This window comes from Vicia villosa, unplaced genomic scaffold (genome assembly GCF_029867415.1).
Source record: "Vicia villosa cultivar HV-30 ecotype Madison, WI unplaced genomic scaffold, Vvil1.0 ctg.000133F_1_1, whole genome shotgun sequence".
NCBI lineage: Eukaryota > Viridiplantae > Streptophyta > Magnoliopsida > Fabales > Fabaceae > Vicia > Vicia villosa.
In genome coordinates, this window is record NW_026705027.1 from 890,411 (window position 1) to 962,499 (window position 72,089).

General features: G+C 35.2%; 2 protein-coding genes and 1 non-coding gene across 3 annotated transcripts; 2 read left to right on the top strand and 1 right to left on the bottom strand.

Annotated features, from left to right (window-relative positions):
* Nucleotides 1-11,140: 11,140 nt before the first annotated feature.
* LOC131624535 (uncharacterized) lies at nt 11,141-32,733 on the top strand. Its single transcript, XM_058895491.1, has 5 exons — nt 11,141-11,182; nt 12,626-12,800; nt 13,192-14,374; nt 14,491-15,138; nt 31,800-32,733. Exons 1-5 carry the CDS (start codon nt 11,141-11,143, stop codon nt 32,731-32,733), a joined length of 2,982 nt encoding a protein of 993 aa, XP_058751474.1.
* Nucleotides 32,734-55,538: 22,805 nt separating this feature from the next.
* Nucleotides 55,539-55,645, top strand: LOC131624550 (small nucleolar RNA R71). Its single transcript, XR_009290616.1, has one exon. It is a non-coding gene; the product is annotated as a small nucleolar RNA R71 (small nucleolar RNA).
* Nucleotides 55,646-61,228: 5,583 nt separating this feature from the next.
* Nucleotides 61,229-62,704, bottom strand: LOC131624537 (uncharacterized). The gene is made up of 2 exons (XM_058895492.1): nt 62,211-62,704; nt 61,229-62,102 (listed from the first exon to the last, which is right to left on the bottom strand). Exons 1-2 carry the CDS (start codon nt 62,702-62,704, stop codon nt 61,229-61,231), a joined length of 1,368 nt encoding a protein of 455 aa, XP_058751475.1.
* Between the last annotated feature and the right edge of the window lie 9,385 nt (nt 62,705-72,089).

A 72,089-nucleotide genomic window follows, 5' to 3' on the forward strand; every position in this document is an offset into this window, starting at 1 on the left:
CACTCAAAGGATCTGTGTCAACCTTCATATGATTCTTGGTTTTGTCAACGAATTTCAGACGTCCATCCTTGATAGCATTCTGAATTAGATCCCTGAAAAGAAAACATTGTGAAGTTTTATGCCCTAAAAAACCGTGATATTTGCAAAAACCTCGCTTCTTCCGTTGTTCTAACGGAGGAATTTATGAATTGGGAGGTACTATCATATGGCCATCTTTTACTAATAAATCAAATATTTCGTCACATTTAGTGACGTCAAATGTATAAGTTTTCTTAGGAAATCTATCGCTTTTATCATTCTCTACTGGATTTTTTCCATTAGAAGGGGTGAGCAATTTGCAAGAATAAGGTGGCGCCTCTTTTAACTCAGCAAGATCTATTTCGACCTCTTCCATGCTATATGAATCTTCGAAAGGTTCGCCATCAACGTCGTCTGCTTCGACGTATGCTACTCTCTCCTTCTTATAACTTTTACTTGCTCTGGCCTTTTCTGCTTTTAATCGTTCGACTTGTCGAACCCTGTCTGCCAATTGGGCCATATCTCTTAGGTATTGAGTATCCAGTTTCTTTCGAATTGAATAATCTAGGCCACCTGCAGCCATTTCAACTAATTCATGCTTTGGGACAGTCGTGAAGCATCTTGATTTCAACAAACGGAACCTGTTTAAGTAATCATCTATAGATTCTGTGAACTTCCTCTTGATGCTAGCCAACTCTTTCAGACTTATCTTGATTTAACCCATGTAAAATTGTTCATGGAATAATCTCTCCAAGTGTGCCCATGCATCTATGGAATTTGGGGGCAACGTGGTGAACCAAACAAAAGCATTTTTTGTTAGCGAACTAGGGAAGTATTTAATCCTTAAATCTTCGTTCCCCGCTAGATCCCCTGCTTCCGTCAGATATCTGGCTATGTGCCCCACGGTAGACTCATTGGTGTCCCCTGAAAATTTAGTAAATTTTGGTACTTTGGTACCCCTTGGCAATTCTGCTTGCATGATATATTCTGTTATTGGGGATGTATAATTTGGGCGTCGAAGCCCGGTATTAAGGCCATTGTTAGCCATTATTCTCTCTATCATGGCAGCGAGATTGTTCTCTGTTGCCAAATTGTCTCTCCTAACCCTATGGACCACTTCGTCAGGATGCTCGTTTCTTCTTACTACAATTAGATTAGGCTGTTGCTGGGCAACTGCTTGTTGGTCAACGTTAGTCGCTTGACTTCGAGTTTTTAAGTCTATCACTTGGTTTTGTTCGACTGGTGTTGGTCTAGGCGGCGGTGTTGTGGCTCTAACTGGTTCTAGAAAGGGTCCCCCTTCCTGATAAGTTGATTGGTTGCTCCTTCGTCTATTTTGTGGAACTCCTAAAAAATCTGCCATTCGATTTATTTGAGATGATATTTTTTGGAAAGTTTCCACATTATCCTGGTTAGTCCTAGCAATGTTTGTTGCTAACGGATTCAAGATGGAGCCCAATTCTTTAGCAAGAGTTCCTAACATATCGTGGTTACTTGCATTCATTTCCTGTCGAAATGCTGCTTGACTATGTGAATACAAGATCACACTCACAGAGTATGTGAATACAAGATCACACTCACAAAGATGTTTTTGATTCATGGCAAACTCAACAAGCACACAAGCACAAGGTACAAGTAGAAGAACTCAAAGAAAAGCAAGCTTTGGTCTCTCATAACAGGGCAGGTCGACCTACTATGCACGCAGGTCGACTCAACACAAGCAAAATAAGAAGGTCGACCTACTCCCAACACAGGTCGACCTAAAATGAAGAAATTTACATATCACTCTGCTAGGTCGACCTACACAACAACTAGGTCGACCTAATCTGAGAAAATTTCCCCAAAACGCATCTGAAGTGGATTCTGGTCGACCTACCTCTTTGACAGGTCGATCTAACTGGGAACAAATGACATCCAAAAGATATGCAGCTCTGTTAGGTCGACCCAGTCCTAAATTAGGTCGACCTATCTGATCAAAACTGTCAAAATTTCTGGTTTTCTCTGCATCAACTGAAAAGCTCTCATATATATTGTCCAAGGTTCAATTATTGAAGAAAACACCAAAGACTGAAAGATACACAAAGGCTTCTCATCTTCGTTCTTCGTCATCTCCAACACAATTACACATAATCATTCTTGCGTTGAGGGTTAGTGATCGAGTTCGATAACGTCCATGGAACGGAATTGAAGATTCCTAGTGGGTGAAGATTTGTGGGGTTTTGGTGAATAAAATCTGCGGGTTTTGTCCTCCAAGATAGGTGTTTCTTGGGGGTTTTTATCAAGAGGTTTCATTGAGGATCCATCTGAGTGTGAAGATTGAAGAACAAGGGTTCAAGGCAATTCAAGACACTGCAGAAAAGGGATCAAGTGAAGCTCTTGGATAACCTTGATCTGACTCAAGATTAAGGGGGAAGAAGATTCAAAGGATCGACATAATTGGTTTATGGTTTATCGCTTTGTTATCTTCTTTGTATAAACTGCTTTCAACATTAATGAAAGATTTCCCAATTTCAGTTTGGAATTGGGGGCAGACGTAGTCGTAGCGAGGACGATCGACGAACTGCCTAAACAAATATCGTGTTCTTGTCGCTTTTACCTTTTCATTTACGTTCTGTTCATATTTGGTTATAATAGCAAATTGATCAACGATTCGAGTGTTAAGATTGTGAATTAAGAACTTATATAAACATCACAATCCATCACATATTGAATCACCATCAATTTGATCATTATCACCAAGTGTTTGTGTTTTTTCTTCTTTCACTATTACTGCATTGCAAACGTCGTTCATCCTATAAGAAGTTAATTGATTTTCAATAGAGCGACGTATTGATTCTATAGTGTATTCTCTTATCGTTTATCTCAAGCTGGTTAGTGGTTTTAACACATATACAATCGTTTCAATAGTGGTTCGGAATAGACGCGAGTCGATTCAGAATCACTTCCGCTTAAAGTTCAATTAATTCCGTAAAACTGTATAAGATCTATTCACCCCCCCCCCCTCTAGATCCTAAGGCCAGCGTCTAACAAGTGGCATCAAGAGCTCTAGTTTATTCCGTGCTACGTGAAACACTTATTGGAAAGATGGCTTCCGGACCTAAAGGGGCTCACAATAGAGCTCCAGTTTTCAACGGTGAAAACTATGGCTATTGGAAGGATTGTATGTGTGTCCACATCAATGCAATTGATAGGAACATCTGGACAGCTATTGTCAATGGTCCCTTTCAGATCACCATGACAAATGCAGCTGGTGCAGTTGTTCCAAAACCAGAAAATACTTGGGATGCTGAAGATGAAAAGAGATATGCATACGATTGGAAAGCGAGAAACATTCTAATCTCAGCTCTAGGAGTTGATGAATACTATCGCGTTTCCCATTGTAGATCCGCTAAAGCTATGTGGGACACATTGCAAGTTGCCCACGAGGGAACGGATGATGTCAAACTAGCTAGGATCAATACGTTAACTCAAGAGTTCGAACTCTTCCACATGGAAGATGGTGAATCCATCGAAAACATGCAGAAGAGATTCGTTCACCTGAAAAATCGGTTAAATTCTCTTGATAGACCTGTTTCCAATGCAGTTGCTACTAACAAAATCTTAAGATGCTTGAACAGGGAATGGAAACCCAAGGTTACAGCAATAAAGGAAGCAAATGATCTAAACACCTTAGACATTACCACTCTCTTTGGCAAACTAGAGGAACATGAACAACACCTTAAATGCCTTGACATGCATGAGAAAAGGGCAAAGAAAGAAAAGAACATGGAGAAAGAGGTAGAGAAGAAGTCAATAGCTCTAAAAGCTTCAAGCTCCAAGACCTCAAGACAAGAGCTAAAGGATAGTGATACAAGTGATGACGAAGACTCCGATGATGAGGAAATGGGACTGTTTGTGCGAAGATACAACAAATATCTAAAGAAAAATGGAGCAAAACATTCTGACAAAGGCTTGATCAACTATAGAAAGAAATCAAACAAGTTCAAACAAGATGACGACAATAAAGGAAAAATCAAAGGCCTTTGCTTCAATTGTGGGAAAGCCGGTCACTACAAACCGGATTGTCCATACCTTAAGAAGGAAAAAGAGAAGAACCAAAGCAAAGGTCATAACAAATCTAAAAGAGCCTACATAGCATGGGAAAGTGATTCATCTAGTGAAAGCTCATCAAGCGATGAAGAAGAATTAGCAAACCTATGTTTCATGGCTAATCAACACAAGAAAAAGAAAGCTGAAAAGTGTCTTGACATTGCCGAAAGGTTGTGGTTCCTTGATAGCGGATGTTCAAGACACATGACTGGAGACCTATCTCTTTTAGTTGAGTTTCAAGCAAAGAAAAAGGGGTATGTCACCTATGGAGATAACAATCGGGGAGCCATACTTGATAAAGGAAGTGTAGGTAACCCTTCTACCACTACTATAACTGATGTGTTGCTAGTAGAAGGTCTTAAACATAATCTTTTAAGTATAAGTCAATTGTGTGACAAAGATTTTAAAGTAATGTTTACAAATTCTGGCTGCACAATAGAACATACTAAGAAAAGAGACATTATGTTTAAGGGCTTAAGAGTAAACAATATCTACATGCTAAACTTGGATGAGGTATCTAAGTCTAGTACCAAGTGTCTAATTGCTCTAGGCGAAGACTCATGGCTTTGGCATAGACGTCTCGCCCACATAAATTTTGACTTACTAAATAAAGTTGTCACAAAAGATTTAGTAATCGGCTTACCTAAAATGAAGTTTTCAAAAGATCATCTATGTGATGCTTGTCAAAAGGGAAAGCAAACAAAAATCTCTTTTAAATCAAAAAACGTGGTTTCAACATCACGCCCTCTTGAACTACTTCACATGGATCTCTTTGGCCCTTCAAGGACTAAAAGCATAGGTGGAAACACCTATGGTTTTGTCATTGTCGATGATTACTCTAGATTTTGTTGGACAATCTTTCTACCTAGTAAGGATCAAACTTTTCCAGCTTTCACACAATTTGCAAGATTATGTCAAAATAAAATGAACAACAAAATAGTTGCAATTCGAAGTGATCACGGTGGAGAGTTTGAAAACTATCTTTTTGAAAAATACTGTGATAAACATGGAATTGAGCATAACTTTTCAGCTCCTAGAACACCTCAACAAAACGGAGTGGTTGAACGTAAAAATCGGGTTCTAGAGGAGCTGGCAAGAACAATGCTGAATGAGGGTAATCTACCCAAGTATTTCTGGGCTGACGCGATTAGCACCGCATGTTATGTTTTGAATAGGATAATAATACGTCCTATACTGAACAAAACTCCCTATGAATTACTAAAAGGTAGAAAACCAAATGTATCTCATCTCCATGTATTCGATTGCAAGTGTTTTGTCTTGAACAATGGTAAGGATAATCTTGGTAAATTCGATGCTAAAGCTGATGAGGGCATATTCCTTGGTTACTCACAATCTAGCAAAGCATATCGGGTATATAATAAGAGATTACTTATAGTAGAAGAGTCAGTACACGTTTCTTTTGATGAATCTTATACAAAATATGTCGAGAAAGGTCTTTCGTTTAATGGTGCAGGTCCATCCACTGAAGACATTGTCAAGGATAAGGAAGACGAGAATGAAAGTATTGTAAAGAAAGATGCTGAGAGAGAGAAAGATGAGTCTCACGATGTAAATGAAAAAGAAAGCATCTCAAACAATGAAGAACTTCCCAAGGCCTGGACAAATGTGAAAGACCATCCAATTGACAATATAATAGGAGACATCTCAAGGGGCGTTACAACACGCTCAAAGATAAGTAACTTCTGTCATCATTTTGCTTTTGTTTCACAAGTTGAGCCGAAAAACGCTAAGAATGCATTACTTGATGAGCATTGGCTAATGGCCATGCAAGAAGAATTAAACCAATTTAAACGGAATGATGTTTGGGACTTAGTCCCTCATCCGGGAGATCATCAAGTAATAGGCACTAGATGGGTTTTTCGTAACAAACTTGATGAAAACGGCGTTATTACTAGAAACAAAGCTAGATTAGTTGCCCAAGGTTATAATCAAGAGGAAGGTATTGATTATGAAGAGACATACGCTCTTGTAGCACGTCTCGAAGCTATTCGTCTCTTACTTGCTTATGCTTGTTCTAAAGACTTCAAACTATTCCAAATGGATGTTAAAAGTGCCTTTCTAAATGGCTATATAAATGAAGAAGTCTATGTTGCTCAGCCACCCGGCTTTGAGAATTACATGTATCCAACTCATGTCTATAAGCTGAAACATGCTCTATACGGTCTTAAACAAGCCCCTCGGGCTTGGTACGAACGTTTGAGCAAATTTCTCCTTAGTCAAGGGTACTCTAGGGGTAAAGTTGACACTACTCTCTTTATTAAAAGAAAAGATAAAGATATTCTCTTAGTCCAAATTTATGTAGATGATATTATATTTGGGTCGACTAATGCAAAACTTGTCAAAGACTTTTCTAAGCTTATGCAGAGTGAATTTGAGATGAGTCTCATGGGTGAGCTAAATTTCTTCCTTGGCCTACAAATCAAGCAACTCAGTCATGGAACGTTTGTGAATCAAACTAAATACTGTACGGAGCTGCTCAAAAGATTTGGAATGAGTGAAGCAAAGGAAATTGACACACCTATGGCAACAAATACTAATCTAGACAAAGATGAGAAAGGTAAAGAGGTTGACGTGAAATTATACCGAGGTATGATAGGTTCACTATTGTATCTTACTGCCTCAAGACCAGACATTATGTTTAGTGTGTGTATGTGTGCAAGATATCAATCTTGTCCAAAAGAATCTCACTTAAAAGCTGTCAAAAGAATTCTGCGATACTTACGTGGAACTACTACATATGGCCTATGGTATCCAAAGGGAAATGAGTGCCATTTGGTAGGATTCTCCGATTCAGATTTTGCTGGCTGCAAATCCGATAGAAAAAGCACCAGTGGAACATGTCATCTATTCTCAAATTCATTGATAAGTTGGCATAGCAAGAAACAAGTATCGGTTGCATTATCTACTGCTGAGGCAGAATATGTAGCTGCTGGAAGCTGCTGTGCACAAATATTATGGCTCAAGCAACAACTTCTTGACTTTGGTATTAAGCTTGATCGCATACCTATCATGTGCGACAATACAAGTGCCATAAACTTGAGTAAAAATCCTGTCTTACACTCACGTACCAAGCATATTGAAATAAGACATCACTTTCTACGAGATCATGTAGAGAAAGGAGACGTTACATTTGAACATGTAGAAAGCAAGAAGCAACTAGCTGACATCTTCACCAAACCTCTAGCAACGGAGCAATACTTCAACATTCGTAGGGAATTAGGGATACTCGATATCTCTAATTTGGGCTAATTACGTTTGTTCTCTCTTAATATTATTCCTTTACTTTATATATATATTTTTCTGCTAACATTTCTCTTAGCGTAAAGGTAGTTCATCATCAAGCCAGGCGTCATTCCACATTGACTAAAGGCTGCCACTAAAGTTGACACCTACATATTGAGAAAGCGGTAACGTAATTGTTGTTCACTTCCAAAAATATTATTGATACTATAATATGCTATCAATTAACATGCTTATAGTGACTTCATGCATATATCTCTCTTGCTCATATATGTGTCTCATCTTTAATACACCTTTAAACATATTTGGCTCTCATGCTGTCACTATCTACCTTTTATCTACTATACTATGAATGCTAGCATTTTATCTATGTTTCTCTCGTTACTCTTCTCTTCTTTTTTTTTCTTGTATCTCTTTTGATGTTGTCAAAGGGGGAGATAGATGCTGAGTGTACGGGGGAGCTCAGCTGAGTAAATAGATGCTGAGTGTACGGGGGAGCTTTTACCACTTATTGCCAATGCTTCTACTACCGGTTTGCCATCATCAAAAAGGGGGAGTATGTGAATACAAGATCAAACTCACAGAGTATGTGAATACAAGATCACACTCACAAAGATGTTTTTGATTCATGGCAAACTCAACAAGCACTCAAGCAACAAGGTACAAGCAGAAGAACTCAAAGAAAAGCAAGCTTTGGTCTCTCATAACAGGGCAGGTCGACCTACTATGCACGCAGGTCGACTCAACACAAGCAAAATAAGAGGAACTCAGGAAATCAGCAGTTAGGTCGACCTACTCCCAACACAGGTCAACCTAAAATGAAGAAATTTACATATCACTCTGCTAGGTCGACCTACACAACAACTAGGTCGACCTAATCTGAGAAAATTTCCCCAAAACGCATCTGAAGTGGATTCTGGTCGACCTACCTCTTTGACAGGTCGACCTAACTAGGAACAAATGACATCCAAAAGATATGCAGCTCTGTTAGGTCGACCCAGTCCTAAATTAGGTCGACCTATCTGATCAAAACTGTCAAAATTTCTGGTTTTCTCTGCATCAACTGAAAAGCTCTCATATATATTGTCCAAGGTTCAATTATTGAAGAAAACACCAAAGACTGAAAGATACACAAAGGCTTCTCATCTTCGTTCTTCGTCATCTCCAACACAATTACACATAATCATTCTTGCGTTGAGGGTTAGTGATCGAGTTCGATAACGTCCATGGAACGGAATTGAAGATTCCTAGTGGGTGAAGATTTGTGGGGTTTTTGGTGAATAAAATCTGCGGGTTTTGTCCTCCAAGATAGGTGTTTCTTGGGGGTTTTTATCAAGAGGTTTCATTGAGGATCCATCTGAGTGTGAAGATTGAAGAACAAGGGTTCAAGGCAATTCAAGACACTGCAGAAAAGGGATCAAGTGAAGCTCTTGGATAACCTTGATCTGACTCAAGATTAAGGGGGAAGAAGATTCAAAGGATCGACATAATTGGTTTATGGTTTATCGCTTTGTTATCTTCTTTGTATAAACTGCTTTCAACATTAATGAAAGATTTCCCAATTTCAGTTTGGAATTGGGGGCAGACGTAGTCGTAGCGAGGACGATCGACGAACTGCCTAAACAAATATCGTGTTCTTGTCGCTTTTACCTTTTCATTTACGTTCTGTTCATATTTGGTTATAATAGCAAATTGATCAACGATTCGAGTGTTAAGATTGTGAATTAAGAACTTATATAAACATCACAATCCATCACATATTGAATCACCATCAATTTGATCATTATCACCAAGTATTTGTGTTTTTGCTTCTTTCACTATTACTGCATTGCAAACGTCGTTCATCATATAAGAAGTTAATTGATTTTCAATAGAGTGACGTATTGATTCTATAGTGTATTCTCTTATCGTTTATCTCAAGCTGGTTAGTGGTTTTAACACATATACAATCGTTTCAATAGTGGTTCGGAATAGACGCGAGTCGATTCAGAATCACTTCCGCTTAAAGTTCAATTAATTCCGTAAAACTGTGTAAGATCTATTCACCCCCCCTCTAGATCCTAAGGCCAGCGTCTAACAGACTATTTGTGGTAAAAGGGGGTACTTGGGCAGAGAAGCCAGTATTCAGTGCGCTTCGACCTATCAAACTGACATTCCGCAAAAATGTCGTCGGGTTAGTTGTACTGTATGTAGGCCCTGGTCCTCGTAATCCTGTCATATATGAATATGGCATTCCATATGGATTGTTGGGTCTCGAACCTTCGAAAGTCGATGATGGTCCTGGGGAAAATAACTGACTTGCAGCGTTTGTCGAGAAAGGTGGTATCTCGCTTGCGCTGATGAATGGAGGCGCGGTGGTCGAACTCGAAACTGGTATAGTCCCTGTTGTCCCTGTAGTATTTTCGGGTATCGCCTGGGAACTACCTATGGGTTCAGATCCTGTCGAAACTGGTATAGCCTGCACCTCTTGAGTAGAAGTCGAAACGTGCATAGAATTTGTCGCTACTGTTCCTGACCCTTGTGGGGGATCTTCAATTTCCCCCTCCACTGGCCGCATTGACCATTTTCTTGTTGTACCTTCGTTTAGGAATCGTTTGTGCACTGTTGGTTAATTTACCGTTCCTAAGGTTCATACAAGGTCTTGATATTTTCTAGACAAAACAAAACAATCAATTAATAACAATCTGTTTGACACTGTCCCACTGGGCGTGCCAATTTGTTTACGGTGATTTCCGGTAAACAACCGCTAGTCCTCCAAACTATAAAATATACTTTGGTTACTCGCAGGATCGACTAGATTGATCCTAGGACATAGTCAAACAAATGTCTTTTGAAAGGATTCGATTCATGTTTGCCTGTTCTGACTTCGAGAAAACTTGTTTTGTGATTCGATCTTATGAATGTTCACTTGAAACAATACTGGTTATACAAGTTAATATAACTTTCGAAGAAACATAAATAAAAGCATGTAAATTGCAGAAAAGTAAAGTACAGGAATATAACATGCAATAATGTAAAATGCAGGAATTTTAATTTCGATTCTAATACGGCAATTATTAATTTTGGATCTAATATCAATAGTTAGATTTAAATATTTTAACGATCAACCAAATATACATGCTCACAAATGTACAACCTATAATTTAGTGCTGAAATCAGATATTCATACCATTTTCAGCCTCCCCTCTATTTATTTCTATCATAATTCACATTTACAGTTTCCTTCAATTTCCTCTATTTCAATAGTTTGAACCAGTAAAATACATCAAAGCTCATCACCTCTTCTGTGAAACATAACCGAAGCACACAATCTCATTAAACTTGTAAAACAATTCAACAACAAGCATCGCGAAAACTCCTCACAATCGAACTGACAGCAACAACAACATTTACCGCAAGAAGAAGAAAGATGTAGTTCATGAAAGAAAAGAGATTTTGACACTACCTAATACTTTCGAGCTCCGCTGGACTCTGTAATCACCAGACTAACTCTGGATTGTAAATTTTCATTTCGTTTCATCATTTTCTCATTATCAATATATGTGGGCATCTTCCACTGACTAATAAACCCATAACCATTGTTTAAAACTGCATACCATTGTTATTTGATTTAGCTTTAGAACTCTAGGGTATTTGAGGAAACTTTGAAATTAAATGATGATAGTTTAATGTTTGATAATTTGGTTTGTGGAAGTATGATGAAGGCAAAGAAACGAGTGAGATTGTATTCACAATTTTCAAATTGATTGAGTTTTTATGGTGAGAGAAATTAATAATGATGAAAATCGATGGTGAAGGATGGGACGGCGATGAAGTGGTATGAGAGAGAAGAATCCATGTTTTCTCTCTCTTCTCTTATTTATTTATTTTTAATTATTAAAATTGTTGTCTTAATTTTTATTTAAACAATTTGATGAGACATTAGAATTTATTATGTAATACTCCCTCCATTTTTTATTATAAGTCATTTTAGATTTTTCACACAGATTAAGAAAAATAATAATTGTTGTATGAAAATGAGAAATTATGAAGATTTTTACAAAATTATCCTTCATTAATGACATGTGGAAGATAAATTTATATACTTGAAAGGAGAGAGAATAATAAATATTTAAGGATATAATAGGAAAAGTAGCATTAATTATTTATTGGAATTGTAAAGCGACTTATATTTAAATACAATTTTTTTCCAAAACGACTTATAATAAAAAACGGAGGGAGTATATTTTAACAATTTTGTTGCCATTAGTAATGATACTCATTCTACCTTTACATTTTGCAACTTTTTATTATTGTTATACCGAATAAAAATAAAACAAGTGTATGAGAATATAAACTAATAATATAAATGTTTGTATTGACATTTTTCTCATTTTAAGTGTTGTCTGAAATTAATAGGTTTTAATTATGACTATAATACAATTTAATATATAAATTAATGAATGATTGAATTAATATATATTAAATAGTTTTTATTTTTAATTATATTATATCAATTTATTTTATTATGTTTTAAATATTTATAAGTAAGATGGATAAATTATTCAATTTATTATTAAATGCGCAAACGAATTTTAGGTTAATTTTGTTTCAAATTTACTAAATACAAGAAAGTTTTTCTTAATATATATATATATATATATATATATATATATATATATATATATATGACATATATATATGACATATCATTTGGGAATGACATCTCTAATCGTAATTTGACACCTCTAATTATTACATTCAAAATAATTAATTCTTCCTGTAGTCAATTGATTTTTCAAGAGATTCCTTCCTTACTTTTCAACGCAATGTTGTATTAGAAATACACAAAATTCCTTTCCAATTCCATCATTTATTTTGTCTTCAGAACGAAACCTTTGAACTCTAACATTTCATCTCCCTCTCTGCCGTAACAACAATCACTTCATCCATAGTAGGTTTGTTTTATTTGTTGTTTCTTTTTTTCATGTTTGTCAACGATTTGATTTTTGAATACAGACACAAAAATTAGTCGAAGGATTTTCATCTCCCTCTTTGCCTCAACAAAACTCTCTTCTTCCATCATCCTCAATTCAAAACACAAATTCCGAACATACATGGCTTCTAAGAACCAGAACCGGCCACCGCGAAGCCCCCCACGGTAACCCCCTTCTCTATCATTCTCTCATGGTTTTGTATTTTCTAGATTTAGCTTAATTTGGTTTCAATTTGATAACTTTAGTGAGATTTTTTGTTAAATTTATTTGATTTTTAGATGTAGAAGAAATGGGTAGGTGCTGAGGAAATTCCCTCGGACAGACGGAGAAGGATTGGTGGTGAAAAATTGGTGGGACTGGATAGAGTTACGGCTCCATTTGGTGCGCTCAACAACAAATCGGAATTCAATGAAGATAGTGGCGGCGGCGGTGGTGGTTCTTCCGATGGATCTGAAGATAGTATGGTTGATTTCATCTTTATTTGATTCATTCCGACGTGATTTTATTTTTTTCTTGCTAATTGCCATGAATTTCTCTGTTGAATTTATATTGACCTTCCTTTTTTTGTATGACATGTGATGGTTATTTTCAGTGAAATGAGGTTAATCGGGTTGAGGACACTGAACTAATATATTTCACAAAACTCTAAATGTAAGTCATTCTCATCCTTTCCATTGCATTTTCATTCACTTTCTTTCTGATATTTGTTTGTTTCTCTCTCCTTACAATGTTCAATTGTTACTATTGTTGGTTGGATCCAGTTTTGGGATAATGATAATAATGTTCTACATTTCGAATTTTAAAATTCACAATCTTTCATTTGTGTCTGTTTCTTTTTTCCTCCGACTAGGGTTTTGTGGTGGCTCTCTCATTCAGATCTCTGATTTCTTTCCCAGTTTTTTCTGGTTCTTTCCACCCTGTGGCTGGGGTTCTAGTTTGGTTTCTGGATTTAACTATAACCTTTTGGCCATACTGTCGAACGGTTTCATGATGGAGAAGTGGCGGAGTATTCAACTTTCTAAGGAGGAAGAAGAAGGGGTGGTGGTGGCGGAGGAGGAAGTAGGTGAAGAGGAATTGTTTCAGAGAACACTTGCGGGAAAGCTGTGGACCGATAGTAGCTTTAACGTCAGAGCTTTCAAAAGCACCATGATTAGCGCTTGGAAGCTCAAAAACCAGGTTGAGACTCAAGATCTGGGAAAGAATCTGTTCCTATTCAAGTTTGCAACAAAAAGGGACTTGGATTTTGTGATTAAAAATGGGCCATGGAGTTTTGATAGATTGCTCCTTGTGTTGAATCGTATCTCCGGAGAGGAAAAACCATCTGACATCAACATGCATTTCGCATCCTTCTGGGTCCGAATCTATGAGCTACCCCTGAAGCTTCGCTCTGAAGCTATGGCGAAGAAGATTGGAAGTACATTAGGCAACTTTGAAGAAATGGACCTACGTGAAGTTTGCCGGAATGGGAGGTTTCTGCGAATCAAAGTAATCCTGGACCTGAAGCTGCCACTAAAGGGAGAAACAGTTATCAAGTTCAAGGAGAAGAACTTGAGAGTCCACTTCAAATACGAGCGTCTCCCCATTTTCTGTTTTGTGTGTGGCAGACTAGGGCATCAAATGAAGGACTGCGAGGCAGTGGAGGATCTCTCAGAGGAAGGCTGTGAGGAACTGGAAGAGAAAGATCTCTCATATGGTCAGTGGCTTCGAGCTTCACCACTACCAAAGATGGGAGAGGAACAGAAGAAACGTGATTCAAGTTCAGGTACTTGCAGCAAAAGCTTATTTAATGTATCCTCAGGTCAGAGCAGATGCGAGCAAAAAATACAAGGAACGGGAGAAGAGCCTGAGGTGCAGCAAGCAAAGACTACAGGGGAAAATCCAGTGGAGATAGGGGGAAGTAAGAATCCAGAAATGGATAAACAAAAGACGCTGGAGATAGAAAGGGTAGCAGAATCCTTTGGAGCGGTTGCCTTCTCGATCAAGGAGACTGGAGAAGAGATGGGGTTGAAAAATCTTCAAAACACGAGGAAGAAGTGGGTTAGGAAAAAAGGTGTTAAGAAAATACCTGACACTCAGAAAAAAAAGATTACACTAGACCATAGCAAGAGATAACTGATCGTTGTGATGATAACGGAAGGTCCTATTGAAGCTTACGGAAGTGGGGAGAAGAAAAGGAAACAGGTTTCAAATGTAGAAGTTCCAAATTCACAGCTACCAGAGGTGGCGTTGGAGAACCAACACCTCCTATCCCAATGAAGGCTATCAGTTGGAACTGCAGGGGTTTGGGGCACCGCCGTGCAGTTCGGGCCTTAATGAGGCTCATTCGTCTTGAAAAACCCCATCTAGTTTTCCTAATGGAAACTAGACTAAAGAGTGATGAGATGCAAAGGATTGGATCAAAAGTTGGTTTTAACAATATTTTTTCCATTGACTGTAGAGGTTCGGGAAGGGGCAGAGTTGGTGGTTTATGTTTGCTATGGGTCGAGGAGCTCAATATCCAGATAGTCTCACATTCTCCAAATCACATTGGGGGTTTGTGTCGCGAAGGAGAGGAAGACAATCCATGGGCTTTGGTGGGTATTTATGGCTTCCCGGAAGAACATCTGAAAAGACATACTTGGCAGTTGGTGCAAAAGGTGTGCAACGACCTGGGAGAATTGCTGATTATGTTTGGTGACTTTAATGACATTCTTCTTGACATTGAGAAGGTGGGGGAAAATTGCAGAACTCTATCTCAATTATCTTGGGGAAGGAAAGCAATTGAACAAAGTGGTTTAACGGACGTTGGTTTTATGGGGTATTGTAAGCACTCGGTTTTTTTACTACCTCTCGTGTGAGAGATACGAACTGACTCTTCTTTTGTTTTTGAATTTTGAAAATCAGAGAGTCGCCACCGACTTTTATTTTATCCAATTAAGGAAAGGTTTATAAAAGAAACAGAAAAAGACCTTTAAGAGATTTTGGGTAAGGGGGTAGGTTATACAAAGGGAAGGTGTTAGCACCCTTTGTATCCATGGTTATCCATGGGCTCTTAATTGCTTAGCTCACTTGTTTTGAATCATTTGTCTTGCCTTGAAATGCTTGTATGTGGTCTTAAAATTCATTTTGTAAATTGACTTTATAATGATCCTTGTGCGGATGTATACAAAGTGTTTTACCTTTCGAAGGATGTTTTGAAAAAAGAACGTTAACTTCGTAATGATCCTTGTTTGGATATATACCAAGTATTGTCTTTTTTGAAAGTTTTATTTTGAAAAACAATGATATATGAGACATTTGTTTGTTTTGATTTGAGCAAGCAATTAGGAGGTTTACCCTATGTTTATAAGGTCTTTTCCTATTTCCTTTAGAAAATTCTCCTTTTACCGGATGTAAACAAAGGTTCGATTTTGCATTTGAAACAGTAGAATTTGATTTTTTTTGAAAAAGATTAACAGAGGGATTACCCTAAGAGGTGCAAGTGTGATTGTGTTTTTTGATTCAAATATTTTTATCTTTGAAGTTAGTGATCTAACGCTTCGGTTTTTATCTTTGACATACACGCAGTTTTATATGTACTGGAATTAAAATGCGGGAATGTAAAATGCGGAAAGTAAATCTACGCTATTACATCGATTGTGCGGGAAATGTAAACTACGCTATTTACATGAATTTGACAACCTATACACTTATCTAGGAATTTAAATTGCAATAAGATAAAAGAAATATTTTTGTTTTTTTGGATGGTTGATTTTAATTAGAATTAATGCATAATTAATTTAATTAAAATGCTATGCATTAGAAATAAAATTTAAACCTAAAAAATTAAGTCTAAAATATGTTCATATTGCTTGTTAATTAATTTTAAAATAAAAACTAATTTTTTTTGGATTTTTGAAGTTGTTTTGAAAATTATTAAGTTAAATTAACATATAATTATACAAATAATTATACAAATAATTAAAACTTAAAGAGAAAAATATTCTAAATATGTACAAAATTAGTCTATAATATATAAACTAAATTTAATAAAAAGAACAAATTTTTTTCTGATTTTTTGATTGGTTGAAATAATTAAAAAGCAAATATATAAATATATACTAATTAATTAAACAAAATATTTTAATTATTAAGAAAAATAAAATATTTTTATGTCAAAAATTAATAGATTATTTTATAAACCTAAAAATATTTTTATTACATTTTTTGATTTTTTAAAACCATTTTAAATTAATTTTATAAGGAAAACTAAATAAAAAATGAAAAATATAAAATAAATGATCAAGTGTGCTTGATCTATGAGGGAGTATGATGTTCATGCATGATCTGGTGCGCTGGATGTGTTTTTAGTGGAGATCTATGGCTCAGATTGGTAGACACATGGTGCACGTGGATAGAGAGATAACATGTGATCATTCAGAATTTGAAAATGCAACGTGGGACCCACGCAAGCTGACTGGCAAATGATGAAGAAGGAAACTGCCACGCGTGCTGGTCAAAGTTTCCACTTTACTATTCATCATCTTCTTCCTTGGTACCTGCGGATTTTCCTGCAAACTTACCTGCGGATTTTCCTGCGGATTTTTCTTCAGATTTCCATGCTTTTAAAAACCTACAAAAACGGCCATGAACCAAAACAAGGGGCACCCAGGTCGACTTAAAATGACCTCCTGAACACGATGGTGGCGTTAGTTTTGGCTAAAAACGCATGGAACATGGTATTCGAATGTTCACATACTTGAAAACTCAATAATGGTACATGAGGATTCTTACGTGGAAACTTGCATGTAAGTGTTCAAACCTTTCCTAAATCATCTTGGCAACTTGTTAGAAGTGTTAGTTTGCATTAAAGCATGTTTAATTATGAGACACGAAAGTTAGAAAAAATGCATGAATATGTAACTTTCAAAGCATGAGTTTTATGAACATGTAACCATGAGTAATGATCCTAACTTACTATATTAGGTCCCAGGAGATGATTAGAATGATTATATTGTATTGATAATGGGTGGAATATAGAAAATGAAAATTACAAAGCTTTGATATTTTTTGAGAATTTTTGTGAACTTCTTGGTTATGCTCTTGCTATATTTCGTGTCCTCCTTGTTGTTGAAGTGTCTTGAGCTATTTATGAGCAAGGAAGTGCTGCAAATTGAAGCTAAGAAGCATTGATTGCTTTGTTGAATTTTTGACCTTTTTTTAATAATATATAGCTTTGAATTCAAGCAACCATGGCTTGATTTTCTTCAACCTCTTGCTCTAGGCCTGCTGTACCATCTCTTTGGGGCAGAGTTGAATCAATTTTGAGGGCTCTAGCTTAATATCAAAGCAACATAACATTATCTTGCACCATTTCTTTTTCAATTTAATTTTAAATGTAATAAAATTAAACTAAAAAAGAAAAAAAATGCTATGGGCCTTAGGTTGGTCGTGGGAGGCCCTTAGCATTGTTAGAAGCATGTATGGATCATGGAAACTTGGCCCCTTTTGGAAAAAAAAACATTTTTGATCAATGTTGATTTCATGCATTTTCCCAAAATATATCCAACTTCAACAAGGCATAAATCCCTCAATTTTTATCATATGAAGGAGTTCTTGTACTTTTTAGAAACCTCAAGATGTCCTCTACAAGCTACTTTGGAAACTTTTTTCCATTTGGAGAAGTTATCTTGATGTTATGGCCTTTGACAAAAAACCACTTTTTGTTGACTTTGAAACTGACCTGCAATGTCTAAGCTCATATTTTTTAAATGTTGAATCCAATGACCATGGGACCAATTGCATTTGAAAGATAATTGAATTTCCTTCAAAACAAGCTTTGGTTGGAATTTTTTGAATGAACGAGGAGAGAGTTATGGCCGGTCAAAGTTCAGTTGACTTTTTAGGAGAAAACCCTAATTTTGAAACTTAGGGTTTTGTTGATTTTTGATCTTTCCCTGATGAATTATGATCAACCAATGATCAAATGATGAATCTTTTGACAAAATATGGACGTTGACAAAAAATTTCATTTTTGACTGTCTGTTGACTTTTCGGTCAAACTGGTCGTCTATTGACTGTTTGAGCTGCTGACTGCGCGTCTGAGCGTATTGAAGTTTGAAAATTTGTATGGTGGTAATTTGAGATATATGGAGGTCCATGAAATCCATTTGAGGTCTCAAAAAAACTTGTTCTCCTGAAAAAAAACAAAAACCCTAGTTAGGGACTGTTTGTGTAGGAGACAGTTAAGCGTACCTGATTTTTGTGCAGTGCGGAGTCTCTGCTGATCATGTGATTATCAGAAGACTTCTAGAACAAAAATCTTGGAATTTTGCAATGCAAAAGATTGATTTTATTGATGGTACAAAACACGGAGAATTGCACTGTCAGCGGGTTTGACTGTCAACTGACTGTTCAGGCATTAACGTAACAGTTAAAGTGAAAATTCAACAGTTAAAGTTAATTTTTTTCTTTTTGTTTTTTTGTTATGTTAATGGTGAAAATTTATTTACATGAGTTGTTAGAAAAACACAGACATGATAAATAAAGAAAATATACTGTATGCGAACAAAACTACTGATAATAACCCTGAAAAATATTTAATGCACAAAAAAATAAATATTTAACTGGCAGAAAACACACAAAATATTATCTGGATAATTAAACTACAGTACAACAAATAATACGACAATTAATACTGACAGTACAAATATTACATAATATAATGAACAGTACAACAAATAAACGGTACATTATTTGAAAACAAAAGATACGACAAACTTTAAGAATGACGATTAATAACCCATGCTATAAATAATAACATATAGATGATTGGGAGTATAAACAACCCAGGTCCGCATTTTTCAGGACTATGCAGACAAAAAAAGGACATGATCACCACCACGACGGTGATGACCATAAGAAAACACGTATCCATCCACTTCGCCATTTTTGCCGGGGAAGAAGAGAGAATGAATATGAAGTAGAAATTTGAGAGATGAGTTGAACTTTGATGTGAGAATTTTATAAAAAAAATGAGAGGTATTTATAGAGTGAAAAGAAGGATAGAGACGTTAGGGAATGAAGTGATTCCGTACAAAAAAGGAAAATTTGAGTGGTAGTAGGATTTGAAAGAAAGTGTATGGTAAAGTTTGAAAAGAGAGATGTATAAAATAAAGTTAGGATTTGATTTTGAAAGAAAGAGATTTGAAAAGAAAGGAAAAGATTTTGAAAATAATAGAATATAGTACAAAAATTAGTGGGAAACAAAAACTAATAATAATTTACTTGTTACCAGTACAGTCTGAATCCCCGGACTTTGCGCCTGTAAAAAGATTTAATTCTGTACCAATTGCGTCAGTTCTATTTATCTGCAAGTAAATCTCAAATAAACAGCATGTGTGAAATGATAAACAGTACTTGGCGTTTGTGTAAGAATAAATTCAACAGCGAACCAAAATACCGTATAAGAAATATTCTAAAAACCGAGTGTTCATAAAATCAGGAAATAAAATCCAAGATTATATGAAACTCTCAATTTTTAGATAGAAGTCTGTTGCCTTCTTTCTGAAAAAGATGTGGGCAAGTTTTGGGGTATAACAGTTGCCCCTATTCAATCTTCTTAAACCTGAAGAGACTGTTTGGGATCTGATGGTAGAAGATGATTGAATATTTAGATGCCCTGAAAATTTGCACTTACTTCCACCGGAAGAGATGTTGGAAATTGCATTTGAGTGTTGTCTGAGAAATGTTGTTGGCAGATCAAAACATTACCTGAGATGGGCTTTCAGATGCCATCTGGAAAATGTGTTGATGGTTTGTTCATCAGAATGAATCCATTGATTATATCTTGATGAAGGATTTGAAAACCTCTACATTGACCGTTACCGAACCGTCCGAGGTTACCGCTTTAAATCTTAGAGGATGATCGTTACGGAACTGTCCAAAGTTTTTCCGCTTTAGATTTTGAAAGTTGATCTATGAGGAACCGTCTGAGGTATCAGCTTTAGATCTTTGAAGGTTGATCGTTGTGGAACCGTCTGAGGTATCCGCTTTAGATTTTGAAGGTTGATCGTTCTAGAACCGTCTGAGGTATCAGCTTTAGATCTTTGATTGTAGATCATTAAGGAACCGTCCAAGGTATCGACTTAGATCTATATTGCTTGTTTTTTGAGTTGATAGGAGTTTTGGAAAGAGAGATCTCTTCAGAATGAATCTTTGGCTTGATTATATCTGAAAGGAATGTTCGTCTGAATAGAATTCAGGGGAACACTGCATGTGATTGAGAATAACTTTTCTGAGGATATTCGTCCACCTGAAAAAATCAAGTTAGTGACATGCAATGTTATGATGCATGTAATGTATATGTTGAGATTCTCAAACTAAATGAGAAATGTGCATGTTATGTATGCGTTTATCATGAAACATTATATGATGTGTATGAATATGCGTATGATGTATGACTTATGCAACTTAGAGCGTATCAAACTTCTGGTTGGGAAAATAAATCCCTGCTTGCTATTTTGGAAACGAAAGCATTATGATCGTTGATGATTTTTGCTATCTTGTTCGAGTATACTCGGCTGGGGAACCTTTTTACGGACCAGGGTACTCTGTTGAGGGATCTTTGATTACCGCTCGGGGATGAAGGTAATTTGAAAGTTCTGATTTTGATGCCCTTTGAATGGGAATGAGAAAGATGCATAATCCTCCGATGCACTATTTGACCAAGCCTTGGTGTGGAGGATCACCCTTTCTGGGGATAGTGATCTTGAACAGCCCTGCTGGGGAATAAGATTTCTCGAATCACTTTGTTGGAGAGAAAAATATCATTGAGGAATTTGCTGAGAAATGCATCTCTGTTGGGGAGCTTTTCTTCTGATGCTGGTTTCGGGATGATGTCCAGATGATTGGGACATTACCTGAATACTATTCCTGTTTTTCTTATAAACATCAGTCATATTCAAATGCATATGTTCATTCAAAATTATCATTGAGACGTTTATGTATTCAAAACAAAAAAAGTGAAAACGTTGATTTTGAGCATGAGCTGCATTGATTTTTGAAAAAGAACCATAATAGGCGGATTAGTACAAGGAGACAAAAATCCTAGTAGTAGGAAATTGTCATAAAGCTTTGAAAAGTATTTATAAAGAGAAATAGCTATGTGAAAACAATCCAGTCAAGTTTCAATTCTGCTATTGCCAATCTGTCTTCGAGTATCTCATCCCTCGCTTGTTGGAAGAAAATGATTGGACTGATTGGTGCCTTTGATGTGTTAAACTTTGAAGGTGAGTAGGTAGCTAAACGGGACATAGTCGTACGCTTTATTCCCCAACTTTTGCCTAGGCTGCCTTTTCAGGTTTTCAGCCTACCGGGATAATTATTTTTTAGTCTCTAATTTTTGCCTGGATCGCCCTTTCAGGTTTTCAATCCACCGAGACGCTCATTTTTGCCTAAGTTGCCCTTTCAAGTTTTCAACTTAGCGAGCTTTTCTTTAAGCGAAGTACTTTTTGACTATGTCCGCGTTTACAGGGTGTGGGAAATCCTCGCCATCCATAGTGGTAAGCAACATGGCTCCGCCGGAGAATACTTTCTTGATTACAAACGGTCCCTCATAAGTGGGAGTCCACTTGCCCCTGGGAACACCTTGTGGTAGGATGATACGTTTGACAACCAAGTCACCAGTTTGGTATGCCTGACTTTTGACTTTCTTGTTGAAGGCTTTGATCATACGCTTCTGGTACAACTGACCATGACAAATAGCCGCGAGCCTCTTCTCATCAATCAAGTTTATCTGGTCCAACCGAGTCTAAATCCAATCATCTTCCTCTAGATCGGCTTCTTTCATAATCCTTAGGGAAGGAATCTGAATTTCAATTGGAAGAACTGCCTCCATACCATAGACTAGAGAGAATGGAGTTGCCCCTGTTGAAGTACGCGCTGATGTGCGATAACCATGAAGAGCAAAAGGTAACATCTCATGCCAGTCTTTGTAAGTTACTGTCATCTTTTGTATGATCTTCTTGATGTTCTTGTTGGCAGCTTCCACGGCGCCATTCATCTTTGGTCGATATGGAGAGGAATTATGATGTTTGATCTTGAACTGTGTGCAGAGTTCAGTAATCATTCTGTTGTTTAAATTTGTGCCATTGTCTGTGATGATCCTTTCAGGGATGCCATACCGACAAATGAGATTGTGCTTGATAAATCGGGCCACCACATTCTTGGTGACTAAAGCAAATGAAGCTGCTTCTATCCATTTGGTGAAGTAATCGATAGCGACCAGGATAAAACGATGTCCGTTGGAGGCAGTAGGCTTGATTTCTCCAATCATATCAATACCCCACATTGCAAAAGGCCAAGGAGCCGTCAGGACGTTTAACGGGACTGGAGGTACATGTATTTTGTCGGCATATATCTGGCATTTGTGACAGGTTCTAGAGTGATGATGGCAGTCTGTCTCCATGGTAGACCAGTAATAACCTGCTCTTAAGATCTTTTTAGCCATTGTATGTCCACTTGAATGAGTACCAAAAGCACCATCGTGTATGTCTTCCATAATTTGTTCCGCTTCCTTCTTGTTCACACAACGAAGCAAAGTCGAGTCATGATTGCGTTTGTACAGGATTCCATTACTTAGAAAGAATTTAGCAGCAAATCTTCTTAGAAACTTTCTATCGTTAATGGATGCCCTTTCAGGGTATTCCTGAGCTTCGAGATATCTTTTTACCTCATGGAACCATGGTTTTTCTTCCATTCCTTCGGTATCAATCTCATTGCAATAGGCTGGTTTATCTTGTCTGTAAATGGTGATCATTGGCGCCTCATTGTCCCACCTGACTTTGAACATAGATGACATGGTAGCTAGAGCGTCAGCTAGTTGATTTTCTTCGTGCGGGATATGTTCAAAAGTGATTTCTTCAAAGTAAGGAATCAAGCTCAGCACATATTCTTTGTAAGGAATTAGATTCGGGTGCTTCGTGTCCCATTCCTCTTTGACTTGATAAATTACAAGCGCCGAGTCTCCGTAGACCTCTAGGAACTTGATTCTTAGATCGATTGCAGCTTTGAGACCCAGAATACATGCTTCATATTCAGCTATATTGTTAGTGCAGTTGAAGCATAATCTGGTAGTGAATGGTGTATAACCTCCTGCAGGGGAAATGATCACAGCTCCGATGCCATTGCCAAGTGCATTAGAAGTTCCATCAAAAACCATAGTCCATCGGGACCCTGGCTCGGGTCCTTCCTCTGGTCCTGGTTGTTCGTAGTCAGCAACTAGCATAATGTCTTCATCTGGGAAGTCAAAGTTTTGGAGGGTCTTTCAATGTGATCAGATTTGCTTTCAACAAGTGCTGCAATGCTTGAGAGATTGGCATATTGATTCTGGTGAAATTTCTTCTTGGTGCATCTGGTCGACGCGTATACTTTGGCGGTTGATCTTTTTGAGGTGCAGATGCGGAGATCAGAACTGCCCCTACAGATTGGTGATGCTCACTTTTGCGACCTTTCTGACTATGCATTGTATTGACTTCATTTCTCCCACTGATGGGCCTCTTTGTAATACCAGAGGAGGAGCCTATTTGAATTTTTCCACTTTGAATACCGCTTTCGACACGCTCTCCAATTAATATCAAGTCAGTGAAACCTGATGATGAGCTTCCCAGCAAATGAGTGTAGAAAGGGCCAGTTAAAGTGCCCATGAACATGTCGACCAGCTCGCGATCAGATAAGGGTGGTTGAACCCTTCCAGCTAGATCTCTCCATTTTTGTGCATACCCTTTGAAACTTTCTTTTGGTGCCATAGACATGCCCCGCAGTTGAGTACGGGTTGGTGCAAGATCAGCGTTGTATTGATACTGTTTGTAGAAAGCAGCAGCCAAATCTTCCCAGGTGTGAACTTTTGCACTTTCCAGTTGCTAGTACCACTCGAGTTGCGTACCCGACAGACTTTCCTGGAAGAAATGAATCCACAATTTGTTATCTGCTGTATGAGGTAGTATCTTCCTTACATAGGACCTCAGATGTAGTTTTGGGCAAGAAACTCCATCATACTTTGCAAAGACAGGAACTTTGAACTTTGGAGGAATAACAATATCCGAGACGAGTCCAAGATCTTTGAAGTCTAAACCAGGTATTTTTTGTATCTCCATAGCTTTCATGCGTTCTTCCAACTGCTGGTATTTGTCATCACCCTGTTCGTCTTCGGAATGATAATCTTCTTCGTTAGAAGAGAGGGAGGGTTTGGCAGAACCCTGGTTGTTGTGATTGTCTTCTCGATCACCTTCACCGACTATTTCAGGGATCGACGCCTTTTTGGACCTTTTGACTGGGATTTTGACCTTTCTTGCCAGGTGACTTAAACCTACAGATCCTTTGGGCTTCTTTTTCTTCTTGATTATCAGGGCTTTCAATTCTTGTTGCCCCTTTGCTAGCTCCAGAATTGCTACCTGAACTTGGGCGTTCTGTGCTTCGAGATTCTTGACACTTGTTTCGGAATCCATCTCTTCTGACTGAAATAAACAGCGAGGAGATGAGAAACCCATCATGTGAACCTGTTATGCAATGTTTATGAATGAAATGCATATGCAATGTTTTCAAGGATCTTAGAATTTAGATTTGTTAAAACAAAAGAGAAACAAACATTTATTAGTCAAACAATTTATTTCTTTTTTCTTTTTTCTTTTTTCTTTTTCTTTTTTCTTCTTTTTTTTTTCTTTTATTCGGGCTTACAAAATAAAATAAATAAAATAAAGGATTCCTCAAGCCTCCCATGGACGCTTTCTCTTTTCTCCCAGGAATGTGTTGATCTGCTGTTCTTCCTGGATTTGTCTGGTGAGCTCCAACAGTTTCCACTCATAGTCTTGACAGTATGCTTTGAAGGTGTCTCTTTCTTCTCTTAGTTGAACCCAAGATTTCTGCAGCTCTTCCAGGTCAGTTGGCATGTTCGGATGTAGAACAACTCGAGGTTCGTCCCCTTCGACTTCTAGCTCAATAGTCATAGGTAGAATAGTAGGATATGGCATGATGAACTTCTGAGCATGAGCACGCACCCATCTGAGGTAAGGCCCCATAGGAATAGAGTTCCATTGTCCTAAAGTATTGCTTTCTACTTTATAGACATTGCCCCACGCATGTATAAACCTTTGTCGATGTCTTTGGGAATCATCTTCGTAGTCAAACACAATGCCACGGATAATCATGTCGTGAGGACCGTTTCTTCGTGCATATCCAAATTGGCGCAAAGCTAAAGAGGGGTTATAAGTGATGCCTCCTTTGATGCCAAGGAGTGGCACATTAGGGTACTCTCCACAATGGTCAATGATAGTGATGTCTCTTTGAAAGAAGTTGTTCCACCGGATATCTGAATGAGACAAAGACATAATCCTGCGAGACCAATGCATCCTTTGTTCATTTCTCAACACTGATCGGGGAAGGTGTAATGTAAACCATCTAGCCAGTAGTGGTACACAGCACATAAGAGTTCCTCGTTTCTTCATGGTACGAGTGTGTAGAGAATGTAGAATGTCTCCCAGTAAAGTAGGTACCGGGTTACGGGTTAAGAAAATGTTGATAATGTGCACACTTATGAACTGGTCGGGATTAGGGAATAAAACCAAACCATAGATCAAAAGAGCCACAACTTCTTCAAAAGCTAGGTAACTTCTGTTTTTTAGTAGTAATCGAGCCTTTTCCATTAAGAACTTAGCAAGCAAACCCTTGACTCTACTCTTTGTTTCCCAATTGGACTCAATTTCTGACTTTCGCAAATGTAAGGCAACAGCAATGATGTCAGGTTTTGGAACCTTTTCTAAACCAGTGAAAGGTAATTGATCTCGAACAGGTAATCCAATCAGTTCAGAGAACTCTTCCAAAGTGGGTACTAACTGGTAATCAGGGAATGTAAAACAATGATGTTCGGGATCAAAGAACTGGAACAGGACCCGTATCATGTCTTCTTCAAATTTTGAGGTAACCAAATGGAGTAGGTGACCATTCTTTTCAGTGAATTGAGCATTTCTGGGAAATTCTGATATTAAGTCCTTAAGTTCAGACGGTACTGTTGAGATGTTGATCCGGATATAATTTCTGGTAGCAGGAGCCATTACCTGCAACAAAAGAACAAAGGTAAACTCTTCGATCCTTGAAATGATTAGTGAGAAAATGATATGTTTATGATGCTTATGATGTCATGATGTCAAACATGTGGCACACAAACAAATCAAACAATAGCCTTAGGTTTAAAGGCTTGCATGAAGTTGATAGGTGATACCCTCCCCACTGAAGTTGAGTTGGTTAAAACCTGTCCTAGAATAGTATTCGGGTTCTATGATCCTTGGACACAACATCTCAATACGGCACTCGGACGGCCGATCAAAATATTCCTCGAGGATAACTAACTTCGATCAATTTCAAAGCTAGTCACTTAATAGGCCACAAGTCAAGTTCAACTAAAGGTTCTAAGACAAATTAGTGTTTAATGACATTTCGGAAGCCTAACATACTCCTTGATCGTTTTCAAGGGTTATCAGTATAAACCAAAGTGTCGTACTAACGGTGACCACCAGATTAACCGTATCGGTACATGCCGTACAGTTTCCTTGGTCTATTGTCACATACTTAAGGTATCTCGAGATTCGGGTTAGAATCTTTCACACAAGTAAATACCCAAACAAACCTTTGAAAAATAGAACAATCAAGACAAGCAATTGAAAACATCGAAGTGATCTAAACTCTAAGGTAACCCCTTTTGAAAACAGTTCTGTAAGCACTCGGTTTTTTTACTACCTCTCGTGTGAGAGATACGAACTGACTCTTCTTTTGTTTTTGAATTTTGAAAATCAGAGAGTCGCCACCGACTTTTATTTTATCCAATTAAGGAAAGGTTTATAAAAGAAACAGAAAAAAGACCTTTAAGAGATTTTGGGTAAGGGGGTAGGTTATACAAAGGGAAGGTGTTAGCACCCTTTGTATCCATGGTTATCCATGGGCTCTTAATTGCTTAGCTCACTTGTTTTGAATCATTTGTCTTGCCTTGAAATGCTTGTATGTGGTCTTAAAATTCATTTTGTAAATTGACTTTATAATGATCCTTGTGCGGATGTATACAAAGTGTTTTACCTTTCGAAGGATGTTTTGAAAAAAGAACATTAACTTCGTAATGATCCTTGTTTGGATATATACCAAGTATTGTCTTTTTTGAAAGTTTTATTTTGAAAAACAATGATATATGAGACATTTGTTTGTTTTGATTTGAGCAAGCAATTAGGAGATCTACCCTAAGTTTATAAGGTATTTTCCTATTTCCTTTAGAAAATTCTCCTTTTACCGGATGTAAACAAAGGTTCGATTTTGCATTTGAAACAGTAGAATTTGATTTTTTTTTAAAAAGAGTAACAGAGGGATTACCCTAAGAGGTGCAAGTGTGATTGTGTTTTTTGATTCAGATATTTTTATCTTTGAAGTTAATGATCTAACGCTTCGGTTTTTATCTTTGACATACACGCAGTTTTATATGTACTGGAATTAAAATGCGGGAATGTAAAATGCGGAAAGTAAATCTACGCTATTACATCGATTGTGCGGGAAATGTAAACTACGCTATTTACATGAATTTGACAACCTATACACTTATCTAGGAATTTAAATTGCAATAAGATAAAAGAAATATTTTTGTTTTTTTGGATGGTTGATCTTAATTAGAATTAATGCATAATTAATTTAATTAAAATGCTATGAATTAGAAATAAAATTTAAACCTAAAAAATTAAGTCTAAAATATATCCATATTGCTTGTTAATTAATTTTAAAATAAAAACTATTTTTTTTTGGATTTTTGAAGTTGTTTTGAAAATTATTAAGTTAAATTAACATATAATTATACAAATAATTATACAAATAATTAAAACTTAAAGAGAAAAATATTCTATATATGTACAAAATTAGTCTATAATATATAAACTAAATTTAATAAAAAGAACAAATTTTTTTTGATTTTTTGATTGGTTTAAATAATTAAAAAGCAAATATATAAATATATACTAATTAATTAAACAAAATATTTTAATTATTAAGAAAAATAAAATATTTTTATGTCAAAAATTAATAGATTATTTTATAAACCTAAAAATATTTTTATTATATTTTTTGATTTTTTAAAACCATTTTAAATTAATTTTATAAGGAAAACTAAATAAAAAATGAAAAATATAAAATAAATGATCAAGTGTGCTTGATCTATGAGGGAGTATGATGTTCATGCATGATCTGGTGCGCTGGATGTGTTTTTAGTGGAGATCTATGGCTCAGATTGGTAGACACATGGTGCACGTGGATAGAGAGATAACATGTGATCATTCAGAATTTGAAAATGCAACGTGGGACCCACGCAGGCTGACTGGCAAATGAGGAAGAAGGAAACTGCCACGCGTGCTGGTCAAAGTTTCCACTTTACTATTCATCATCTTCTTCCTTGGTACCTGCGGATTTTCCTGCAAACTTACCTGCGGATTTTCCTGCGGATTTTTCTTCAGATTTCCATGCTTTTAAAAACCTACAAAAACGACCATGAACCAAAACAAGGGGCACCCAGGTCGACTTAAAATGACCTCCTGAACACGATGGTGGCGTTAGTTTTGGCTAAAAACGCATGGAACATGGTATTCGAATGTTCACATACTTGAAAACTCAATAATGGTACATGAGGATTCTTACGTGGAAACTTGCATGTAAGTGTTCAAACCTTTCCTAAATCATCTTGGCAACTTGTTAGAAGTGTTAGTTTGCATTAAAGCATGTTTAATTATGAGACACGAAAGTTAGAAAAAATGCATGAATATGTAACTTTCAAAGCATGAGTTTTATGAACATGTAACCATGAGTAATGATCCCAACTTACTATATTAGGTCCCAGGAGATGATTAGAATGATTATATTGTATTGATAATGGTTGGAATATAGAAAATGAAAATTACAAAGCTTTGATATTTTTTGAGAATTTTTGTGAACTTCTTGGTTATGCTCTTGCTATATTTCGTGTCCTCCTTGTTGTTGAAGTGTCTTGAGCTATTTATGAGCAAGGAAGTGCTGCAAATTGAAGCTAAGAAGCATTGATTGCTTTTTTGAATTTTTGACCTTTTTTAATAATATATAGCTTTGAATTCAAGCAACCATGGCTTGATTTTCTTCAACCTCTTGCTCTAGGCCTGCTGTACCATCTCTTTGGGGCAGAGTTGAATCAATTTTGAGGGCTCTAGCTTAATATCAAAGCAACATAACATTATCTTGCACCATTTCTTTTTCAATTTAATTTTAAATGTAATAAAATTAAACTAAAAAAGAAAAAAAATGCTATGGGCCTTAGGTTGGTCTTGGGAGGCCCTTAGCATTGTTAGAAGCATGATTGGATCATGGAAACTTGGACCCTTTTGGAAAAAAACATTTTTTATCAATGTTTATTTCATGCATTTTCCCAAAATATAGCCAACTTCAACAAGGCCTAAATCCCTCAATTTTTATCATATGAAGGAGTTCTTGTACTTTTTAGAAACCTCAAGATGTCCTCTACAAGCTACTTTGGAAACTTTTTTTCATTTGGAGAAGTTATCTTGATGTTATGGCCTTTTACAAAAAACCACTTTTTGTTGACTTTGAAAATGACCTGTAATGTCTAAACTCATATTTTTCAAATGGTGAATCCAATGACCATGGGACCAATTGCATTTGAAAGATAATTGAATTTCCTTCAAAACAAGCTTTGGTTGGAATTTTTTGAATGAACGAGGAGAGAGTTATGACCGGTCAAAGTTCAGTTGACTTTTTAGTAGAAAACCCTAATTTTGAAACTTAGGGTTTTGTTGATTTTTGATCTTTCCCTGATGAATTATGATCAACCAATGATCAAAGGATGAATCTTTTGACAAAATATGGATGTTGACAAAAAAATTCATTTTTGACTGTCTGTTGACTTTTCGGTCAAACTGGTCGTCTGTTGACTGTTTGAGCTGCTGGCTGTGCGTCTGAGCGAATTGAAGTTTGAAAATTTGTATGGTGGTACTTTGAGATATATGGAGGTCCATGAAATCCATTTGAGGTCTCAAAAAAACTTGTTCTCCTGAAAAAAAACAAAAACCCTAGTTAGGGACTGTTTGTGTAGGAGACAGTTAAGCGTACCTAATTTTTGTGCAGTGCTGAGTCTCTGCTGATCATGTGATTATCAGAAGACTTCTAGAACAAAAATCTTGGAATTTTGCAATGCAAAAGATTGATTTGATTGATGGTACAAAACACGGAGAATTGCACTGTCATCGGGTTTGACTGTCAACTGACTGTTCAGGCATTAACGTAACAGTTAAAGTTAATTTTTTTTCTTTTTGTTTTTTTGTTATGTTAATGGTGAAAATTTATTTACATGAGTTTTTAGAAAAACACAGACATGATAAATAAATAAAATATACTGTATGCGAACAAAACTACCGATAATAACCCTGAAAAATATTTAATGCACAGAAAAATAAATATTTAACTGGCAGAAAACACACAAAATATTATCTGGATAATTAAACTACAGTACGACAAATAATACGACATTTAATACTGACAGTACAAATATTACATAATATAATGAACAGTACAACAAATAAACGGTACATTATTTGAAAACAAAAGTACGACAAACTTTAAGAATGACGATTAATAACCCATGCTATAAATAATAACATATAGATGATTGGGAGTATAAACAACCCAGGTCCGCATTTTTCAGGACTATGCAGACAGAAAAAGGACATGATCACCACCACGACGGTGATGACCATAAGAAAACACGTATCCATCCACTTCGCCATTTTTGCCGGGGAAGAAGAGAGAATGAATATGAAGTAGAAATTTGAGAGATGAGTTGAACTTTGATGTGAGAATTTTATAAAAAAATGAGAGGTATTTATAGAGTGAAAAGAAGTATAGAGACGTTAGGGAATGAAGTGATTCCGTACAAAAAAGGAAAATTTGAGTGGTAGTAGGATTTGAAAGAAAGTGTATGGTAGGGTTTTAAAAGAGAGATGTATAGAATAAAGTTAGGATTTGATTTTGAAAGAAAGAGATTTGAAAAGAATGGAAAAGATTTTGAAAATAATAGAATATAGTACAAAAATTAGTGGGAAACAAAAACTAATAATAATTTACTTGTTACCAGTACAGTCTGAATCCCCGGACTTTGCGCCTGCAAAAAGATTTAATTCTGTACCAATTGCGTCAGTTCTATTTATCTGCAAATAAATCTCAAATAAACAGCGTGTGTGAAATGATAAACAGTACTTGGCGTTTTTGTAAGAATAAATTCAACAGCGAACCAAAATACCGTATAAGAAATATTCTAAAAACCGAGTGTTCATAAAATCAGGAATTAAAATCCAAGATTATATGAAACTCTCAATTTTTAGATAGAAGTCTGTTGCCTTCTTTCTGAAAAAGATGTGGGCAAATTTTGGGGTATAACAGGTATCCTTTCACTTGGTCTAATGGAAGACAAGGGGAAGAAAACATCCAATGCAGACTCGACAGAAGTTTTGTATCGCAGTCCTTCAAGGAACAATTTCCTAACACGAAGGTGACTCATCTTCCTCGTCATGGATCGGATCATGCGGCTCTCCACATCTCTATTGAGAAGGAAGGGGATAGGGAAGAGAGATTCTATTTATTTCGTTTTGAAGAGGTTTGGTCTAAGGACCCTCGTTGTGAGGATTTGGTCAAGCAGATTTGGAGGTGTGGTGACAATACCTTTACTCACAAGACAAAAGGGATGCAGGAACTATCCACTCTGCTCAAGGAATACAGGTCTGGGAGTGTGGCAAAGGAGATACGAAGGTTAGAGTACCTATTGAAGGAGAAAAAAAGATGGGCAGCAGACCCGAAGGAGATTCAGAACTTCAAAAATCTTGAGAAACAGAGGGGGAAGTTGTTGGGCATTGAGGAAACGATTTGGAGGCAAAGAAGTAGAGCTATGTGGTTGAAGGACGGAGATCGCAACACAAAATTCTTCCATAGCAAAGCAAATCAAAGAAGGAAAACAAATGCAATCAAGAGGCTTAAAGATAGAAACGTTAATTGGTTTTCAGGTTCTAGACATTGTGAACGTATTCTTGTCGACTATTTTTTGGAGATCTTCAAATCCTCTAATCCTAAAGGTATTGATGAGGTCTGCAGCTTTGTTAATGCAAAGATTTCTGAAAATTTCTTTTATGTTTGTGCCTCTCCTTTCTCTGAACTCGATGTCAGGGAAGTTATATTTCAGATGCACCCAACAAAATCCCCAGGCTCTAATGGGCTGCCAGCTCTTTTTTTCCAAAAGTATTGGAATATTGTTGGAAGTGATGTCACTGCTGTTGCCTTAGATATTCTTAACAACCAAAGGGACCCTTCCGCCATAAATTAAACCTTTATTGCTTTAATCCCCAAGCTAAAAAACCCTCGCTCCCCCCATGAATTCAGACCTATTAGCCTCTGCAATGTGGTTATGAAAGTTGTCACGAATGTAATTGCAAATTGAATGAAACCAATTCTGCCATCAATTATCAGTGAAGAACATAGTGCTTTCGTTCGAGGTAGATTGATTACGGATAATGCCCTAATTGCTATGGATTGTTTCCATTGGCTGAAGAACAAAAAAAAGGGGAAGAAAGGCTACATGGCTCTGAAATTAGATATATCAAAAGCATACGACCGGATTGAATGGGACTTTGTGGTGAGCGCTCTAACAGCGATGGGATTTCCTCCTAACATGATCAGCCTCATCAAGAGATGTATGACTACTGTCTCTTACAAAGTGCTCATTAATGGTAAACCTTCAAAGACTTTTCATCCGGAAAGAGGGCTTCGCCAAGGCGATCCTCTTTCCCCTTACCTGTTTATTATTTGTACTGATTTTTTGTCAGGTATGCTAGGAAACGCTGCTGCATCGAAGGAAATTCATGGTCTTAAGGTTGCTAGAAAGTCCCCTGTTATTTCTCACCTGTTTTTCGCTGATGATAGCCTCATTTTCGCTCGTGCAAATGAAGTGGAAGCAGCAAAAATTCTGGAAATTCTGGACAAGTATCAATGTGCTTCTTGCCAAGTGGTAAATTTTGAAAAATCAGAGGTGTCTTTCAGCAACAACCTTTCTCCAAACATGAAGGAAACAATCCGAAACAAGTTGGGTTTCAAAGCTGTTACTAGTCATACAAAATATCTTGGCCTCCCTGTGGTTTTTGGAAGATCAAAAAAAGAAGTTTTCTCCTTGGTTATCGAGAGGGTCTGGAAGAAAATTAAGGGGTGGAAAGAAAAATTCCTTTCAAGGGCTGGAAAAGAGGTACACATAAAGGCAGTGGCTCAAGCCATTCCGACTTATATTATGAGTTGCTATCGAATCCCAGACAGTTGCTGCAAGGAAATAGAATCGATGCTGTCAAGGTTTTGGTAGGGATCAAATGATGAGGGAAGAAAGATCCACTGGATGAGTTGGGAGAGATTATCAAAAGAAAAAGGAAGCTGAGGAATGGGATTTAGAGGCATCAAAGATTTCAACAGCAGCCTCCTTGGTAAGCAATTTTGGAGATTATTACAGAGTGATGGCTCCCTTTTTGAAAGAATCTTCAAAGGGATATACTACCCTAGGTGTAGCATATCTGAAGCAGACTTTGGTTTCAAACCAAGCTATGCTTGGCGCAACATCATCAGCGTAAAAGATTTGGTTCTTAGTGGGACGAGATGGCGTATAGGAAATGGGGAGAGTATCAACATTGTGGGTGATAATTGGATTCCTTCTATCCCAGGTTTCAAACCGTTCACGACAAAAGATTCTTTGGAGCCACATACGAAGTTTTCTAGTCTCATTGACGGTAATCTTGCAAAGTGGAATCTAGAGACCCTTAGAGACACCTTTTCCTCAAGTGAAGTGGATCATATAGCAAGCATTCCTATCTCCACGAGAGCCCCGGAAGATAAACGCATCTGGCATTATGCAAGGGATGGAGAATATTCTGTGAAATCCGGCTATCATCTTGCAAAAAGATCGCAGCACCACCCCAAAGCTGAATCCTCCTTTACACAAGATGGTGAGGTTTGGAAATACCTTTGGAAAGCTCCCCTATTGGAAAAAACAAAAAAATTTATTTGGAGGCTGCTCAACAATGTTCTTCCGACAAAGTGTAATCTGGAAAAAAAAGGTATACATCTCGACACTCTCTGCCCTCTCTGTCATTGTTTTCCTGAGTCTGTCAGGCACATTTTCTTTCAATGTGAATTTTCAAAGAGAGTGTTCTTTTCCCCTCCGCTTGGGATGCGAATGCCGGACGCTAGTGAGTTAAATGTTTGGCTGTTGGATGTCTTAAAATCAAAAGAGCAAAAGCTAGTTAAAACTATTGGCTTTGGTCTGTGGAAAATCTGGTGTGCTAGGAATGATATTGTCTTCAACCATAAGAGCCCGAGGCCACAGGTTATAGCGCAGGAAATTGAAGATGCTGCTGCTGACTTCAATGCTTCAAGAATGTCAGGGCAGTTCAGGCGGCAAAAAATATCATGAGCCTTATTCCAAAAGGCTTCTAGAGTGTTCAATCGGATGCCGGCTGCTTTGAAAATTGAGTTCTTGCCTTGGGGTGTGTCATCAAAGATCCATCTGGAGATATAGCTATAGCGGCGTGTAAGAGGATTCCGAGTTTTGCCAATCCGGCTACAACGGAACTCCTTGGATCTTCATGTTGACTCTGTTTTGTTTTTTTCTGATGCATTAGGTGTAGTGGATTGTATAAATGGCACTGATTTTGATGCAGATTTAGATCTTATTGTTGGAGATTGTAGGTCTCTTCTTGGTAAGCTTAAGGGTGCGTCTTTATTGTACTTAAACAGAGTTTTCAATACTGATGCCCACCTGTTGGTTCGTGCTGGTAGGGTTTTAGGAAATAGAACTTGGGTAGGTTCCTTGCCCTCTGTTGAGACTATTGATGTACCTTTGGCCCCTGTGGCTTCTTGTTTAATCTAAATGATGTTTGTTATCAAAAAAAAAATTTACTTTTTCCAGTGAAAATGAGTCGGAAATTTGATTTGTTAAACATATAAACGATTCAAAAGAAACTGTCAAGTTTTTTTAGAGTATAAAATGTTATGTTATATATCTTTCAAAAGTGATGATCTGCAAGTTTATCAAGTTTCTCAAGTTGTTAAATGGAGAAATGGGTTCTAAGACCTTCCCCCGCTCTGCAAAACTATGGGTACGGGACGGGGCGGACACACGGGCATTGCACATTTGTAACAATATTGTGCGACCCATACAAACGCACGGGTAGATAATCGATTTTATGTGTGTGAAGTGTACTACACCATATACTCATATATTTTTCAATATAATTTTTATGTATATGCTGACAACTACTACAACTTGATAAATTAAATTAATATTTATATGATAATTTCTGTTTAAATTTTTTCTCTTATTTCGTATATATTTTTATATATATTTATTAATTATAACTATATAATATTTATTTAATATTTATATCGAATTTATGCGACCCGTGCGGACGCACGGGTCTTATACTAATTTATCAACAATTGCAACGATAGACAATTTTCTACAGTCAATGAGTTTAGAGAATTTCAGAAATGCAACGATAGACAATTTTCTACCGTCAATGAATTTAGAGAATTTCAGAGAAAAGATGATTTTATTCATCATAAAATAATTTATTATGTCATAAACTAAACCTATATTATCTCTTTCGTATCATTCTTCATCATTATTACTTATGTGTTTTTTATGTATCTTCATTTTTAGATGAGGCATTATGATATCATTATCAACATCTGTAACAACTTAAAACATACAAGGAGATGTCTCTAAAAAATCTCCAATCGAAGTAACTCAATTTTCATAATAAAAATTGGGTAACTATTTTTTAGTTTAAGATTTTACTTATTATTTTATATAGTTTTTTTTTTTAATCATTTTTAACGTACAAGACATTTGTGATTCATGATGAGAATGCTAGAAATGACGTGGAGAATGTATGATTTTGAAGTTTTCATTCATTTCTCTTCATCATTATTTCTTATAACTTTATATGTATCTTCATCTTTTTAGATGCAACATTATGATATCATTAACAATATCAACAACAACTTAAAAGAGACAAGTGATGTGTTTCTGAAAATTCTCCCATTGAAACAACTCAATCTTCATAATAGAAGTTGGGTAACTATTTTTTATTATCTTTTAGAGAAAAAGGGTGATGCACTGACAGTGTAAAATAGTTTTACACTGTCAACCAATCACAACCATGTATTCAATTTCATCACATTTTTATCTTTAAAAAATTTTAATGACATGGCAAATTGCTTGTTTCCTATTGGATGACAGTGTAAAACTGTTTTACACTGTCAGTGCATATCCATTAAACCCTATCTTTTATTTGTTATTTTGTATACTATTATTATTTTTAATATTTTTAATGTACAAGACATTTGGGATTCATCATGAGAAAGATAGAAATCAAATGGAGAATGGAAGATTTTGATGTTGTGATTCATACCTGTTTAAAAAAAAGTTCATTGAAATAAAGATCAAGCAATTGACAACTCTATATGTTTTTTTTTATTTTTAAATTATATTAGTAATCAAAAGAAAAGGAACACAAGAAACACAAGAGGGGGATCAAACCAAAACCTCTTAAGAATAAAGCCTAAGTTAAGGGGTTCCCCCCTTGTCTAACAAGTAATCCGAAGATATGTTCGTATGCACAAAATTAAACCAAGTGAAATATTTGCTCTTTAAGGCTATATTATCCAGGAAATCCACACAAAAATTGGCTTCACGAAAGATATGAGTGATTCTGAAATCAATAGCAAGAGTATACGCCCAACACGTAAGCCAACGAAATTTGATTTTCCACCGCACCAAATTAGAGTTCGAGAAAGCCTTCACAACCAAAACACAATCTATTTACAGCCAAAGCTTCTTCCACTTCATTTTCTTGGCTTTCTCAATTGCAAGAACTGCTGCCATGAACTCCGCCAAAACAGAAGAACCATGATCCAAGAGAGCACTACAACTGATTAAGTGATTAGCATGATCATCACGAAAGATGCCTCTACAATCTGCAAGTAAAGGCGAACCGGCAGCCACCTCATCTATATTACACTTGATCTAATTTTTAGCCAGACGACACCAAATAACTTCAACCATAGCAGAGTGCATACAAGGATGAATGCTAATATCAAACCTCTTAATAAAGGAGAAGCTGCGAATTGAAGCATATGCTATCTTGGAAGTAAGGTTTCCCACCATCTTTGCTATAGCCTTACTATTGGAGATGCAAGTCTTCCAGTGAACCAGTTTATTTTCAAATTTAGCCAAGTTGCGAGCTTGACAGATTTGGTATATGATGAAGACTACGTTGGCTTTGATCACAGCCAAAGCTTGAGAGTTCCAAGAACACTTTAGGACCTGAAAGCAGACAGATAAGGAGTTGATAGGGTTGAGACAGGAAGAGTATCACTAAACCACTGCCATATGTTTGCTACAAATTGACACTAAAAAAATAGATGGTTGGAAGTCTCCTTAGCTCTACTGCAGAGAGTACATATTGAAGGAGAAGTGAAACACCTTAGAGTAATGTTTTCATCAGTAGGAATTCTATAATGTATTAGCCTCCAAACTAACATTGAGTGTGCAGGAGCTGAATTAATGTCCCAAGGAAAACTAGCCCACTTTTCAAGATTAGAAGCCTTTCGAAACATCTTATAAGCATGACTGATAGATAGAATTCCATTTTCCACATTTCTCCAAGCTAGCGAATCCTCAATTTCCAAATCTGAGATGGAGAAGGGGTTGATTGTTGCAAGAAGAGTAGGCATCTCATGATGTATGTTATTATGAAGAGATCAAGCATTGTCTTTCCAGCAGTCCACGACCTTAGTAGTGATCATAGCATGAAATTCATGTGGAATGTTGTACTTAAAAGCCAGACCTTCCCCTGTCCAATTGTCCAGCCAGAAGTTGATTTTTTTTCCATCGCCAAGGATCCAAATACTATTATTAATAACAGTGTCATACATGTCTTTAAGGCCATTCCAAAGAGAGGGTTTTAGGGAGTATTTAATAATTCTCCCTTTTTTAAACACCCTAGCAGCCAAGAGAGAAGCCTAAGATTGACTTTTATTGAGAAGCTTCCAACAAAGATGGCGGTTAGTAGCTTTATTGTAATGCTTCAAATATGTGATTCCAAGCCCTCCCTCTGAAGTCTTTGTACAACATTTGTCCCAAGCCACAGTCATCAGCTTCTTCTTCTCCTTATTTCCACTTCAAATGAAGTTTCGAGTCCAAGAGTCAATGCTTTTGATAACGCTTGAGGGCCAATCGTAAATAGTGATATTATGCACCAACATACTTTGGATCACAGTTTTGACCATTAGGACCCTACTAGCCATAGATAACAGATTTTCCTTCCAGGTTGCAAGTTTAAGTCTGATTTTACCTGCAAGAGAAAGGAAGTGAGTATTTTTTGGTTTGCCAATAAAAATGGGGACACCCAGATAAACAAAAGGAGGAAAGCTCTTAGAAAACCCTATGATCTCTTCCATTCTGCAATGTCTAGCCAAGGACAGACCACCAGCATATATGATTGATTTAGAACCATTACAAATCTGGCCTGACTCAATGGCATAATCCATAAGGAGCTGAGAAATGGAATTAAGAGATTTACAGTCCCCTGCAGAAAACCACTATATCATCAGCAAATAAAGTATGGGATGACACCTTACAATATCTATTGGCTTGAATGAGGTTTATCATATTGGTTGAAACAAGGTTAGAGATACCTCTGCTGAGGACATCCTCAGCCAGATAGAAGAGGAAGGGTAAGAGAGGGTCACCTTGCCACACCCCATTGGAACATTTGAAATAACCTACCATTTTACCATTCAAACCAATGGAAAGAGAAGCATAATTGAGGATGGTATGGATCCATCCCTAAAACTTATTGCTGAAGCCAAAACAAGCCAAAGTTTCCAAAAGAAAATCCCAATTTAAAGTATCAAAAGCTTTAGCTATGTCAATCTTGAGGGCCACATTACCATTAAATATTTTATTGCCTAATATGTTCATGGCCTTAGAAGTGAGACAAATGCCCTCTTTGATGTTTCTACTAGATATAAATCCTTTTTGTTCACAAGAAATGAGGGAGGGTAGAATAGTGGCTAACCTGTCTGCCATAATTTTGGAAATGATTTTATACTTGAAATTAGCCATGGCAATAGGTCTAAATTGGTCTATACAATTAACATCCTTAGTTTTAGGAATCAAAACAACACTGCTAGCATTGTAATTAGGAAGGATCCATCCTTGCAAGAAAAACTGGGTGATAGCATTTACAACATCATCTTTTATTATAGCCCAGTAATGAACAAAAAAGATAGCCCTAAAACCATTTGGTTCTAGAGAAGAATCAATATTAAGATTTAACACAACACTATGAATCTCCTTAGCATTAGGGATCTTAGTAAGCATGTCATTAGTTGGGCCATTGACAAGGTTGGGAATCACTTTCTGAATTAAACCAGTATTATATCTCACAAATTCAGAATTGAACAACTTTGAAAAATGGTTTTCAATGTGAGTTTCCAGCTTTTTTTTATCAGACTCAAGCTTACCCTCAATAAGTAGGGAAGAGATCAAATTAGTATTAAACTCTCCAATGAATGTCCAAGAAGTGTTGGCAGGAAAATAACTTAAAGCATTCCAAAAATTCCTTCTATGTATGTAGTTTGTGGTAGCATAAATCAGAGAGAAACCATAAATAATATTATGCAGGTTAATAGAAAAAGCAATATGCTGATCATCAATCAATAAGATATCAGGGTTATTGTTGGTTTTACAGAAACACCAAAGATTAGGGAGAAGTGCATCTCTATTATTAACAACAAAAAGCTTTAGATCAAACTTGGCAAGCCATCTTTGAGGAAAGTTGTCCAAATTCATCCAAGGCTCACCTATGAAGACATAATTCGGAGAGTCATTCAATATCAATTTTTTGAGAGCCAACCTTGAAGCGTTATTTTCTATCCCTCTAGTGTTCCAAAAGAGGCAATTCATAATGTCAAGTGTTTGTGACTAAATTTAGGTCTAGTATTGATTGAAGTTAACGCTTTCTTATTCCTTTTCTTCTTGTTGAAGACAAGCTGAAAATCTTTTTCAGGAAAATGATCCACACCATTATCATCATCCTTCTCAAAATCACCCATATTTGCCCAAGTTTCGTGCAAAAAGTTCTATGAGACAACAACTATATTGCAACCATAATAATTTATTGGGTTAAATAGGTTTTTGGTCCCTATAAAATACCAATTTTCATTTTGGTCGCTAAAAAAAATATGACATGTTTTAGTCCCTACAATATTATTATGCATGTAGTTTTAGTCCTTACTTTTAAACCAATGTGTATTTTTTAATGATTATCGTGCAAACATGTTTAGTACGTTTTAAAAAGTTCTTTGAGAAACAAGGAACTCAAAATTTGATTTCTATATCGAGATTTTCATTACTTTTATCATTATATTATGAAATTTAAAAAGTTCATATTTAATTCTTCTTATTTTAAAAACTTCCAAACTTTGATAAATAAATATTTTACAGTATTCTAAACATGTATGAAAATAATTATTCAAAAATTTATAAACTAAAGGATAATTAAAAAGTTTTCAAAATTTTAGAAAATAGCAAGAACTAAAACTGCATTCACAAAAACTTTTTAGGGATTAAAATAATTCATTTTTTTAATAGAGACTAAAAATAAGAATTTGAGATATTTATAAAGACCAAAAACATATTTAACACTAATTTATTATATGTTTTTCTTAAACTGTACACATTTTAAATAAGATTGGATCCATAATATATATATATATATATATATATATATATATATATATATATATATATATATATATATATATATATATATATATATATATATATATATATATATATATATATATATATATATATATATATATATATATATATATATATATAACTTCAAATGATGTTTATTGAAACTAATTAAATTCAAACATCCATGAAAAATTAAATCTAAAGCTCATTTGAGGACAATAATTAATATAAATACTTCACTGTTCGACATTTTTTTCTTTCTTTTCACTTCAATGATAATTTATTTTTAGATATATATATAATTTTAAAATGAGTTTCTTAATTGGAAAAGGAACCATGACAATAAAACTTAATTGATTAAAATAAAATATGTATTGAATTGATAGTGACGCGTGAGTGAAAATATTTTATTATTTAAAAATTTGATATTAATATATAATAAAAAAAATTACTTAATGTCAATGTATAGTAATTAAAATATGTTTCAAGATAGAATGCATAGCTCTTCAATTGGATTGGTAACATTATTATTTTTCTCTAATAAAAATTTAAAATTTTCCTCTTAAATAAAGATAATTGTTAATTAAAATAAAATAAGTCATATGATGTAGTGGCCCGTGAGATGGAAAGCAAATTTTGTGATATAATAAATTGTTAATTTTTTTAAAATTATAAATATACCAATTAATATTTTTAGTTATAATATATCAACTATCTAGGTTCTTTTGAATATATTATTTTTGTTATGAACTAAATATAAATTATATAGAGATCAAAGAGAGGTAGAGAAGAAAGAGAGCAATATTATCTTATCTTATTTCAAGTGTGCTTTACATTCCAATATGGATCTCTATTTATAGGACTGAAGGGAGATAGAAAATCACATATATTAAACACATATTAAGTATGGAATAAGAAAATGAAAAACTAGGAGATGGATGGACATCCACTAACATAAATATTCATAACACTCCCCCTTGTATGTCCATTGAGGATATGCCTCGTTAAAACCTTACTAGAAAAAACCCAGTGGAAAAAAATCTAGTGAAGGAAAAAGAGTACAATATCCTTTCATTTCTCCCCCTCAGTTGAACAGTCATTTCTTCGATGAAGACCAATCTTTGGTACTAGTTGATTAAAAATTCTACTCCAGAGTGACTTTGTGAAAAGATTTACAAGGTTATCACATGAACATATTTGTTGGATACTTATATCACCATCCTTTTGAAGATCATGAGGAAAAAAGAATTTTGGGGAAATGTGTTTTGTCTGGTCCCCTTTAATGTAACCATCTTTCAACTGAGTGATGCATGCAGTACTATCTTCATATATGGTCGTTGTATTTAATTTTTCAGAAGATAAACCACAAGTATTTTGGATGTGCTGAATTAAGGATCTCAACCAAAAGCATTCTCGACTCGCCTCATGTAATGCTAAAAGTTCTGCATGATTAGATGATGTTGTTGCTATGGTTTGTTTCATCGATCTCCATAAAATAGTTGTACCCCCACATGTAAACAAATAACCTATTTGTGATCTACCATTGTGAGGATCTAACAAGTAACCTGCATCTGCATAACCTGTTAATTCAAATCTGGATACTTTTGTATAAAACAAACCCATGTTTATTGTACCTCTAAGGTAACGAAGTGTATGTTTTACGCCGCTCCAATGTCGTCGTGCAGGTGAAGAACTGTATCTTGCTAATAGATTTACAGCAAATGATATACCAGGACGTGTATAATTAGCAAGGTACATTAGTGCTCCAATTGCACTAAGATATGGTACTTCAGGACCAAGAAATTCTTCATCCTTTTCTCGAGGTCTGAAAGGATCTTTCTCCACATCTAATGATCTAACAACCATTGGAGTAGACAACGAGTGACATTTGTCCATATAGAAGCGTTTTAACACTTTTTCTATATAGCCTTCTTGATGTACAAATATTCCTTTGTCCAAATGTTCAATTTGCAAACCTAGACATAATTTTGTCTTTCCTAGGTCCTTCATCTCAAACTCTTTCTTTAAACAATTCATAGATTTTGGGAGCTCTTCAGGAGTTCCAATAATATTTATGTCATCCACATAGACAGCTATTATTGCAAATTCTTTTCCTGATCTTTTTATAAAAATACAGAGACAAATGGAGTTATTTGTATATCCTTCTCGAAGCAAATATTCACTAAGACGATTATACCATATTCGTCCAGTTTGTTTCAGCCCATAGAGAGACTTGTTCAATCTTATGGAGTAGCGTTCTCGAGATTCAGAGTTGTGTGTATCTGGTATATTGAACCTTTCAGGGATTTTCACTATTAAGTGAACCATAAATAAGATGTCATTACATCCATCATGTTCAAATTAAGCCCTTCATGTGTTACAAGGCTAATTAATTATCAAAAATCGATTGAATCCACTACAAGTGAATATGTTTTATCAAAATTAATCTTAGGTCTTTGTGAAAATCATTGAGCAATAAATCAAACTTTACATCATTCTTATTTTTTCTTTTTCACAAAAAATCATTTATATCCAATTAGTTTCACACCTTGAGGTGTTCGGACTACATGTCCAAAAGTGAGTCACTTGTAAAGTGAGTTTAATTCTTCTTCAATTGAATATAATTATTTTGGCCAATTCTCACTTAGTCTACAATCTTTAATAGACTTTGACTCATGATCCTCGTTATCATTGATCACTTTTAGCGCTATATTGTATACAAAGATATTGTCAATATTGACTTTATTTGGTTATCTCAATTCTAGTTCCATTCCATTTCATCCATGACATAATTTATCGAGATCTCTTTATTTCATATTTCAAGTACATGATTTGTTCTTCTGGAACTGAAAATTAAATTAGGTCAAAGTGCTCTTAGCATTTTCATATCCTCACTTGGGTCATCTTTAGTTTCTTTTCTTAGTAGATGACTTTTAACATTGGAACCGACTTTCATACCACGCTTCAGGCGGAGCAACAACTCATTTGCAATATTATATTATCCAATAGGAGAATCCACTTTGAATGGAGTATTATCAGCTGATATTTTATTTCATAAACTTTGCAAATGAATAATATTTTGAACTTTTGGTTCATATTTATTTGTACGAGGATCAAGACAACAGTTTATTTTAAATTATTCATTTGAACTTCTTGTTCATGATTTCAGTTGTTCATTTGAACTTCTTGTTCATGATTTCAGCTGCTTATTCCCTCCCTCTAATATTGGGAAAAATTAATTTATCAAGTGATAATCAGCCTACTGGGCTGCAATCAAGTATTTGATTATTTTCTCAAAATATATCGTCAAAATTGAGAGTCATATTAATTATATTTTTCCAATATTCTTTTATAACTCATCTTAATGTATTATATTGGAGCAATTGGAATATACACAACACATCCAAATGTTCACTTAGATGAGAAGTATTAGAATAAATTAGGAAGGACTGAGATATAGTATATTGTTGGCTTAATGCAAATAAATATCTTAATATCATACTTTGGGTGTTTCAAATATATAATTTAGAATTGATGATCTCATAAGTATCAACCATATAATTAACTTTAGACGTCTAAAGAATGGATCTTCGGGTTCATTTTCTTTTTATGAACATGTATTACATGATATTTAATATCAATTTTAATAATATATGTGATACTTATACAGAAATTCCTAAAAAATCTAGAAAACAAGATCTTAGTCTAATTAGTTGAGAAAATAATTTCACAAATTTCTAGTTGTGAGTAGAGACATATGCATGATAGTTTAGTCGATGCAACAATTAATGTCATAAAAACGTAATTTCTCAAATTTTTATTTTCCTTTAGAAACACAAAAAAATTGATTGGATTGAAGAAACTTCTGGTTTTTCAATACAAATTATCCGCATCATATTATATCCGAGATGACTCAATCAGTTTTACCAACGACACATTTAAGTCTAATTTGTAAACTACTGGTTTACAATGACATGTGCTTCAATTGTACTAATATAAGTGTAGTACAAGCCCGAGGAAAAACATGGTAGCTTTTCTATTACATTTTCTGTCCAAATTGTGTTGTGTAATACAAAGATATTTGATACCTCCAAAATAAGTCAAAACCAATATAATAGTATTTCGTTATTAAACACTTTAATCAAATACATTCATATGAACATATGATCATATAATTATCAAACAATTACCCCTTATAAAATTAAACATATTTAATCATACAATATTATATCACTAAAATTATATCGTCATATAATTAATTTGATTTACTATCCTTCAGAGATGGATAAGTTCTTCAGGAACTATAAAAATAATTTATTTTTCTATCCTTCATGGATGCTTGATAAGTTCTTCAGGAATTATATAAATAATTTGTTATAAACAATAATCTAAAAATATATATATATAACCATCCTTCTGGGATGCGTTTAAATTATTTGTGTCATTTTTCTGGAATGACAATCTTTTAATGAACATATTACAAATTATGAAATTTTAGATCGATACAACAAACATTTATGAAATCCTTCTGGATTCAATAATATTATAGATGTGACCTTTTAAAGGTGATTGAACGTTGAATTCTTCTGGAATTCATCAATTATTAATAAACACAATACTCTATTAAACTCAATCTTTGAACAATAATTTGGAGTTAGTTTAATAATCTTTAGTTCTACAAATATCACATCACAAACTATTTCCATAAACAACGGTCAAGAAAAATCATTCTTTGTGCAATCCTTCAGGGATGCATGAATATTAAATTAACATTTTTATGTGTTAAAGTTAAATTCTGGACAAACATATAGAAATTCTTTAATGTTATTCTTCCGAAATTTAACAAGAATGATCAAAGAAATCTAATATTATTGTACAAGGTAAATAAATTTCTCTACAATATATATATATATATATATATATATATATATATATATATATATATATATATATATATATATATATATATATATATATATATATATATAAACATATTTATATGAAGAAAAAAATAGTAACAAAATTATGAATTATATTATATTGGTTCAAATATAGTAAGATTAGGAAAATAACGTAGAATCTGGCTATATCATTACTCGCGTTGTAGAGTATCGTGCTGATAACGTGTTATGAACTAAATAAAAATTATATAGAGATCAAAGAGAGGTAGAGAAGAAAGAGAGCAATATTATCTTATCTTATTTCAAGTGTGCTTTACATTCCAATATGGATCTCTATTTATAGGACTCAAGGGAGATAGAAAATCACATATATTAAACACATATTAAGTATGGAATAAGAAGATGAAAAACTAGGAGATGGATGGACATCCACTAACATAAATATTCATAACAATTTTATAATATTTCTTAGTCAAATATACCAAGTAGCATATATTTATAATAAATTTAAACATCTTCCACTAATTAATGATACAAATCTGTAAATATATATTAAGAAAAATATATATTAGGTTTATAAAAGATATATGTTGATTTTAGTTTTAAAAACAAAATAAATTACATTTTATAAAAATATATATTTAATATGATATTAAAAACATAATATATTTTTATTTTCATTAAAAACAATATATATTTTAACTTAAAATTGTGGTGTCATTTTTTTTACCTCCCCGTTTCATTTGGGAGGACGGCACGCTAGACCCTTCACGCGAAATTTGAAAGGAGAATGCGCCCGTGGCGGGATGAATTTTGTTTCAGTTCTTCCTACGATAACACACGAACTTTTTAATTATCCTACAAGGAGGAAAGGGGAAAAAGATCTCAAATAAACCCTAGGAGTTTGCTAAGTGTGGGGATTCACCTAGACTAGAAATTTCGGAGTCCGGGAGGTCGGTTATACATAGGGAAGGTTTTAAGCACCCTACATATACGTAGTACTCTACGGGAACCTTGTCTGTGTCTATGTGTTTGTGTTTGATGCTAATGATTGGGGAAGTTTCTCCTTTGTGTTAGGAAGAAAAATTGAATTGAATGAAAGACAGACAGACTGACTGACTATTTTTGGTTTTTTATTAGCTCGCTGAGATTCCTTGTGAACCTCGTGCCTACATATCCCTAATGGAAGTTAGAGCTTTTTGTAGTTCGGAGAACTAATTAGGGAAATTAATTATTTTTGGGTGCCTTGCTTGAAGCTCAAGGTTGAAGCTTGAATTAAATCTCTCTTTACAGTAAAGAGACATGAAATCATCTTTACAGAGAGATATTTCTACTATTCCACCACAAACATTAAAAGAGTGACAGAAAAGCTGAATTCATTTCATTCAAGAGGGGGACCTTACTTGTGTATGTGCAAGTATACCAGTCAACTGCGTCTTGAATGAAAGAATGATACTCAACCAAATTAGGGAAAGTTACACATGCCTGGGTTAACTTGCCAGAACATGTCTTTCAAAATCCTAAATGGGAGAATGATTAAAATTAAAATTAAAATATAATGTTTGTTTGTTTGAATGTGGTGAGATAGGAGAAAGATCTCTCTATAGAGATAAGCTATGTCTATCTACTGTATGAAAGACATGACTTTAGCTGGCTTGTATGAGGCCTAAGCTTGAGGCTTTTTTTTTATTGATTTTATTGACTCTAGGAGATGACTTTACTGGGGATTAACTAAAGGAAATTTGTGTTCTGTACAAAGCCCAGAATTGAGGCTGACTCTAGCTAGGGAGACTCTATTTTGTGTGCCATGTACAAAGCCCAAGGTTGTGGCTGACTCTTAATTGGGGAATATATTATTTTCTGTCTTGTATGAAGCCCAAGGTTGTGGCTGACTGTTGAGGAAACTGAGTATGGATGACTCTACGAGGGAAAGATCCTAAAGGTTAGGAATCTTTTGACACAGGAGCTGTGGTTTATATGCCTTGTGCAAAGCCCAAGGTTGTGGCTACTTGAAGGTGAAAGACTCACTGGGGAATACCTATGAGTAGGGGTTTTGACTGTAAAAGGATATTTGACTCTGTTGAGGATTTGTCCTAGTGTTTAAGAACTAGAGGTTGACCCTACTGAGAATGGTGCTTTTATTAAACAGGAATTGATGAATGAAAAACCCAGGTTTGAAGATGGACTTTACCGGGGAATTTGTCTTTTAAAAGCTGAATTTTGGAAGCTAACCCTTTCCAGGGAATTATGACTTTAGAGGATTGATTTTGGAGGCTAACCCTTTACAGGGGTTTTGACTCAGCTGGTGAGATTATCTTTTTTCTTTTAAAATTTGAATTTTTGGAAGCTAACCCTTTCCAGGGAATTTTATTAAGAAGAAGGAATTAATGGAGGCTAACCCTTTCCAGGGGTTTTAGAATGATGGCAGAATGATTAACTATTTGAGACTTCTTGTTTAAAGCCCAAGATTAAGGCTAACACTGACTGAGGATAGACAACTATGGATCCTAGACTCTGCTAAGGAAGAAAAATTATTGAAGATTTAGAATAAGGGTGACAGAGACTGTCTATGTCTCTCTTTCCAAAAAGTGTACTCAATACTGAGATTGAGACATTCTTAGCTTGTGTAAAAGTCAGGTTTTAAGAATAGAAGAAACTCACCAGGGTAGGCTAAAAGGTGACTAAAGACCTGTTCCTGTGTTTATAAGAAACCTGATGGGTCCTTGTATACAAGCTCAAAAGTAAGCTGGAAATATGCTTTTAAGAAGCCTGTGGGTCCTTGTACAAAGCCCAAGAGGAGGCTAATCGAGGGTCATCGAGGGTCCTTGTTATAGCACAAGAGAAAGCTATGTGGTTTTGAACTTATTTTGGCTCTAAGCAAATGGGTAAGAGGTTTCATCGAGAATAATTCCTCTTGGGTGGATGTGTCCTAATTTGGGTTCTAAGGCTTTTTTTTAAGATGTTTCACCAAGAATAATTCATCTTGAGGGTTTGAACTAAAGATCTCTAATTAGGAAAGTGCCTTCACCGGGAAGACATTCTCAATCCTAGACCATAGTCCTATAATATATATATATAGTTTAACTGTCATAAGGTTTACACTCAGACGTAGTTCTAAACAAATATATTTACAGTTTATATTTGACAGTAATTTAAATGAAAGCTTGTAAATTGAAAGCTATAAAGCCTAACCTGGATGGAGTAGAGGCCTTTGAAGATGTATGTACAAAGCCTTACCAGTAACTTTTATTGATAATAGTAGAATATTTATTATAAACAGTTAAAGGTTTTTGAAAACAGAAGAAGTGAAGATGGACCTTAGGTCACATAGGTATCTGAAGAGTTTCACCGGGAATAATGCCATTCAAATACCAGAAGAATGTTTTGAAAACAGAAAAGATTTTGTAAATACAGTTTTTGAAAACAAACTAAGAAAAGAAAAAGGTGTTGGGTCTTACACTCTATTAGAGGCCCAAAGAAATGATTTACTGTTTAAAAAAACAGTTGAATAATGATTGAAACGATACAAGGATTTGTTGTTTGAAAACCTTAATCGTCTGTTTAATCAGAGATTGAAAACAGTTTTGAAAATTGACAAAAAGTCAACTAAATTAAGGTAAAGACAAAATCTATACCTAATTAAGACCTAAATGATTAGGTTTTTATCATAAAATTATTTCACAAGAATAGTTAGGTAAAAGAAACAAATGAAAATGTATACTTAAAGTATTTAAAAAAATACTTAAAAACACATCATTTTAAACCTAATAAAAACACATGAAATAAATAATATTTTTATGATTTTTTTGATTATTCACAAAATAGATATATTAAATGACAAGTGTGTGAAAAATGAAGTGAAAATGATTTAATTTGATAGGTGAATTAATTGTGTGAAGTTTGTGAAGAAAATGAAAGAAAATAGGTGTTAAAAAAAAGGTTTGTCTCCTCCAAGGTTTGAACACACGCCCTCTAAGTCACCAGCTCATAATAACACCACTGGGCCAACGCGCGCTTGGTGACAAAGTAACGGTTTCAAGGCAATATATGGGTTATCAAGTGTATGGCTCAAAGAAAAAAAATAAAATCAAAAGGTCTGGGGTGAGGGGGATTCGAACCCCGGACCTTGGGCACGCGCAACACACAAACTCTCTTTACCACTGGGCTATAACGATGTATTCGTTATAGGAATACCTTGTATTAAATATATTTTAAACTTGATCAGAGATGTTTGAAAATGGCGCGCCAACCTCCATCTTCGTCTTCAACCTCCAGCTCATGGATTTTGAATTTCCAACTCTCTCAATTCTCAACCAATGGCCAAGGTTTAAACATGGAACTTGTTCTAAATTCACTCACGATTCTAAATATGTAACTAATATAGATTTATATTAACTACATCTACTGAATTATCTAAAATACGTGAAGAACCCTAAAAATTGAAAATAAAATTAAATGACTATGCTTAAAATTAAATGACTGATGATAGAAGGCTTTTAATCCTCTGATGATGCTGAATGAAATGGTATCTAGTTTTAACGAAAAGAGTGAACAAATTAAAGAGGTGGAGTTCAGAAACTTACCTCTGAAACTGAAGGTCGTGGTGATAGTGGAGAGCTTATGGGTTTGAATGAATAAATTCCACGTGACAGTGCTGACTGTGCCACATTGCTTATGTGTTGTACAGTCAGCACTACCAAAAATGCCATGTAGACAAGATTATAAGAATTTTGGTCAAAAAAATTGATCAGGGTCAAATTTGATGGAATCTTTATTTTGCAAGGTTTGTCCAATAAATTTTTTTTAGAGGAGGGTAAACCGAATCTCGCCTATATGGCAGGGGTAAAGTAGTATTAACCCAAAAAAAATTACTGTACAAGATACTAACACATCATTTTCCCTTTTAAATTCAAATTTAAAACTAAAACCCACCACATTGATATAACTGACGTAACTATTCTTTTGTTTGTTGTTTCATGATAACTAAATTAGCTTAAAAGCCTAACAAATCTAAACTAAAAAATGATTAATTAACAAAACTTAACACAATTAGAATGATTTAGTAAAAGTTAATTAAATTTTAAAAATAAAAAAAAATAACGAGTTTATTTTAGTTTTATACCTTTAATAAACAAAATTAAGTAACTAAATAATTAATTAAATCTAATGGAATGAAATAGAATAAATAAATAATAAAAAAAATATAATCAAAACCTAAATTAAAGAAATGCAGAGAGGACCAACAAAACAACACAACACACAGCTTTCTTCTCTGTCACCATTTTTTCCATCACATAACATAGAGACACAAAACAAATGCCAAATGAATCAAAAATACAAAGTGAGGTAGAGGAAAAAAAGAAATACCTACGGCAACGGCGTCGATGGGCGTGTGAGCGACGAGTTTGGACCTGAAGGTGGTGTGCGACCGGATCTGCAGCAAGGAGCAGTGGTATTCACGACTGCGTGCTCGGTGGTCGGCCGTTGATACGTTTTTGCCGATCTGCTTCTTCCTTGCTTTTTCTGCAAAAAAGAAACAAAAATTATGTATACTGTATTCCTACTTTTTGGGTTTTCTGTTGATGAGTAGTTGTATGGGGTTTGTGAAATTAGGAATGGTAAGGTAATTGTTTGTGAGAGAATGGATTAGTGTGTGAATGGTTTTCTTTGTCTCGTTAGTTTTTTTTTCCCCCCACTTTGTGATGAATGAAACATATTATTATCGAGTGATATCATGGACCAATTATGGCCAAAAACATCCCTTAATGGCCATTGAAAAACTATAATTCTTCTTTATCAAAAATTCAAATTTTGTGAGACCAACGTTTGATGGTGATTAAAGCCAATGAAGTAGATGTTTGATTTGGTCTTTAAGAGATATTTCAAAAAAAATGGGCGCCCAATCTTTACTTGTTTTGATTTTTATTTTTATTTTTTCAATTATAATAGTAATAATAATAATATTAACACTAAATAAATAAAAAAAGTTACTAAAAAAACAAAAATTTACTCCTAGTAAAAAAATAAAATAAATAAAATAATAAAAAAACATTTGGATTTTTTTTAAAAATATTTTTGGATTTTATTGGATTTTTTGTGAATAAAAAAAATGAGAATTAAATGATTAAAAAACTTACTTTTTGTGATTTTGAATATAAGTAAAAAAAATTTAAGAGAAAGCTTAATTAAAAAAATAATAATTAAAATTAAATGATTAAAAAAAACTTATTTTTTTGTGATTTTATTATTTCAATATAAATGAAAATTAAATTAAATCTATGGTTAAAAACAAAGAAAAGAAAAAAGTGTTAGAAGTGGGACTCGAACCCGTGACCTTATACTTGCAAAGTTACTTCCTTATCAATTGTGCTATATTATTTATTCAAAATAAAAAAGCCAATTGAAAGTGTATGAAGCATCGGCCAACATTTTTCCATTTATTAAAATATAAATAATTTAAGAGTAAATTATTATATTTTAAAATAGACTTTAAATCGAATATTTATAAGAGGAGGATTTTTAGGGATATTAGCATGTTCCGAGTCAACGAAGCGTCGGTAAAAACCAGCGTGTCCTAGAAAACTTCTTATTTCTCTAACTGTTTTGGGAGGTTGAAGGTTTTCGATAATTTCGATTTTGGCTTTATCTACTTCAATCCCTCTATCAGATACGATGTGTCCAAGTACAATTCCTTGTCGAACCATGAAATGGCACTTTTCCCAATTAAGGACTAGGTTTACGCTTACGCATCGTTTAAGTACCAATTCAAGGTTCTCTAAACATGTTTCAAAACTTCCTCCACAGACAGAGAAGTCGTCCATAAAGACCTCCATTATTCCATCTAGGAAGTCGGCAAATATTGCCATCATGCATCTTTGGAAGGTCGCGGGTGCATTGCAAAGCCCAAAAGGCATTCGTCTATAAGCGAATGTACCATAAGGACAGGTAAATGTGGTCTTCTCTTGGTCGTCAGGGTGGATAGGAATTTGGAAAAATCCGGAGTATCCATCCAGATAACAGAAATGTGAGTGTTTAGCTAGGCGTTCAAGCATTTGATCTATGAAAGGTAAAGGGAAATGGTCTTTTCAGGTAGCTTTGTTTAGCTTCCTATAGTCAATGCACATTCTCCATCCAGTTTGGGTACGTTGCGCTACAGATTCGCCTTTTGCGTTAGTGATTACAGTAACTCCTCCTTTCTTTGGTACGACAAGAACAGGGCTAACCCATTTACTATCGGATATAGGGTATATTATTCCGGCTTCTAGCAGTTTTTGGATTTCCTTTTTAACCACATCGCTCATAATAGGATTTATTCGCCTTTGATGTTCTCTAGAGGTTTTACAATCGTCTTCGAGCATAATGCGGTGCATACAGAGGGAAGGACTTATTCCTTTCAAATCTGATATGTTATATCCTAAAGCGGTTGGGTATTTTCTCAGGACAGTAAGTAATTTTACAGTCTCGGTTTGTCCTAAGTCAGCGTTAACTATAACTGGTCGGTTACGTTCTTCGTCTAAGAATTCGTATCTAAGATCGGTAGGCAGTGTTTTCAGTTCTATAGCAGGTTTCTTCGGTCCAGGTATAGGATCAGGAGTTAAGGCTAAACATTCACTCAGATGGTCATCTTGATATTTCCCACGCCAGTTGTCATCTTCAAAGATTGGCGGTATAGGAATTTTTAGGATCTCGGTTTCCTTATTTGGTTCGGATTTTATTTCATTAACACACTCGTCGATTATGTCGGCAGAGCAGCATGTGTCAATTATAGAGGGTGCTTTTAGGAATTGGGAAAGTATAAATTCTATTTTCTCTTCTCCTACTTCGAAAGTAAGCTTTCCTCGCTTGACATCTATGATTGCACCAGCGGTTGCTAAGAAAGGTCTTCCTAATATGATCGGGATGTTAGAATCTTCTTGTATATCCATAATGATGAAATCAGTTGGGATGTAGAATTGACCTACACGAACAGGGATATTTTCTAACATTCCTACAGGGTATTTGACTGATCGGTCAGCTAATTGAAGAGACATTCTCGTTGCTTTAAGCTCACCCAGATTTAGTTTCTTACAGGTTGAAAGAGGCATCAAACTAACACTGGCTCCTAAATCGCACAGGGCTTTCTCTATGATGGTTTTTCCTATTACGCAGGGTATAGAGAAACTACCAGGATCTTTCAGTTTTGGAGGCATGTTATTTTGGATGATAGCGCTACATTCAGCGGTAAGCGTTACAGTTTCATTATCCTCGAGTTTCTTTTTGTTTGATAGGATTTCTTTTAGGAATTTAGCGTACGAAGGCATTTCGGTTATGGCTTCTGTGAACGGTATGGTTATGTTTAATTGTTTCAGAAGTTCTACAAATATTTTAAATTGCGCTTCGGTTTTTGATTTAGCTAATCTCTGAGGGTAAGGAATTGGTGGCTTATAAGGTGGTGGTGGAACGTAAGGTTTCTCCTTTTCAGGTTCCACTTCGTTGTTGCTCTCATTGGCCTTAGCAGTTTGATCATCGGTTGATGTCTTTTGGGTTTCCTTTAGCTCTTGTTGTGACATGGGTGCGTTTTGAGTTCTAGGATCAATGGGTCCATCGTAATTCGTTCCACTTCGTAGTGTTATCGCGTTCGCATGTCCTTTAGGATTAGGTTGTGGTTGAGCAGGAAACGTGCCAGCAGGGGCGGCAGTAGGTGCTTGTTGTTGAGCTACTTGTGAGATTTGAGTTTCTAACATTTTGTTATGCGTAGCTAAGGCATCTACTTTGTTCGATAGTTGTTTTAGTTGCTCGCTATTGTGGATGTTTTGATTTAGGAAGTCCTTATTGGTTTGTTGTTGGGAAGCTATAAAGTTCTCCATCATGATTTCTAGGTTTGACTTCCTAGGGGTGTTTTGAGCAGCTACAGGCGCTTTTTGGTAGCCAGGTGGCACAGCAGGTGCTTGTCCAGGCGCGTACAACGCGTTGTTGTTTTTATAAGAAAAGTTCGGGTGGTTTTTCCATCCAGGGTTGTATGTGTTAGAATAAGGGTTTCCTTGAGCATAGTTTACTTGATCATATGGGACTTCAGTCAAGAGTTGACATTCGGCAACTGCGTGTCCAGTCAATCCACAAATCTCGCAGTTAGGTGTTACAGCAGCAGCGGTGGCTGAAGGAGTGATGGTTAAGTTCTCGATCTTTTGAGTTAAAGCGTCTACTTTAGCGTTAACACGGTCTATACCACTTATTTCGTACATTCCTCCTTTGGTTTGGGCTTTCTCTAGAGCGGCTCGTTCTCCACCCCATTGGTAATGGTTTTGTGCCATGTTCTCTATGAGGTTGTATGCTTCATCATCGGGTTTGTCCATTAATGCTCTGCCAGCAGCGGCATCTATAGTCATTTTAGTGTTATATAAGAGACCACCATAGAAAGTATGGATGATCAGCCATGGTTCGAGTCCATGATGAGGGCATAGTCTAAGCATGTCCTTGTAACGTTCCCAAGCTTCGAAGAGTGATTCATTATCTTTCTGGGTAAATCCGTTGATTTGACCTCTGAGCATAGCAGTTTTGCTAGGCGGAAAGTATCTTGCTAAGAATACTCTCTTCAATTCATCCCATGTAGTTATGGAATTAGAAGGCAGGGATTGAAGCCACGCTCTAGCTCTATCTCTCAAGGAGAAAGGAAAGAGACGTAATCGAATAGCTTCGGAACTAACGTTGTTAGCTTTGACAGTGTCGGCGTATTGCACGAACACAGATAAATGGAGGTTGGGGTCGTCTGCAGGGCTTCCAGAGAATTGATTCTGTTGAACAGCTTGGACCAATGAAGGTTTCAGTTCGAAGTTGTTTGCCTCAATCGCAGGTGGCGCGATACTTGAATGCGGTTCAGCGCGCGAAGGAGCGGCATAGTCTCTAAGAGGACGAAGAGCAGCCATCTCTAACTTTGGGGTGATTTGATTAATTTGATCAGTAAAAGTCAATTCCTGATTAATCGGAATTGGTGCTACTTCGGGAAGATTGCGAGCTCGACGTTTGACGTTAATGAAACGTTCGATCTCGTTAATTCGTTGTATTAAATCTCCTCCTTGTGAACGAGTATTTGGCATACAATCGTTCAGAAAGAAAGGAAAGAATTTCCCTAGTCTCTACGGTGTAACAGTGAGTTACGATATCGACTTAAATAGTCCCCGGCAACGGCGCCAAAAACTTGATCGCGACTTTACGTGTCTATTAATCTGATGACTGCAAGTGCACAGTCGTGTCGTGTAGTTTTAAAAGATATCGAATCCACAGGGACTATGAATCGATCTAACGTTATCTAAGGTTACTATATAAAGCTAGGGCTACTAATATTTCGATTGTTCCTAAGGGGAAATGATTGTGAGAAATAAAGAATATAATAAAAGATAGATATCAGCATGTAATTCGTTTAACTTAAGGTGATCCGAAGGTTCATTGGCTTTTGCATAATTCGATTAAAAATCTTTACTAATTCAATTGGTTAAAAATCCTCGTCTCAAACTTTCGCTCTGTTGATTTAGATTACTATCCTAATCCTAATGTACGCTTTCGCCATCCCATTAGATTTTAGAAAAGCTTTTTGGAAACAACGTAATTAATAAAATGCCTGTTTTATGAAGTTTTTATCTATTTAAATCTCCTAATCTCAAACTTTCGCTCTGTTGACTCGGAACATGCTAATATCCCTAACGTACGCTTTCGCCATCCCGCTCGGGTGTAAAAACAATTTTTGAAAATAAATAAGTTCTAATTAGTTTTAATACGCTTTCGCCATCCTTAAAACTAATGTCCTATGTCTACTATCCAGTTAAAGATCTCAAGTTTTCGCTCTATTGATTTTAACCTTTGACCGTCTTAAGACCTCAAACTTTCGCTCTATTGATTTTAAGACTTACTGATTAAATTAGACATACAAACCAAAAACAGGTGATAATTAACAAAACATAATTAGGCCAATTTATTTCGGATCCCTACGGTTAACTTACTTTACATACCGATACCTTAGTAATTTAGCCAGACATATTAATACAGTTAAGCATGCATGAATTAATTTGGCTTATAATAAAAGGCATGTTAATTGGCATATAATATATCATGCAAATAAATATATGAATAAAGGCAGTAAATATTAAACCTGAATTAAATAAATTGAAACTGAATCTTCGAGTACTGAACTTCCACCACAGGTTGGCTGGATCGTTCTTCGGAATTTAAACGGACGGAAAATAAAACAAGGAAAATAAAAGACGATAAATCTAACGTAAGGCTAGATTTATAAAAGGTTCACAACAATTTCCGGTGTAGAAATCGTTGTGAGAAAATAACTGTTTGAATTAAAGGAAGGCAGAAAATATAATGCACGGTACAATTTCGGCAGCACTTCGTTAGCAGGAAATCGGACAGATTGAAGTGAAGTATCTGCCTCTATTTATAGGCGAGGCTTTGCAGTTGGAATCCGTGAATTGAGGGAGCTTTTCTGACTGATACTTGGAGACGTGCGTCTCCGCTTCTTCAGGAAGTGCTTTGAACGACTTGAGACGTGCGTCTCAAGTGGAGGAAAAATAGGGGCATGGAGACGTGCGTCTCCCTTTTGCTGATGTGGCATAGAGAATGTTGGAGACGTGCGTCTCCATCTGCTGGGATGGTTTGGGCCACGTGCAGATTTGTTCCTTTGTGGGCTTTGGGTCATCTTTAGCATATTTGGGCCTTATTTGCACTCCCTTTTTACTTCAGCACCCATTTTTCATCATTTAGGCATAAATAGAGGTCGTTTTAGCTCCATTTCTTCTCCTTTTCACAAATAGTCATAATAAGAGTGTAAAACCTGAAACAAAACAAAAACTCGCGTAATATCATAATAAATCAATATAATAAACGGAAAATGCTATAAATATCTATGGATTTCAGGCTAAATATACGATATAAAATCGTGTTATCAGATTCCCTGAGATTTTAATTTTCATTGCTCCTATGTCTTCAAGTATTTCGTCACTTATCGTTGGAAAACATTTTCTTGACCATGTGTGGACCCTCTCATGTGGGAGCCTATCTGCCCCTGGGATCGGTAGTCTGGTATATCTGATGCTTGAAGTCGTGATGAGATGCTGACATCATCTTATGCTAGTCACTAAGTGGCTTTTGCAACATGCCCCAAGTTATAGACTTGCCCCTCTGGCCGTTCAGTGCTTTTGAGAGATTTTTTTGAATTTTGGCTTGGTTTCCCCAGATGAATGGGATCATGTCATGCCAATGCCCCTTGTATATATTTGCCTTTAGCCAAATGAGCCAGGCGTGGGAATATTTCTGCTTTTCGAAGTACTTATGAAGCTATTTTGTTTATCGGGAAGATTTTTAGTCCTTAGTCATACTCATGCAAGTTCTTCCTGATGTCAAACAGTTGGACTTATGTAGACAAAGGTGTTTATTTTTACATAAAATGCGATGCATATGTCTGGCTTGAAGTTTTTTAAAAAACATTTTTTAATAAAATAGAAGTTTGTAAAAACTGTGACATCAACCCAGGATTTTATGGTAAACCTTAAGGAGTCAGGATATCTTTTGATAACAATATGCTTTCGAACTAACCATGCTTCAGTTAGGACTTTCAAGGGTTGTAACGAGGCCAGGCTTATGGTTTAAAGAAACAAAGGATAATGGCTCGAAATTTATTTGTGCCCAACCCAATATTCGTGATGTTCTTCAGTCCTATACTCAGCTGACTATATGTTGAAGCTCCAAAAGAGTTTGGAATTGTAACACTAGCAGTTGTGATGGTTCAAGAATCGGAAGTTTATTTGCAAAGGCCGTCATTATCATTCTTTCTCTTTTTTTAACATTCCCCTTTTGTTGAGAGTTTGTAGTGACCTCTTTTTGACTTTTTTTATCCCTAACTTTTGCCTGAACTGTTTATTTTGGAGTTACAATCAGCGGGATGTTTCTCTTTTCACTAAGTCTCATTCATAGGTTTTGACTTAACGATCTTTTCCTTTTCAGATATTGACTTCCTGACTTAATGATTACGGGGAACCATCGTTGATCGTGTTAAATAACAACTAGCATGATTGAGTCAACTGAAAATCTACCCTGCCCCAGGTTATGATTAAGGGTTTTAATCTGCACGAGAAAGAAAACTTCTACTTCTTAGGCTCAAAGGGGTTCACGAGGGATTAACATCCTTATATCTCCACTGTTTAGGAATTGAAACAATGCCTGTACATCGTCAGCATAGTCTGTTCAAAAGCATATTGTATGAGATTATGGTATCATTTTCGTCATCCTCCCTCAAAAGGCTTACAGCTTATCAGGAGTTGAGTATCACAAAAAGTAAACAAAGGTAAAGACACAGTTTTAAATATTGTGAAAACACAAGAAATAATTCTAGCCAAACATATGCAATACATTAATAATTATTATCAAAACAACCAGAGTCTATCATAAGACGAACATTTAAACAAACAGAAAATAAATTGCAAATGAAAATGAAACTAAATATCTAAAAATCCATCCTTCTAGACGTCCCCAGCATTAGCGATCTTGTTATACTTAGGCATGGGAGCAGTGATCACGTTAGGAGTCTCAGGAGGGTCAAACTCGATTTCCCAAGCATCAATCATATCTTGGATCTTGTTCTTCAATGGCCAACAATCATTCGTATCATGTCCAGGGCTATTGGAGTGGTATGCGCACTTTGCATTAGGATTATAGCAAGGAGAGGAAGTGTTGGGCTTCACAAGAGGGTCCCTCACAGTAATCAAGTTTGCCTTCAGCAGATATTGCAATACCTGAGCCGGAGTCATATTGATCTTTGTGAACTGACGCCTAGGCACGTCTTGCTTGTTTTGACGACTTTGTTGTGGCGCCGGTTTAGAAATCATAATTGCCCCAACAGATTGGCTACGATTTTTCTTTTTCTGACCATACACAACATTGGACTCCGACTTCCCATTGAATGGCTTCCTTGTAGCACCTGATGATGTAGCCACTTGAATCTTACCACTTCGAATGCCACTCTCAACACGCTCTCCAGTCAGTATCAGGTCGGTGAAACCAGATGACGAACTTCCCAGTAAGTGGCTATAGAAAGGACCAGTTAATGTGCTCATAAACATGTCAACCAACTCTCTGTCAGCCAGAGGAGGTTGGACTCTGCCAGCCAAGTCCCTCCACTTTTGTGCATACTCCTTGAAACTCTCCTTTGGACCCATGGACATGCTTTGCAGTTGTGTATGAATCGGTGCGAGATCAGCATTACATTGGTATTGCTTATAGAAAGCAACAGCCAGGTCTTCCCATGTACGGATATTGGTACCCTCCAGCTGATAGTACCATTCGAGTTGAGTTCCAGACAAACTCTCTTGGAACAAGTGAATTCATAGCTTCTTGTCGGCGGTGTGAGGTTGAATCTTCCTCACATACGATTTCAGGTGTAGTTTGGGACAAGAGACTCCGTCATACTTTGCAAAGGTCGGAGTCTTGAACTTTGGAGGGATCACGACTCCTGAGATGAGCCCTAGTTCCTCAAAGTCTAGCCCTGGTACCTTTTGGGTTTCCACAGCCTTCATTCGTTCCTCCAACTGTCTGTACTTATCCTCCGGATACTCTTCCTGATAGTAGTACTCTTCCTCTTCTTCGTCTTGCTTAGCAGAACCATCATTGCTCTTTTGATTGGTCTTGCCACTATCACCGTCATCTTGTTCAGTCTCTTCTGGGATCTCGACTTCTTTGGCCTTTTTGAGAGGGCCTCGGAATCTTCTTCCCATGTTGAAAACACCCACGGGTTTTTTGGTCTTCTTCTCCTTCTTAGTAAGGAGTGTCTGCAGCTCTTCTTGTCCCTTGGACAAATTCAGGATTAGGGCTTGGAATTCAGCGTTTTGTGCTTGCAGATCCTTGACTGATTGCTCGAGAGGATTCATTTTCTTAGCTGAAATAAACAACGAGAAGATGAGTACCTTGTCGTAGAAACCTGTTATGCAATGTTTATGAATGATATGTATGATTATGCAATGTTTTCTAAAGGATTTTAACACATAGGAAAAAAAGAAAACTTGACATAAAAGGATCAACTTGCAAGACCAATACACCCATAATTCATTAGATACATCAAAGTATAAGAAAGTAGATAACTAAATTCTAGGATCTTTGTCTTCTTGGCGGCGTTTCCTCTTCAGAACTCTGACTTCTTCCTTGTGGCTCTTGATCATTTCTTCCCGTTCTTGAACAAGTCTAGAAATATCTTGTTCCCATGAGTTGATCTGATCTAGGGAGACGAAGTCTTCAACCTTCCACTTGCGGGAAAAGTAGTCAAGCAAAACCTCTTTCTCTTTAGCATCCGCTATCAATGCTTCTTTTTCAGCCTCAACATTTTGCAAGCGTCTCTTGTAGTCATCCCTTTCTCTCTTCAATTGGTTGACGATTGCAGTAAGGTCTTCATTTGGGGAAGGAACATACGGTTCAAACACAGCAGAAGCAACGGGGGGAGTAATCCTTGGGACCATAGGTGTATCAGATGGGTATGGTATCCCAAATTCAACAACTCGGTCGTAAACCCATTTGAAATAAAGATCTGAAGGGATGTAACTTCTCCTTCCCAAATCTCTTATACCCACCTTCTTTACTTCTGACCAAGCTTTAATAAAAAGACCCTTCTTTCCGGCGGTGTCAGAACCATAGTCGAAGTCTTCAGCACTAAGATATATGGAGTGTGGCTTGTCTTTCAAAGCAAAACCAAACTGATGTCGAGCTAAAATAGGGTTGCAAGTGATTCCCCCTCGAGTACCAAGAAGAGGCACATTAGGGAATTCCCCACAACGATCGAATAACTGGATCTCTTTGAACTCTTTTGGATACCAAATGATGTCATCGTACGAAAGCTTCATAATTCTTTGAATCCAAGTCAAACCTTCTTCATTCCTTATCACTGATCGAGGCAAGTGCAAAATAAACCACTTGTGCAGAAGGGGAATACATCCGAGAACACAACCTTGTCTTTTTGATACTCTAGCATTGATGGAATGCAATAAATCACCAAGTAGAGTAGGAATAGGATTCTTGCTAAGGAAGATCTTAATAGCAACCCTATCAACAACTTTGTTGCAACGGTGAAACAAAACTTGTCCATATATCAGCAAAGTTAGAACACTTTCCAAAGCATCCATGCTTAAGGCTTTAGCAAAAATCTTGGCTTTCTCGTATAAGAAATCCACAGGTATCCCAGAATAGTCTCTTCTATTAATCCAAACCTTGTTAATTTCTGCCCTTGGTAAGTGTAACGCAGCAGCAATGTCTTCCAACTTAGGACCTCCTTCCTCACCCGTGTAAGGAATTTGATCGGGTATGGGAATGTCCATTATGTGAGAAAACTCTTCCAATGTTGGTACCAGTTGAAAATCTCTATAAGTAAAACAGCGAAGGAGAGGATCATCAAACTGCATCATAGAATTGAGGAGAGCTTCATCCACTTTGGTTCGTATCAAACTTATCAGCCTGTTGAGAGGCTCGGTGAGGACGAGAGAACCAGTAATATCATCACATAAGAGCCTTAATGTAGTAGGTACTTTCTTGAAATTGAGAAAGAAAGGCTTACGGACCAGGATTTTCATGTTCAGGTGACCTGCAAAACAAAACATGGTTAAAAGCCTTTACCTCCTTGAAACGGGTTAGTCATGTTATGGATGCATGTATGCATGATGCATCATAGAAAAACAAATCCACACAAATCAAACAATTTTTGGTTTAAGGCTTGCATGAAGTATAACCAGGTGACTACCTTTCCCCAAAGGTACTTCTAAAGATAAGGATGAAATTAGTAACCAGGTTCTAAAAGTTACCCAGAATTGTCAGCCCTTCTAAAGCACCCTCGGACATGATGCATTTGCACCATGCAATGATACTTTGAGAGAGAACCTATCTGAATTGTAGCATCGGGTAGCAACTAGTTCTCAACATTTGTCAAGAGTAGTCCCCCCACTACGTTCCTAAAGGCCAAGATGGGTTAAATGGTAACTAAAGCTCCTTGAGCTCCGGCGCACCCAAAGTTACATACATAGACCTCCCTCATTTGAGAAAAGTGTGCATATATCTATGGAGTCCTAACTCAAGCGTGAACTTCATATTGACTCATCTCCCACATATGTGAAAGAGGTCGCCATGACTATGCCACTCATATCTTAAGTGTACTTGAATCCGGGTATAGGATTCGTCCTTCATTTAATACCCAAAACAACCTTGAAAAATAAAGCAAACAAAACAAACATTAGTGATCTAAGCCCTAAGGTAAACCCCTCTTTAAAGACTCCCCAGCAGAGTCGCCAGTTCTGTAACTCGGTGAACTGACTTTTATTTTCGTAAGCAACCAATGTTGCGGTAAGCATGAGTCGCCACCGACTTTTATTTTGTCCAATTTTAGGAAAGGTAAAAAGTACAGAAAAAGACCTTTAAAAAGAAACGGGCTCGGGGGGTAGGTTATGAAAAGGGAAGGTGCAAGCACCCTTTTCATCCGTAGTTATCTACGGGCTCTTAATTTGCTTAGCTCATGTTTGTTTATTTTGAGTTGAAAAGGGGCATAAGGACTTTAGCGTAAATGCGTAGCCTTAGTTTTTGAAAGAATAATGTAAAAGTTGTTTTTTAAAGTTCCTAGGACTATCCATACTGTATAGAAGTAGGTAGTCCTTGTTTATATTGCTGACTGTGCCACATTGCTTATGTGCTGTACAGTCAGCACTACCAAAAATGCCATGTAGACAAGATTATAAGAATTTTGGTCAAAAAAATTGATCAGCGTCAAATTTGATGGAATCTTTATTTTGCAAGGTTTGTCCAATAAATTTTTTTTAGAGGAGGGTAAACCGAATCTCGCCTATATGGCAGGGGTAAAGTAGTATTAACCCAAAAAAAATTACTGTACAAGATACTAACACATCATTTTCCCTTTTAAATTCAAATTTAAAACTAAAACCCACCACATTGATATAATTGACGTAACTATTCTTTTGTTTATTGTTTCATGATAACTAAATTAGCTTAAAAGCCTAACAAATCTAAACTAAAAAATGATTAATTAACAAAACTTAACACAATTAGAATGATTTAGTAAAAGTTAATTAAATTTTATAAATAAAAAAAAAATAACGAGTTTATTTTAGTTTTATACCTTTAATAAACAAAATTAAGTAACTAAATAATTAATTAAATCTAATGGAATGAAATAGAATAAATAAATAATAAAAAAAATATAATCAAAACCTAAATTAAAGAAATGCAGAGAGGACCAACAAAACAACACAACACACAGCTTTCTTCTCTGTCACCATTTTTTCCATCACATAACATAGAGACACAAAACAAATGCCAAATGAATCAAAAATACAAAGTGAGGTAGAGGAAAAAAAGAAATACCTACGGCAACGGCGTCGATGGGCGTGTGAGCGACGAGTTTGGACCTGAAGGTGGTGTGCGACCGGATCTGCAGCAAGGAGCAGTGGTATTCACGACTGCGTGCTCGGTGGTCGGCCGTTGATACGTTTTTGCCGATCTGCTTCTTCCTTGCTTTTTCTGCAAAAAAGAAACAAAAATTATGTATACTGTATTCCTACTTTTTGGGTTTTCTGTTGATGAGTAGTTGTATGGGGTTTGTGAAATTAGGAATGGTAAGGTAATTGTTTGTGAGAGAATGGATTAGTGTGTGAATGGTTTTCTTTGTCTCGTTAGTTTTTTTTTCCCCCCACTTTGTGATGAATGAAACATATTATTATCGAGTGATATCATGGACCAATTATGGCCAAAAACATCCCTTAATGGCCATTGAAAAACTATAATTCTTCTTTATCAAAAATTCAAATTTTGTGAGACCAACGTTTGATGGTGATTAAAGCCAATGAAGTAGATGTTTGATTTGGTCTTTAAGAGATATTTCAAAAAAAATGGGCGCCCAATCTTTACTTGTTTTGATTTTTATTTTTATTTTTTCAATTATAATAGTAATAATAATAATATTAACACTAAATAAATAAAAAAAGTTACTAAAAAAACAAAAATTTACTCCTAGTAAAAAAATAAAATAAATAAAATAATAAAAAAACATTTGGATTTTTTTTAAAAATATTTTTGGATTTTATTGGATTTTTTGTGAATAAAAAAAATGAGAATTAAATGATTAAAAAACTTACTTTTTGTGATTTTGAATATAAGTAAAAAAAATTTAAGAGAAAGCTTAATTAAAAAAATAATAATTAAAATTAAATGATTAAAAAAAACTTATTTTTTTGTGATTTTATTATTTCAATATAAATGAAAATTAAATTAAATCTATGGTTAAAAACAAAGAAAAGAAAAAAGTGTTAGAAGTGGGACTCGAACCCGTGACCTTATACTTGCAAAGTTACTTCCTTATCAATTGTGCTATATTATTTATTCAAAATAAAAAAGTCAATTGAAAGTGTATGAAGCATCGGCCAACATTTTTCCATTTATTAAAATATAAATAATTTAAGAGTAAATTATTATATTTTAAAATAGACTTTAAATCGAATATTTATAAAATTCAGGATGTCAATGAACCCAAGATTTTATAAAAATTCAATTTTGAAATAGTTTCGAAACTTTTTTTTTGAAAAGTGTGGGCAAATTTTGGGGTACAACACTAGGGAACAATTCTGTTGCAGAATAGCTTCTGATTGGCTTAGGAGAAGATTCCTTGATGATTCACCAATATTCCATTTTGTAATGATTACTTAATCACATGGCATTGAATTTTTGAATATTCTTCAATCTCTTTGCAATGATGCATTTGATCCTCTCCTATCCCTTATAATGTTTCTGAATTTTAGAGGCACCAATTAGTGTACGCATTTGCATAAAATTGCAAATTTCAAACTTAGGCATGACCTATAATTTCACTTCAAATGCCTAACTTTGATCCATCATATCTCTTAGCTCAAAATGAATTTGGAGAAGGTTGAGCACAATTTGGAAAGCCCTTGACATGTACTTCAATTCATTAGTTTGGAGTTTCTTCAAAATCAATTGGAAAATTTGTGAAAAATGGGCTTGAAGTTTGAAGAAAAATAGGGTTTTTTGCTAGTCTTATGAAGGCAACAACTTTGAAGCTCCATATCTCTTCAATGGTTGATTTCTAGCCAAAAAATCATGTGTGACAAAGTTGTTCATTGGATCAAAATCTACAACTTTGATGTTGGAAGTTTTTTTCAGTTTGTACTTGAAATTTTGAGATATTTCCTTGATTCTTGATTGATTTTCTTGATTTCTCTTGGTCAAATGACTTCAATAATCATATATTGATGATATTGATCTTTAAAAGTCAAGTTTTGACTAAAAATCCCAAAAGTCAAAGGTGATCTTGTATAGTTGACTTCTTATAAATGAGGTGAAATCTTGGGTTTTTGTGTTGAATCAAGCTCTCCTCCTCAAAGGGGTGATATTAATGGATTATATTGAGGTAATAGAAGTTCTTGAGCCATGTTTTGAGTTTTGGATTCATGTCCTGATTAAAAGTCAACTGTCCAGGTAAATTAGGTCAAAAACCCTAATTATCGACCAGATGAAATTGATGACTGTAGATCTTGAATTGAAGTACAATGCCTAATGGACATTGTCATATGCATCATTTGAAGATGATTGAACCATTTGATTGATGTCCTGAAGTTCCTTAGGGGCTCCCAAATGTGATCCCTGATTTCAGTCTTTGATAGGCTCAAAACTCTAGTCTGGTGGTCTGAGCGAACCTGAGTCTTGATGACTGGTGCCTAATCAACCATAGGTGAATGAATAAGTCTTTTGAGTCTTGTGATTGTTTTAGAGGTTATTCTCTCATTGATTGATCCTTTGCCTGAACTCCTTTGTCTTCGAGCAACCTCGATTAAGTGCCAGATAAACAAGTGACTGCTCTGAGTACCTATCTTGAGTTTGATGAGATGTTTGGAGGTGTGACATCTCGGGGGGGGGGGGGTTTCAAAATTAGAATATAACAAAAATAGTATATATTTTTTATTCAAAACAATATATTATAAAAAAATAGTATAATATTTGCTTATTAAAAATCTGAATATTATTTTAAAATCTTCCTTAGTCAAATATATCAAGTAACATATATTTATGATTCATTTAAATATCTTTCACGAATTAATGATATAAATTCAAAAATCTATATTATTAAAAATACATATTAGGTTTATAAAAGTAGGATATATGTTATTTTTATTTTTAAAAACATAATTTATTATATATTATTAAAAATATATATTTAATATCATATTAAAAATATAATATATTTTTATTTTCATTAAAACCAATATATATTTTTATTCAAAATAGTATATGTATTTTATTTAAAACACTATATTATAAAAAAATCATATATTTTATGTTTATTAAAAACAATATATTACTTTTTTACTAAAAATTCGAATATATTTTTATTAATATTATATTATTACTAAAAATAGATGATATATTATAATATATATTAAAATTAATATATTATATATTTATTAAAAACAATATATTATATATTTATTAAAAACAATATATTTTATGTTTGTTAAAAAACAATATAATGTTAACAACATATTATAATATATTTTTACTAAATATATTATATTATATTATATTTTTATTATAAATAGTGTAACATGTTTATTAAAATTTGAATTATTTTTTTATTTTTTATTTTTATTCAAATCATTTATCTTTTTTTATGTTACAATATATATTAAAAACAATTAAAACAAAATATAATTAACGACATAATATATTATATATTATTTTTTAAAAAATAAAATAATAATTTTCCTTTTGCAGTGTGTGTTTTAAATTAAATTTATTGGTCATAAGTTAATGTAGATGAAAATAAACGTTCCAAATATTATCACATAAATGAGTTTTCCTTTTGTAGTTTGTGTTTAAAATTAGAAACGGAAATATTTTGAACATCTTCCACGAATATATGACCAATAAAATCAAAGTAATGTCATATATATAATTGAGTTTGCCATTTTTGAATATGATATTATGTATTTTCTCTAAGATTGGCATGCATTTTGGTAAAACCAACCTAGATGAAACATGTTGAATAAAAAGCCATATCATTCAGCTCTCAACATGTTGAACAAGATGTCACAATATTACAGGTATGACATTGTGTTTTCTGGGGCGTGCTTGCTGGAGTTGATCTGTCAAGATATATCAGTTGTTTTGCTAGCTACAGAATATTGTGGAATATTCAGTTAGCTTATGTGAATCCAAGATCAACTCAATCAGAGATATTTATTGGTTTTTACAATCTCTATAATTTGAGACAATTTAGGAAAGATTGTATTAAAAACCTATTTTCTTGGAGATCACGCAACAGACTTTGCGCAACCTCCTTATTGCGGTTTTAGGCTCAATTCAGTCAAGACTAATTCTATAAATAGACTGGCCTAAACCTAGTTTTAAGTGGAACTGATATTTGTATTTTTAGGGTTCTAGTAATCCTTATTTTAGTTGTGTTGTAAGTTCCATGTGCAACACGGTGGGAGAACTGACTTTTTTAAAAAATGTTGCGGATAGCAAGAGTCGCCACCGACTTTTATTTATCCAATTGGAAAGGCAAAAAGAACAGGAAATACCTTTGAAAGATTTTGAGTTCGGGGGGGGTAGGTTATACAAAGGGAAGGTGTAAGCACCCTTTGTACCCATGGTTATCCATGGGCTCTTAATTGCTTAGCTCACTTGTTTGTTTGAAATGTTTGAAAGAGTGTCGTGTGTGAATTGAAAATATTTGAATAAGGACTTTAGCTTGTAAATAAGCGTAGCCTTTTTAAATTGATTTGAAAAAGGGGTGTGAAAAATAAATTTTGAGTTTAAATAGAGCAAGCAATTAAAAGCACCTGCCCTAAGTTTAATGTCTTTCTGTTCTTTAAGATTTTCGTTTGAAAGGGCTATCCATATCATAAGAAGGGTAGGTAGTCTTTTCATTGGATGTACGGGTCATCGAGGGTCATCGGTTGCCATAAGGCTATCCATACCATAAGGGAGGTAGGATGTCTTTAGGAAGGGATGGATTAGTCATTTGTAGGCAACCAGTAAGGATACCTTAGCATTCGAAGGGACGATCATCATTTAATCGAGGCAACATCGAGGGACGAGATCATTTTATCGTAGGTAACTCGAAGAGACTATGATCTTTTTATGATGATTTTATTCGTAGGCAGCAGGCTAAGGTATCCCTACATCCGAGGGACTTGACTATTTGATTCGAAAGGCAGCAATAAGAGGGATTACCCTAAAGGTGTGTGGGTGCAACAATCAGGTGATTCAGTTCAGATATTTTTATCTTGTAAAATTAGTGATCTAAATTAATTAACAATCTTATCACTCCCTAGGATTACTAACCACACAGTTACATTGTACAGAAATTAAAATGCGGAAAAGTAAATCCTAAACTATTACAAGGCTTCGGGTGGTGGATTACATAGCCAAAACCCGTGAACGCAGAAAATAAAAGGGCAGAAATTAAAAGGCAGGAAAATAAACCTAAACTATTACAAGGCTTTGGGGCAGATACAATATAGTGAAGAAATGAGCGCGGAAATAAAACCTAATTAACTATTACAAGCCACAAGGGCAAACCACAAAAATAAGACAGGATAAACTCAAACGATTGCAAGAAAAATTAAAAGGGAAAAATAAAAGGTTTTTGAAAATTGAAGGGGCAAACCCTGATTTTAAAACAAATAATTTTATAATGAAGAAGGTTAGTAAAAAAAGGTTAATGGACGACACCTACCTAAGACTTCTAAGGTTATCTATGGTTTTTGAAGTTTAAAGGCTAAACCTAACTATAATTAAATTATCTAATTACTAATTATTTAACCTAAAATTAAATCCTAATTGTTAATTTATTTAACCTAAAATTAATTAGTCAGCCTAAAATTAACCTCTAAGTTAAATTAATACACTTAAATTAATTATCTAATTCTTTATCTTAATTTATATTCTAATTATTAATTAGCCTAGAATTAAATATTAACTATATAATTATTGATTATTTACTGAAAATTAATTAAAAGAATTATTTTGATAACAAAAATTAAAAAATTAAAAAATTAAAGAAGAGAAAATAAAAAGAAAAGAAAAAAGGGAAAAGAAACAAACATGGGCGCGAGTGATCCTGTGAGGAAGCGTCCTGATGGTGCACCATAGGCAAGCGTGCTTTGAGTCCTTGGATTGGTTCTCTTGTGAATCTGGCGGTGTACATCTAAGGATGCGTCGTGGTCATTCATGGGCGCACTGCATTGAATCTTAGATAAAATAAATATAAAAAGTGGAGATTAATGGGAATTTCAATGCTAAGTCAATGGTGGGGCCCATGGACATCATGTTAACCAATAGAAATGAAGAGAGAGAAGGTGGACGTTTTGACCAGCCACTTGTATTGCTCCACGCGTGTTGGAAAAGGGGAGAGAGAGAGAGATGAGCATTGACTGGCCACACAGACGGCTACACGCGTGGTCCTGTCTGCCACGCTGGACTTCATCTTCTTCCTCCATATTTCCTGCGGATTTATGGAGGATTTTTGCTGCGGTTTTAGCTGCGAAAATCCTTTGAATAGTAAAACCTGCACAAACAACGTTAAACCAAAAAACTAAACGCCCAGATTTTCTAATTGGAATGCTGCAAATCTCATGGTGGTGTTTATATTGCCTGAAAACGCCTGTACATGGTGGTTCGAAGCATAGGACCTCGAAAGCCCTAACAATGGTGGACAAGGTTTTACACGTTCAAGCTTCCATCTAAAGATTCAGATCCCCTCTAGAACATGTTAGGAACTTAACCATATCAATAGATTTCATTAGAATGCGATAATACATAAAAAACGAATATCAACCATGGTAAAGTGTAAAAATCATGAAGAACGAATTCTGAAAAGCATGGAACCTGATTATTGGTATACTCTCACCCTTTGTCGCCTTAGGAACTGATTATGATGATTAGAAGGACTTGAGGATGGCTGCAAATAGAAGTTCGAGTTTGTAAGCCTTTTGAAAGAATTTTGAGTGAAAACCCTAGTGTGGTGGCCTCCTTTTTTTCGTCCTCTATTTGTTTTTCATCCTTTAGACTATATACTGAATGAAATTAGGGTTATAGTTTGGGCTTGGACCTTTAGGTTATGAGAGAAAGAAAGTTGATTAAAAAATCACATATTTCCTTTCTAAATTTGGCTAATTTCTTCTCATAACAATGTAAACGAAATTTGGATTCTATCATTGTATTGTTTGGGCTTTCATATGATTAGAAACTAAGGCCTTATGCATTGATGCATTAAGCTAATATTTATTTGATTTATTTAATATTTAAATGAATAAAATTTAAATAAATATAAATAAATGTCATAAAATTAAGATGATAGATTTAGAGGTCTTTATTCAGGTCATAAGTATGTGTGGAATCAAAATCTTAGGCCCATTAGCCCAAAAACTCAAGATTCACCACTTTGCCTTTCATGTATTTTCTCAAAATTGCTCAACTTGACAAGTCATAACTCGTTCAATTTTTTTCAAATGAAGATGTTCTAGAAATTTTTGGAAAGCCTAAGATGTCCTCTGCAAGCCACTTTCGAACATATTTTGCATTTGAGGATTTTATCTTGGAGATATGGCTCTTGACAAAAAAAAACAGCTTTTTGCGATCTTCTAGAAGGACCTGTAATGTTTTGGCTCATATCTCTCAAATGAAGCATTTTTGGCCCTGGCTTTAGAGAGAGAAAGTTATAGAGAATTTAATTTCCTTGAGAATGAGCTTTGGTTGAGGAATTTCTGATAAAGTATGAGAGACTTATGGCCTGTCAAAATTGGGTTGATTTTTAGTCAAAAACCCTAATTTACCAACTTGTACTTTTGTTGATTTTGAAGCTTTCCTTGATGAATCATGATCAATACTTGATCAAATGATGAATGTGACTTCAAAATATTGATGTTGACCAAAAAT

Excerpts from the sequence above, each read along its gene's own strand:
- LOC131624537 (XM_058895492.1), bottom strand. The coding sequence starts at position 62,704 with ATGAAAATCCTGGTCCGTAAGCCTTTCTTTCTCAATTTCAAGAAAGTA. Across the intron at positions 62,103-62,210 it reads CTGATATATGGACAAGTTTT|AGTATCAAAAAGACAAGGTT; the intron begins GTTTCACCGTTG and ends CATCAATGCTAG.
- LOC131624535 (XM_058895491.1), top strand. The coding sequence starts at position 11,141 with ATGATGAAAATCGATGGTGAAGGATGGGACGGCGATGAAGTG. Across the intron at positions 11,183-12,625 it reads GATGGGACGGCGATGAAGTG|AAGAAATGGGTAGGTGCTGA; the intron begins GTATGAGAGAGA and ends TTTTAGATGTAG. Across the intron at positions 15,139-31,799 it reads ACGGACGTTGGTTTTATGGG|GTATCCTTTCACTTGGTCTA; the intron begins GTATTGTAAGCA and ends GGGGTATAACAG.